General features: G+C 46.3%; 5 protein-coding genes across 8 annotated transcripts in view; all 5 read right to left on the reverse strand.

The window, feature by feature from the left end:
• Positions 1-191, reverse strand: part of Ankrd35 (ankyrin repeat domain 35) — a 19008-nt gene extending 18817 nt beyond the window's left edge. The window contains exon 1 of the mRNA XM_027393715.2: positions 64-191. Within this exon, the coding sequence (XP_027249516.1) occupies positions 64-102 (39 nt within the window). The 5' untranslated portion in view covers positions 103-191. The remainder of the gene's footprint in view (positions 1-63) is intronic.
• A 5964-nt stretch (positions 192-6155) lies between these two features.
• On the reverse strand, positions 6156-25916 carry Itga10 (integrin subunit alpha 10). 3 transcript variants are annotated; one of them, XM_027393712.2, is made up of 30 exons: positions 25083-25916; positions 23551-23662; positions 23247-23356; positions 22940-23031; positions 22627-22741; positions 21629-21756; positions 21124-21272; positions 20128-20278; positions 19408-19573; positions 19227-19300; positions 18831-18975; positions 18492-18640; positions 18119-18262; positions 17580-17783; positions 16826-16956; positions 16015-16181; positions 15777-15919; positions 15251-15364; positions 14957-15042; positions 14568-14709; positions 14303-14395; positions 14063-14139; positions 13809-13898; positions 13317-13401; positions 13041-13154; positions 12805-12885; positions 12569-12682; positions 7711-7806; positions 6947-7060; positions 6156-6639 (listed from the first exon to the last, which is right to left on the reverse strand). In XM_027393712.2, the coding sequence occupies exons 1-30, from the start codon at positions 25132-25134 to the stop codon at positions 6574-6576; spliced, it is 3504 nt and encodes a 1167-aa protein (XP_027249513.1). In that variant the 5' UTR covers positions 25135-25916; the 3' UTR covers positions 6156-6573. The 3 variants fall into 3 exon arrangements, with proteins under 3 accessions (XP_027249513.1, XP_027249512.1, XP_027249514.1); XM_027393711.2 differs by lacking the exons at positions 23551-23662; positions 25083-25916 and having other exon boundaries at positions 23247-23539; XM_027393713.2 differs by lacking the exons at positions 22627-22741; positions 22940-23031; positions 23247-23356 and having other exon boundaries at positions 23551-25916.
• A 112-nt stretch (positions 25917-26028) lies between these two features.
• Pex11b (peroxisomal biogenesis factor 11 beta) lies at positions 26029-36370 on the reverse strand. The gene is made up of 4 exons (XM_027393714.2): positions 36109-36370; positions 35086-35201; positions 34536-34737; positions 26029-27195 (listed from the first exon to the last, which is right to left on the reverse strand). Exons 1-4 carry the CDS (start codon positions 36345-36347, stop codon positions 26796-26798), a joined length of 957 nt encoding a protein of 318 aa, XP_027249515.1. The 5' UTR covers positions 36348-36370; the 3' UTR covers positions 26029-26795.
• A 4135-nt stretch (positions 36371-40505) lies between these two features.
• Rbm8a (RNA binding motif protein 8A) lies at positions 40506-43203 on the reverse strand. Of its 2 annotated transcripts, none has more exons than XM_027393710.2 (6): positions 43044-43203; positions 42704-42763; positions 42511-42585; positions 42049-42185; positions 41645-41781; positions 40506-41551 (listed from the first exon to the last, which is right to left on the reverse strand). In XM_027393710.2, exons 1-6 carry the CDS (start codon positions 43108-43110, stop codon positions 41506-41508), a joined length of 522 nt encoding a protein of 173 aa, XP_027249511.1. In that variant the 5' UTR covers positions 43111-43203; the 3' UTR covers positions 40506-41505. The 2 variants fall into 2 exon arrangements, with proteins under 2 accessions (XP_027249511.1, XP_027249510.1); XM_027393709.2 differs by having other exon boundaries at positions 42511-42588; positions 43044-43202.
• A 6306-nt stretch (positions 43204-49509) lies between these two features.
• Lix1l (limb and CNS expressed 1 like) overlaps positions 49510-54853 on the reverse strand; it is a 21482-nt gene continuing 16138 nt past the window's right edge. Inside the window, exons 4-6 of the mRNA XM_027393708.2 lie at positions 54426-54521; positions 53661-53738; positions 49510-52242 (exon numbers count right to left, since the gene is read on the reverse strand). Coding sequence (XP_027249509.1) covers positions 52000-52242; positions 53661-53738; positions 54426-54521 — 417 coding nt within the window. The 3' untranslated portion in view covers positions 49510-51999. The remainder of the gene's footprint in view (positions 52243-53660; positions 53739-54425; positions 54522-54853) is intronic.

Here is a 54853-nt window from a genome sequence, read left to right on the forward strand (position 1 = left end):
ACTTCTGTCAACACAGAACTTGGATCCCAGCCCCAGCCCTTCTCCCACACATTTGGCACCTACCGCCACTTGTGAACTGGAGCAGGAGAAGATGCGCTTCATGGCCGGGGCTAGGGCCACGGGGGGACGGGGACGCGCAGAGAGCCGGGCCACAGGTTCTCAAACCCTCTCGGCTGCGCTGCGGCTGTGGGAGAGACAGCTGTCAAAAGGCACGAGTCCTGCCCTAGGCCCCGCCCCAGATCCCACCCACCCGGCTCAATCAGAGACCTGGACCCAAAGGCTGGGCTTAAAACCCCGCCCCTGGCCCTGCCCCCACCCCGCCCCTGCAGAGGCAAAAAGCCCGCAGTCTTCAGCAGCCGCCCGGGCTGGGCCTCAAAACCCGCCCTCCATGCTGAACACACCTCCCACACCTACCTATTCAATCTGGGAAGGATGCTCGCAGGCTCCGCAGAGGCGCCTCCCAGGCCCTACCTTCCTCGCCTTTCTGTGTGGAGCTCCGCCCAAAATTCTGGCCCCTCCCCGCCCTCCGGACGCTCAGCCAGCCCAAGAACCTCCACAAGCTTCTACGTCGCCAACGGTCCCCTTCACCTGTGATGAGGTCTTTAGCCGGTTGCGGGGGTGGGGCGGTGAGGGGGCGGGGCGGCGGGGTTTACATCTTTGGTGTTCCTATCAGGTTCTCTGATGGCAGCAGTTGTGTTTTTTATTAGTCCTCTTGCTTTGTACATGTTAGGTCTTTAATGTCTGTTAAGTCAATGAATGAATGAATGACCAAAGAAGCAACAAGAAAGAAACAGTCTAGGGTAGGAGAAGATGCTTCTACAGTTGCTTCGACACTGGTTTTGCTTCAGAAGACTAATGGGCTTTCAAAGGAATAGGCTCCTGTTAGAGAAAGCCTTACTCTAGAGCTCAGGGTGGATAGGAAGCAGATATGCCCTTGCTAGGAGGGCACAAAGAATCCGTTTGATATTAGCCAAAAGGTTAATAACTTTGACACAAAGGAAAAATAAAAGTTTTCTTTCAAAAATTATTACATTTCCTTATTTCTGTGTACGTGTGCAAGTATATGGGGCCTGTTGCCATGGCACAGTTGTGGGGATCAGAGGACAACTCGCAGGGGTTTACTCCTTCTGTCATATGTAACCTGGGGGTAATTTGCATCCTGGGTATCAAACTCAAGTGGCCAGGCATTGTGGCAGGCACCTTTACCTGCTAAGCTATCTGCCAGCCCCGGAGTGTTTTTTTAATCATATGGATAAAGAAGAAAGGGCTGGAGAGAGGCTCGGCAATTAAGACTACTTGCCGCTCTCCCAGATGACTGTATTAGTCAGGGTTCTCTAGAGACAGAGAACTTATGGAATGAAGCTCTCTGTCTCCCTCTCTCTCTATATATATATATATATATATATAATCTCTGTTATAAAGGTTTATTCATTCATATATTCATGTATATGGGAATTTATTGGAATGACTTACAGGCTGCCCTCCAAACATGGCTAGCTGTGAATGGAAAGTTCAAGAATCCAGCAGTTGTTCACCCACAAGGCTGGGTGTCTCAGTTAGTCTTTTCTACATGCTGGAATCTCGAAGTAGGCGCCAATGCCAGTGAAGGAATGGATGTGTTGACAAGGCCTGGGCAAGCAGACAAAGAATGAATGAGCCTTTCCTTCTTCCATGGTCCTTATGTAGGCTTCCACCAGAAATTGTGGCCCAGATTAAATTGTGCCTTCCCAGAGCCTCCAGATCTGAATTAAAAGAGTGTGTCATCCAGGCTCAACATCTAGATCAAAAGCCTGTGTCTTCCTACCTCAAGATCCAGATCACAAGTGTGCCTCCATTTCTGTATTGTAGTTCATTTCAGGTATAGTCAAGCTGACCGCCGAGAATAGCCATCACAATGACCCCAGTTTGCTCCCCATGCTGGGATGCTTACAATCACTGGAATTCCTGCTCCGGGGTCTACAATGCCCTCTTCTGGCCTTTGAGGGTACCAACACACATGCAGCATGCACTCACATAGACAAGCACACACATAGATAAATAAAAAAAAATACAAAACCCATCTCCTAAAATAGAGACAAACCAGTCTTCAATAACACCCATTTCCCTTTAGAGGCTCATTGTGAGTAAAGAGGTGAGAGACATTTTTTCTCTCTCTCTCTTGTAAGTTTTTTTTTTAAGTTATTTATTTTATGTGTATGAGTGTTCTGTCTGCATGTGTGTATGTGTGATGTATGTGTACCAGGTGCATGCCTGGTGCCAGTAGAAATCAGAAGAAATTTTTGGATTCCCTGGAACTGGAGTTAGGATGGTTGTGAACCACTACATGGGTTCTGGGAAACAACAGCAGCAAGCACTTTTTTTTTTTTTTTTTTTTTTTTTTTTTTTGAGACAGAGTTTCTCTGTGTAATAGACTGGCTGTCCTGGAACTCACTTTTAGATCAGGCTGGCCTCAAACTCACAGAGATCCACCTGCCTTTGCCTCCCACAAACTGAGATTAAAGGCATGGGCCACCACCCAGTTTAAAGCAAGTGCTCTTAACACTGGGCCATCTCTCCATCCCTGAGGAATGTTTTCAATGTAAGTATGTCCTCAGTCCAAGCTCCAGATATAATATGCTCCACAAAGGCCAGTCAAGTTATAGCTCACATGAAGTACAAAGAGGGATTGCTGTGGGCCACTTTCTGTCGCTAAACCGATGGCCAGCTTGAAACAGTGATGTCCTTGCCTAACAGGTTTCCATTCTCAGGAATAGGGAACAGAGGCAAAAATCATCATCTCTAGAAAGCAACTGATTCAGTGTACATGTTCACTGGGGATACAAGAACACGTGTAGCTGGAAGTTTTTCTTTGTCTTGCCCAGTTCCACTGGACTGGTTTCTCTCCTGCCCGACAGTCCCCACAGCCGATTATTAAATAATCATTCTAAGGCTTAACATTAATTATAATTGTTCGGCCGAAGGCTCAGGCTTCTTACTGACAAGCTCTACATATAAATTAACCCATTTCTATTAATCTGCGAATCGACACGTGGCTGTGGTACCTCTGTTCTGGCATCTTTCCCCTTAGGCTGGTGCTGGCATTTCTCTTCTTGGTGGCTGGCTTAAATTCCTCTTGACCCCTCGGTAGTGATATATTATTTTTGATTTATTGAAGCTTGCCTGAGGATTCAGAAAAGCAAAGTCAGACACAAGTCATAGAAGCTAGGCACACACTTTTAATCCCAGCAGCCAGAAGCCAGGAGGTGGTGGTACACACCTTTAATCCCAGGACTCAGGATTAAGAGATAGATGGATCTCTGTGAGTCCAAGGCCACCCAGATCTACACAAGAGTGAATCACTCTAAAAGAGAATTGTAGCTCACACCTTTACTCCCAACATTAGGGAAGTATATAAGACAGAAGCAAGGTCTCAGAGAGGCATTCATTCTCCAGCCACACAGAGGAGAGGCAGCAGTTTGAGACTTGGTGAAGAGCTTGTGTGTGGATCAGCCCTTTCAGTATGAGCTTAAGGTGAGAGCTAGTGGCAGCTGCTGTGCTTTTCTGATATTCAGTTTGAAGTTTGAACCCCAACATTAGCCTCTGGATCTTTTATTTTTGGTGTTACACCCTCCCTTTTTCTGTATATCTGTTTGGATTTCCTGCCAAGCTGTATTCTGTCTCGCCATAGGCCAAAGCAGCTTTAATTATCAACCAGTGGGAACAACACATATTCATAGCGGCAGAACATCCCACCTCACCCTGGGTGTCCTATGAATTGCCTAGAAAAAGCTGGGTGTGGTGGTTCATACCTATAATCCCAGCATTTGGAAAGCAGAGGCAAGAGGATCAGGAATTCAAGGGTAGCCTTGACTATTCAAGGGTAGCCTTGACTACACAAGGCTAGCTTGGGCTACAGGAGACCCTATCTCAAAACAGCTACCACAGCAACAGAAAAATAAACAAGAGCCAAAAAACCCACCCAGGTATTTAAACAAACCAAGTACATTTGACTTTTACCATCAGAACCCTGAGCTAACCAACAGTCAATTAACACCACAGAAGCTCAAAGAGTCTGCTTCAAAAGGAGTGAGGCACAGGTTAAGAGTTAGTGGAGGGAGCAAACAACGTAAAGAGGAAACAAATGGGGGAGGGTACCACTAGTGACTTCAGCATACCTCCTGCTTAGTCCACACAGCACATTGACTAGTAGACTATTTTATCACAAAACATTTTGTAATTATGGCTACTATTTATTAAGCTTTTATTACATGTTTACTTTTCCTGGACTGTCCCCTGTAGTTCTTGGAACCTCTAGTTTAAACGTGAGAAAGCTAACACAGAAGTTAAATCTGTCCCAGGTCATATGCATTTGAAACAGGGTGGCTATACACCCAAATCTGCCTTTATTCCTAATCCTGTACCACAAAATCTCTAAGAAATTCTGACTTGCTCAAGAAGATACAGTACAAACCAAAGACCCAAGCCTGGTGGTGCTGGCCTTTAATCCCAGCACTTGGGAGGCAGAGGCAGGTGGATCTCTGAGTTCGAGGCCAGCCTGATCTACAGAGCGAGTTCCAGGACTGCCAGGGCTACACAGAGAAACCTTGTCTCAAGAGAGAGACAGAGAGAGAGACAGAGACAGAGAGACAGAAACAGAGAGAAAGACAGAGAGAGTCAGAGAGGGACAGAGACAGACACACACACACACACACACACACACACACACACACACAGAGAGAGAGAGAGAGAGAGAGAGAGAGAGAGAGAGAGAGAGAGAGAGAGACCGTTGTCTCAAGAGACCGAGAGAGACCCGGATCCGGGTTCAATTCAGCCTGTGCGTTTCCCAGAATACTTTATATGGTCCCATAAGTAGGTGAGAATTGCAGGACGGTAGAGCGGATCTCCTGTGAAAGAGTCGCAGAAAACATTCACAATACTTCCGTTTCTGAGTAGTCTAAATCCTAGGAAACTCATACAGAGCCAGAAGCCATTCGAAGAATATTCTTTTTTTTAAAGACTCATTTATTTACTATGAATAGTGTTCTGTCTGCATGTATCCCTGTAGGCCAGAAGAGGGCACCAGATCTTATTACAGATGGTTGTGAGCCATCGTGTGGTTGCTGGGATTTGAATTCTAAAACCAGCTAGTGTTCTTAACCACTGAGCCATCTCTCCAACCCCCAGAAGTCATTTGATACTGGATTTTATTTGTTCTGACCATCTGGCCACTGTGATAGAAACGACAGTACCCAGGAGGGAGGCTCTGCGGAAGACTAGAGACACCAAAATAAACACTGCAGACAGGCCGCTAGAACAGCCTGGGAAGACAGGTTCTGTGGCAGCTGGGCAGCTGCCCAATCAGATCTTCTCTCTTCTCAAAGTCTTAATTACAATAATAATAATAAAAAGTTCCCCAGCCAGTTACTGTGAGAATTCCAGTTGCCCATGAACCGAAACATAGGACAAGAGGGAGGGAATTCAGAGTTAACTTGAAATTTCCAGTAAACATCAAGTAAGGGCTGAAAAACTCATTCCAACAGAGAAACCCATAGCACACAACAGGAGTCCCAGAAACATCTTCCAGGAAGATTACTGCTTTGGAGCCAGCGGGTGCTGCACAAGTAGGGGCTTACTCCCCAGAGACCACATGCCAACCACTTAGGCCTCCTGATGCAAATCCCCCTTGTTCGGATCTCGTGTCGGGGGGGACACTGATGTTCCCCAAAGCTGCTGTGGTGAAAGAGCTTCCCACCATCAGGTCGCTTTCTTTAAGAAAGCCTCAAAGAGAAGTGGAGAAAACTGCCAATGCGCTTCCCTGCTATTCCAGCTTGAACCACCAGGAGGCTCCTGGCTCCAGAAAATTCAGCGCCAAAGAAGGACGAGGGTTGGGACGCCGGAGCCCAAAAAGCCCGGGGCCAGCTGGGTTTCCCCAGCACCTGAAGGCGGGCGTCCTGTGAAGTCTCAGGTTTCAGGAGGGCTGGCAGTTGCCTGTTTGAACGCTTCTCTGTGCCTTGGAATTGTACAGAATGTCTCTTGTGGCTTTTTCTCCTCCCTCTTTTCCTGTTGACTCTCCCCATCCGGCTCTATGAATCACTGGACTCCACAGGAAAGCAGCAGATGTTGACTTTACTTCTTTTAAGTCAACGTCAGCTCTCTCCTGCAGAGTGGGGAGCAGGCAGTAAGGTGAGCGTGTGTGCTTCTGTTGGGGAGGGAGTGAGAAGGCGAACCTTCTTTTTAGAATTGTGAGGGAAGACAAAGGAAGTCTGAAAGGAGTCAGGAAAAAAATCTTTTGGCCCCTGGTAATAGGGGAGATAGGGCTCCAAACAAAGACCCAATGTTGGCTGTGGAACCCGGCAGGGCGAGGAGGAAAGCACAGGGTGGGGAGATTATTTGTTTTGGTGCCAGCCCTTCGTGGCTGAGGCAAAGCCTCATCTCTTGCCAGCTGCATACCCGGGGCTCAAACGTCAAGTCAGGCTGCAGGTCTGGAGACATATTCCAGAAGCATCTTTTCCCCTTTAGCCTCCAAGCCTTGTTTTTGGATACGAGTCTCTTGAAAAGGCTGCCAAAGAGGACTTTCTGAGCCTCCTCCTACAGTCACTGCTCCAACTTCTCATCAGTCTGTTCTTCCTTGGGGATTTTCTTTCGGGCAAAGAAGCCAAGCTGTGCAGGGAAAGACTCAAGTCACTGCCAGATGCCCTGACGGGGGTGGGGGTGGGGTGGGGGGAAGGCTTGCTAACAGCCCTCCAGTTTATCTGAGGTTTCTCGTTTGTTCTGCTCCCAAAAATGGGATTCAAATTTATTTTCTTTGGCTTAGTTTAACTCAAGCAACATTTGTGGGATGAACAGAGTGAAGGAGATCCAAACAGGACCCTCCTCACCCCCAGCAGGTTTAATGGCCTAACACAGAGCCTGTCCTTGACAAAATGAGATGCTTCGGATTGTGGGCACCCACAAAAGCTGGGCTCACCTTCCACAGGCAGAAGACAAGTAGTGCAAGCAGGAGCAGCCCTCCCAAGACACTGCCTATGAGGATCCACAGGGAGATGAGGGTTGTGCGGCTCTGAATCACCTCCAACAGGCTCTGCATATCAAGGAGACTTTGTTTGGGTTTGTTTTGGTTTGATTTGCCATGCTTTGCTTTTGACACGGGTTTCTGTGGGTTTGTTTGTGTGTTTTTGAAGCAGAGTTTCATTGTATGTCCCAGACTGCCCTTCAACTCCTGGCCAGCCTCCTCTCTCAGTCTGCCAGTACTAGAAGTACAGGCATGCATCACCACACCTGACTTTCGTCTTATATGTGTCCTTTAACACAACTAGCCTCGTGCACAACATTATAACAAAGCCAGCCCCCAAACAGAGAACAAAACAACGATAACAGAAACCTCTTTCTACTTAAAAACACCGAAGCAAGGAGCAAAGCAGTAGGACTGCCACTTCTGATTGGTGGACTGCTCCCTGATGGATATAGTTTTGTTCTGAAAAATCCCATTGTGGGGCTGGAGAGATGGCTCAGTGTTTAAAAGCACTTGTTTTTGCACAGGATTCAGGTTTGGTACCCAGTACCCACATGCTGCTCAAAACCATCTCTGTTCTGGGGGAATCCAGTGCCGCCTTCTGACTGCCACTCACACGGGCAAAACACTGACACACATAAGAGTTTTTAAAACGAAATTGAAAAAAGAAAAAGGCCATTCTTTACCAATTGCCACTATTTCCACAGCTCCGGGCCTACCTCACTCCCGGAGGAGGCTTCCGTCAGCTGTAGGACACTGCCATTCTCGGTTTCTAACTTAAAGGTGCTGACCACTGTCAGTGACTTGAACTTGGCCTGTGGAACAAGCAGATGGGAAAACATTTCAACTGAGCCATCATCTGGTGGAAAGGAATTCCAAGAGCAAAGTGGGAGCTCCGTGGCAGTTACCAGGGCCCTGAAGCCCAGAAGATGATAGGAATCGATAGGAAAACAGAGGAAGGGAAACAGACAGCAAGCCTGCTCTGAAAATACACTGTCCACAGTGGCGTCCAACTTCCCTTTCCTTCCAGGGACTTCTGTGGGGCTGAAACTTTCTACTCTGAAACTAGAGATGTGTTTCCTACCAACTCCCACTAACTCTGATAGTAGGATCTCAGTGTGGGTTGAGTGTCCTTAAGCCTTCGTGTGTCCAATCTTGGTGTCTGCTGCAAGATATTAAGAGAGAGAAATTTATCCAACTGTTGTGTTTAGCAGTGGGCCTTTGGGAAGTGCTAAGGATGAGAGTCATTCGTGGAACCTTGTGAGTGACTCCTGGTGGCTCTGGAAGAAGAGCAAGTAAGGCTGGGTACACACAAGCACAAGTGCCCACCATACAACTCTACAGGGACCCCTTACCAAAGCTGAGCCTAATACACCTGGTGTTTACACCTTGGTCTTTGTCCACTGGCCTAAAAGATCCTTGAAGTCAAGGACCATGTCTGATCAGCCATTGTGCTGCCAGTGTCAATGACAAATGTGTAGTGGTGTGTGTGTGTGTGTGTGTGTGTGTGTGTGTGTGTGTGTGTGTTTTAACTTTGTCTAGTAAGTGAGGCTAGGGGGCCAGTTAGTGCCCAGGGGTGCATCTGAATCACTCTCCTGTGTTACCATCATTAGGATTACAGGCACATGTCACTGTATCCAGCTTTCCATGTGGGTCCAGGAGGGTATGCACCCCTAACCCCAGCACTCAGGAGGGTGTATGCCCCTAACCCCAGCACTCAGGAGGGTGTACACCTCTAAACCCAGCACTCAGGAGGGTGTACACCTCTAACTCCAGCACTCAGGGGGGTGTACAACCCTAACCCCAGCACTTAGGAGGGTGTACACCCCTAACCCCAGCACTCAGGAGGTGTACACCCTTAACCCCAGCACTCAGGGGGGTGTACACCCCTAAATGTTGGAACCTAGCTCTCATGAGGTCTCTAAGAGTTGTTTTCCAGCATAACTACAGGTACCTCCTGTTTTCCTGACCTCACCCTACTGGGATCAATATCCTGTTGTGAACCCTTTGACCTGGGGTTTTTGTAAGTTTGTATATAAGGCTGCTCCACAATAAAGTTGAGAGACATTCTCTCAGAAAAGGACCTTGTGGTTCATCCAAATCTCCAGGCCTTCACCCAATACTCAGACTTAGTAGCCAAGAGCAGCCACAAATGGAGGTTCCACCGAGATCGGGAAAGAAAGAGGACCCTGAGAGATCACCCTCGGAGGGCTGGAAAGCAAGTAAGGAGTTGTGAGGGTGGATTGCAAAAGGTACTAGAAAATAGGTACCTCTACTCCTAGGAGAATTGGATTGTAAAAGCACTGGAAAAGGGGTGCCTCAACTCCTGAGAGAGTTGGATTGGAAAGTTACTGGAAGGGGTGCCTCAACTCCTAAGAGAGCTGGACTGCAAAGGCACTGGAAAAGGGGTGCCTCAACTCCTGAGAGAGTTGGATTGGAATAGAGATCACAGTCAATCACAGAGATAAAGTTTAAAGAGACAAGGTCAGAACCCAATGTCTTCATCCCCTGAACCCAGTGGCACTAAGAAAAGACCCAGGCCCTACAAAAGATCTTACAGGAATGGATAAAGATGCGGCAGTCCTCAAGACCCTCCAAAGATGCCAAGCTATGGTAAGGATGGCCGTCCCTGACACCTCCTCTCCTTTGTGACTTTTGTCCAAAAGATGTATATATGTTCTGTATGTATGGTGTGGCCTCACATGTATGTATGAAATGTGATTGTAAATGTGTGACTGTTAACAAAAGAATGCTATTATGTTGTCTTTAAATCATTAATTGCTGGGCAAGGAGCAACAGATGTTAAAGTACAGGTTACTTGAGAGGGAAATTTCTACTTTTATTTCCATAGAGGGTGAAGGGATGGTATGGTACCAGGCTTCCAGAGTGGTATGGTTTCATGGGGGCAGGACCCCCTGAAGCAGTGGCCCAGGTGATCTAAATATTTGTTTTCATTTAAATTTGGTCAGTTAGAAATGTTAGTGGTCACAGTCAATCACTTTTAAAAGGAAAAGGAGGAAAATGATATAGAAATGATACTTTTTATTGAATGGATCCTCATTTGTTGATACTTTGTATTGAAATGGATCTTCATTTGTTGATACTAGTTAGGTTTTCTAGATATATAGATATCCTTCATACCATTCAAAGACCTATGGAATATATGGCATTTAAATGGTCTAGGGTTTTTCTTGACAGTGAGACACAACTGCCCCTGGCACACCAATTATATCTGAGAGGAAGATGGGCATTCAAGAAACTCATTATAGAGTTTGCCTTTGACATGGCAAGACCAGCCATTTGGGCAAGAAGCTACTCTTGCATGAACTATTTAACTGTTGCTTTATAAACTGGACATGCAGTACCCACAGGAAAATGCCTAAAGGGTTCCTGCTTCATGGAGGAGTACAAACTTCCAATGCAGGACAGTTTAGAATCCCCTGCTTCATGAAAGAGTCTGCCAGACATTCTACAGGACACAGAAAAAAAGATGACAAACTGCCAATGCAGGTGGACAGTTTAGAATTTCCTGCTTTGCTGAGAAGTCGGCCAGACACAGCGTGGCCTGTAGACTAAAGATGGATGCCCCAAGGTTACCTAGAAACTTTGGGTGACTGTCTAGGAAGCAAGGTGTCTCTGTCAGTTCTAGAGTTTATATATTATCCTTCTATGGTCTTTGATGGAGTTGAAGATAGATAGTTATAGTAACACACTTAGATAGAATGGTTAAAATCTTATAGTACTTACTTGATAACTGTTTTGTTATATATAAAGAAGGGGGAGATGTTGGAACCCAGCCCCCATGGGGTCTCTAAGAGTTGTTTTCCAGCATAACCACAGGTACCTCCTGTTTTCCTGACCTCACCCCACTGGGATCAATATCCTGTTGTGAACCCTTTGACCTGGGGTTTTTGTAAGTTTGTATATAAGGCTGCTCCACAATAAAGGTGAGAGACATTCTCTCAGAAAAGGACCAGGAGTCTTGTGGTTCATCCAAATCTCCAGGCCTTCACCCAATACTCAGACTTAGTGGCCAAGAGCAGCCACACCTAACCCCAGCACTCAGGATGGTGTACACACTCAGGAGATGGAATCAGATCAAGGCTAACTGGAGCAACACGATGAAATCGGAGGGGGGGGGTGTGGAGGGGGGGAAGCGAGCCAGTGTTTGCTGCTCTTGAAGAGGACCAGAGTTCAGTCCCCAGAACCCAGGTAACTGCTTGTAACTCCAGCTCCAGGGCACCCAATGCCTTCTTCTGTTCTCTGTGAGCACTCACGCACAAGTGCACACACTTACGTATAGACACACATGCACACATAAAAATAAATCTTGAAAAAAATTAAAAATAATAAAAAAAAATGTCTGGGGGTGGTCAGTGGTAGAATGCTTACATCACATCCCAGAGGCCACTGATACAATCCTCAGTCACACACACACACACACACACACACACACACACCTGAATCAGACAGATGGCCAAGACAGCTAGAGAGAGTATCAGCCATGGAGAGGAATGATTCATCAGACTTAACTCACCTATGTTTAAAGCCCAGAGATGTTGTAATATTGAAGGTCGCTGTTACATGTATTATATTAAACAATATAAACACTTAGTGCTAAATAGCCATTTACAATTAAGATGCCAGTTCCCTGCTCACACTGACTTTTGCTTGCTGACTGTCATAGTAAATTCAATTTCATCTCCCCAACTTCAGATACTTTCATAATCTAGATCTCTCTCAACTGTGCAGTTTTACTTCCCACTGTCCCATAAAACCCTGTAAATAGCAATTATTGTATTCATTTGTTTAACAAAAAAGTATTGAACATGATACAAGATAGATCTTAGCCTCCCCACTGTTGACTTAATACAGAATCATTTCTATATCAGGCATTTGATGGAGTGTGAGTGTGTGTGTGCTCGTGTCTGGCAGGCATGGGGCTTGCTAATAGACCAGGCTAGCCGTGAACTTTGAACTCATAGAGTTCCATCTGCCTCTGTCTCTGCCTCTTAAATGCTGAGATTAGGATGTACATCCCCACACCTAGTCTGATGAATTAATGACTAAGTGTGGGCATTTTATTACCTGATCCCTATGATGGAACTAAGGGATGCTAAGTAGAGGAAAATACAAGGTGGTTGCTATGTTATATCAAGGGCTTGCCATGTGTCCATCTCATTACCTCCTTATATCAATTCCACAAGCTGGGCATCACTGTTCTCATTTTAAAGATCAGGAAAAAGCTAGGCATGGTGGTGCACACCTTTAATCTCAGAGTTTGTGAGGCAGAGGCAGGTGGATTTCTGTGAGTTCAAGGTCACTCTAGTCTACAGAGTGAGCTCCAGGACAGCCAGGGCTATGTAGAAAAACCCTGTCTCAAACAAACAAACAAACAAACAAAACAAAAAACAAACCCAAACAAACAAGACAGATCAGGAAGAAAGATTAGAGAGATGAAATCACTTAGCTTATGGTCAAATAGAGAGAGGCTGAACTTGAACAGCCTATTTATCTCACCATCTCACATGTTAATGTTTCTGATGAAAGCAGAAAGGAAGAAAAGGAAAGATTTACCCTCCGGAAGAATTCGTTGTGAACCAGCCTCAGCAGTCCAACAGAGATCTCAGTCCCCTTTGCCAGCTGTCCGAGATGGCACCTCACAACCTGACACTGAGTGTTACTCCCGTTCTATCCAAAGAGAGACAAATCGGGACCCTGGAGTGGCGTGCTCCCCACTCCCATCTCCACTTCCCACCCAGACACAATCCCTATTTGCACCCCTGCCCCAGAAACCTTCCGAGGACTCCTACCAGTCTGCTTGTGTGCTGTAGCTCCTCCGGGTGCACAGCAGGTCCTGGGGGCTCAGTCAGGTTCTGCACTGTGCAGCTTGCCTAAAGGAAGACCAGCCACTCCTATGCATAAGCCCTTTCCTTCCTCCCAAGCCACAGGTGAAAGGATGGCCGCAGGAAGAGGAGCTCTGAGAGAAGTGGGCCAGCAGATAGGAGTTCAAGACTGCAGGGTGTCACGCCCTCTAGCCCAGACTCACATTGCTAGTGATGACTTGAGATAGTGACAGGAAGTAATTGCCCCCGTGGGCTACAGCTGGAAGGAGGGCTGAGATGATGAGACCACTGACCATGTGGCAGCCAAGGTTCTGAACCTGGGAGAAGAATTTAAATTGGGAAGAGGCGAGAAACAGAGGGACTGCTTCATCTCTTCCCCTTCAGCTGCTCGGGGACGAATCCTTTCTGCACACAGCTATTGCTTTCCTCCCAACCCCGCCCCTAGCATGCCAAGAACCCCACCACCACCAGCTTCTCACCCGAAGAGTGGTTTTGAATTCAGGGCCAGGACCCACTGGGAGAGTCCTGTAAGGGTGAACCTCGTATCGATGCAGAGTGGACTCACTGTGTAGACGCCAAGCCAAGAGGTGTAAAGTCATGGCCGTGACAATGACACAGAGCACATGATCGTCACACAAACATGGATTCGGGGAAGGTAGGGTCAGCACATGGAAAATGAGGTAGGGATGCATGACAAAGAAGGGAATTGAATGTAACACATACTTGAGTTTTAAAAAAAATGTATGGCTGTATCCCCCATATCTCTTTATCCTAGTTCCAATGCTCAGGACCTGACAACATCCAGGAAAGTAAGGTGCTTAAGAGCAAAGGTTAACTACAAGTGCGGGTGAGGACCAAAAGACTGAGCAACCCAAGGAGTTGTGCTCCTGGGAACACTGAAGCATAGGAAGAACAGGGAAGAAACACAAAGGATGTAAGAACGGGTCTCAGCCGGGGGAGCCCAGCCATACCTAGAGAACATGAGGTGAGGCTCGTATCGGATGAACGCAGAGGTCTGAACTGTATTGTCTTGAAGGGTCTCATTTCTCTCCAGGCTACTGCTGTAGGATCAAGGGGGAGAGTTGCATATTCCAGGCCCTCCTCAGGGACCCTCTCTGCTACTAGAGGAATCAGTGTTGTTTCTTCCAGCCACCCATTTCTCTGACTTTCAGTCAAGTTCCCTGAAAGGGATGGAGAGGACTGGAGGAAGCTTCTTTGTTCTCACCTACTGGCAGTCAGCCTCACCAAGACCTGGCCCAGGAGGAAGGTGCAGCTAAATTCAAACTCTAACAGAAAGGTCACCTGGGGGTAAGGGACAAGGAAGGAATAATGATAAATTTTTCCTTGTGAAAAAACCCAGAGAGGAACGAGAGCCATGTCCACCCCCACCCCGCAGAGCTTCATGCCCCGTGGATCCCAGAGCCTGCTTTCCGGCACCTTTTCCTCACTGTGGGCCCACACTCACCTTGGCTCCAGCCTGGAAGACTGGATGGCCCACGATGCATTCCCGGGCATGTGGGGAAGGCACTGAACATTCCACCCTCACTGATTTGGCCCTCTGAAAGCAGAGGGATGGAGATGGAAGTTAGATGTGGGGCTGGGGGCTGCTCTTCCACCCACTAAGATGCTAACACTGAGCCTTTCTCCAGACCACCCCCATAGCCAATGCTGAGGCTCTCATCTTCCTCCTCCTTCCTCTCCTTTGCCTCAGTCCCTTCCCACAAGGGTACCTGAGGAGTAAGACTGGCCAGGTGGAGGTTTCTAGAGAACCTGAGACTCAGGCTAGTGTTGTAGGCATTTTCCTTCTTGTTCTCCAGGGTTGCCGACACCAGCAGTTTCTGTCTGCCACCGTGAACCACAAATGGGGACTTCCTAAGAATGGGAGATAAATGAGAGACTAAGAGGTAAAGGAGAATCAAAAGTCTCACTTCCAATATAGTGGCACATGCTCTTAATCCCAGCAGTTGTGAGGCAGAAGCAGGTTAATCTCTGAGGTAGAGGCCAGCCTGGTCTGTAGAGAAAGCTCCAGGCCAGCCAGGGCTACATAGGGAGAACCTGTCTCAAAAAGAAAACAACTCTCTAACTCCCTTCTGGTTTGCCGGGCTTATCTCCATCTAACCTGGAGCCCCTGATGTCCATATGAGCTTGAAGCACCAGGTCTGTGATACATTCATCGTCAGTTCCACAGTCTTTTGAGAAGGGGACCTACAAGAGAGTTAATGGTCTGAGGGCTGGGAGGAAGGCAAGGACAAAGGACTGGAATTGGGGGAAATTGAGGAGGAGAGAGGCTATTTTTGATCACCAGAGCCTGGATCAGATTTCACCATTTGTATGTGACCCCGTCCCCCTTGTTTTAAGTATACTGGGAGGGCACCAAGGGACCCTAGACAGAGCAGGATATGGCACTACTCACCAGCTTTCTGATAGAGGTGGGTGATCCCTCATCCAGCACAGGCCCGGGCTTTGTGGTGTTGTCCAAGGCAAAGGTCACAGTCAAGGCCACTGGCCGGAGGTAATCTGATGTCTCCTGAGGGAAAGCAGAGAGAAGGACAGATCCCAGGGAGCCAGGATTAGAGCAGACGCTAGGCCTCTGTAGAATACATTAAGTGTGATCACCCATGAAGCACTTTCTGTGTCCCAAGGTTGTCACAGTATGATGGAATGTGACTCAGTCACAACTCCTTTGATACAGTTATCAGTATATACCATCCCTTCCAGTCAAGGATACTGAGATGTGGCAGCTAAGTGACTTGGCAGACAGAGTTCATGGTGACAAACTATAGAACTAGGGTTCCAATAGTATCATCCTGACCCCAGAATCTGAATGGTCTCAATCTCTCTACTTCAGTTTTGTTGCTGATCTGACTGAAACTCCCCTGGGACCCAGGTTTCCCCTCACTCCCAGGCCTGATGCAAAGCAGTGCCTACCCCATCCTCACCAGTACATGGAAGTGCAGCCGTTCACAAGTGACATTCCCTACACTGAGCTGGAGCTGCTGAGGGGACAGCCGCTGGCCAGAGCCATCAAACGCTGCACGTGCCCCAGCTGCCCACTCATCCAGTGATGCTGAGAACCGTATATCTGAAGGGAGAGGCGAGTGTGAGAGTGATGACAGATGCAGATATGGGGGTGGGCCAGCACTTGAGAGCTGTCTTGGATACACTGTAGTCACTCACAGAATCTGCGATCCCAGCGCCCACGAGTGTGAGAGGTCACTCGGAAGCACAGGGTTGCAGTCAGGCAGGCCGCTTCCTGGCCTCTTCGCCTACAGTCCTTCTGAACCACGCTGATGTGGGGTGGCACCACATCCAGGGTTGGAAGCAGGTGTATGATGGGCTGGGAGCTGGGAATAAGGTGGGAAAGAAATGCTAAAGGGAGTAGGTAAGTACCCCATCCCCACCCCACCCCCAAAAGTACAACCCTAGGCTGGGGATGGAGTCAGTGGTAGAGCTCTTGAGGACTCGAGCTTGCACTTCAGAACCAGAAGCAAAGAAAAAGATAAGAACTGCAACCTTAGTACTTGTTTTCCCATGTAAAAAAAAATTAAGATCTGAATGTCACCCTTCCCAGAAGCCTGTGACAGAAGTCACACAATAATACATCCAATCTGATAAGCACTAATGTCACGCTGGAGAGATGGCTCAGTGGTTAAAAGCACTGGCTGCTCTTCCAGAGGACCCAGGTTTGATCCCCAGCACCCACAAGGCAGGTCAAGGCCAGCTGTAAAACTCCAGTTCCAGGAGATCAGACGCCCTCCTTTGGTCTCCACAGGCACTGCACATATACACAGTGCAAAACACCCATACACATAAAATAAATAAAAATAAATAAGCACTGTTAGAAATCTTTATGTAGATTATCTTACTGATATCTACAATAAACCAGTAAGATAGTGAAAACTACTTCCACTTTAGGCATCAGATTAGTTGACGAAGAAATCCAAATCTAAATCTGTGACCTTGAGCTGTGCTGAACTGAATCCCTCACCTGAGCAGGATGGCTGCTCCATGGGCGCCCACAGCAACATCTACAAGATCATCTCCGTCCAGATCTAGCCGGCCATCCACACTTCGGCCAAAGTAGCGGAGGGTCTGTGGCATGGATACAGCAGCAATCCGCTGAGAGGAAAAGAAAGCCTGAGGAAGACTGGCACCTGCTTCTCTGTCCTCCTGCCAGGTCCGTCCTTCCTTCTTTTCTTTTCTTTTCCTTTCCTTTCCTTTCTCTCTCTCTTTCTTTCTTTTTTTCTTTCTTTTTTTTTTTTTGAGACAAGGTTTCTCTGTCCTGGCTCTCACTCTGTAGACCAGGCTGGTCTGGAACTCACAGAGATCCACCTGCCTCTGCCTCCCGAGTGCTGGGATTAAAGGCGTGCACCCGCCCCCTCCAACCCAGGTTATTTCTAACATTTCCGTCCATCAAGAGAATAAGAAAAATTTGCTTATCTTGGGAATCCCTCATACACAGTTTCACTTTTCAACTTATAAATAAGGCACTGACTTGGTTTGACTCTTAAACCAAGTGGATGATAAATAAGCAAAGAAAATAACTCCCTTCCGTATCTACTACTATGTCCCATTTTCAATGGTCTGTTTCTATCTTGTCTTTGAGACAGCATCTCACCATGTAGTCCTGGCTAGCCTGGAATTCACAAGGTGGACCAGGTTGGCCTTGAACTCACAGAGATGCCCCTTCTGAAATGAAAGGCATGTGGCACCACACTGTCCTTTATCCCAGCATTGCTCACCTGGGTAGGATGGGGCCTGATTCCAGTCTGGGTTCCATGATACAGGTACAGTGCTCCCTGGTGCCCATCCTCGAGGGGTGCCCCCACAGCCACATCAGCGAAACCATCTTGGTTCAGATCAGGAAGAGCAGCCATGGCAAAGCCGAATCGAGAGTCCTGGGAGTGTTCTGGCTGAAGAGTTCCTTGGAGCATCAGCAAAATTTGCTTTGTAGTGGCGAGGAGACAGAAGGAGTTGCTTATCTGGTGACACTCATCCCTTAGCAAGCTCTCAAACATAGGTGCCTCTCCTCTCTTCCCTTCCCCCTGCTTTTTTGTTTCGTTTCTGTTTTTTGTTTTTCAAGACAGGGTTTCTCTGTGGCTTTGGAGCCTATCCTGGCACTCGCTCTTGTAGACCAGGCTGGCCTTGAACTCACAGCGATCCACCTGCCTCTGCCTCCCGAGTGCTGGGATTAAAGGTGTGCGCCACCGCCGTGCGGCATTCTTCCCTTCCTTCTACCATCACCCCCACACACATCTTAGGGGGTTCCATCAATTCTTACCTGACCTACTACATACACATAAACACGTCCAGTCTCTTTGTTCTGGGGACCCAGGAACATCGGGGCCGCCACAAGTAAGACATCAGTTATCCCATCTCTGTCTGTATCCAATGGGCAGAGCTCACTGCCGAAGTATGAGCCAATCTGGATGTAGAGGGTGGTGATGATCCCAGAGAAAAGGGAAGGTCACTGTGGACCGCTGGACTCAGCAGGAAGCACTCACCACTCTGCCAGTCTGGTCCTTGCATCCCTGACAGTCTGCCTATCAGAATTCAGCATGGGCTTTCCAGCTTTTCCCTTTCCCTTCTCACTCTTCTCCTTCAGCCTGGAATTCATGGGGACTGAAGGGTCCCACCCTCCCTCGATGTCTCACCTGATCCCCCTGGAGGCTCTGGGCGACCCTCAGAGCCCCATCTTTCTTTAGCTGGAAGGCAATGACTTTTCCTCGATGTCTAAACCTCGGTGCCCCGGAGAGAAAGAGGCGACGTCCACCGGGCAGAAGCATGGAGGAAACAGAGTAACCTAGAAGCGAGTAGCGATCAGATGAAAGGAAAAGAAGATGGGATGAGAGCCGAGGGTGTGCTGAAGGCATAAGGTAAGTTCTCAAGAGAGACCAGCGGCGGAAAACTGCCTGTTAAGAGGGACTGCCTCGCTTCCCCCCCGCTACTGGATCTCCCTCACCTTCCCAGATCCCTGCAACTCTGTTACTTACCCAGATAGGCTGCATGGTTCTGCAATGCAGGGGGAAACTCATCTTCTAGGGCCGTTCGTGGGGGGAAAAGGCGGCGACCTTCTTCAAGCCACAGTACCGAGCCCCCCCAGTCATAGGCCCCCACCATCCCAAAGAGAATCCCATCCTGAGGGGCAGAAACAAAAGAGGACACTGAGAAGACAGTGGGGAATAGGAGAAAAAACGCACTCTCCAGGAGTAAGGTGCTCTCTTAAGGGTCCACTGTGGTCAGAAAAGCATGGAAGGCGGGGAAGCAGGCTGGTAAGAGGAGAAATCTGGAAGGGCCTTAGGACTGAAGTTATCTGAGTCAGAGGCTGGAGAGGATTTTGAAAAAAACAAGGGCTCGGGGATGTTGTGGAGGGTCAGGGTCTGTCCAACCTGCAGCCGGTGGATGGAGAAGCCAATCTCAGACATTTCTAGTCCAAAGGAGCTTTCATTTTCTCCACGGGACCCTTAGGCATGAGAAAATTGCAAAGCACTATCAGGGGCCCTCGTTCTACCGAACTCACACTAGGATGCCCCCAACCCCGGTCTTCCATTTCGCCAGGATAATCATTACCTTCAAGACCAAAAATTCGGTCTCCCAATGCATCCACAATGTCTGTCAGTGCGGCCTCATCTGTGACGTTGAAGAAGAAGCGCTCATCTGGATCACTAGCAATGTCTCTGATTTCCCGAAGAAAAGTGCTGGGGTCTCTCTGTCGCCGGAGATAGTGACCAAGGACCTGAGTTCAAGATGGGGTTCTATCTTGAAGTAAGTTGTTAGAACTGATACGGAACAGAGCCAACTAAAGAAAAGGGAAGGGAATAAAGACTGAAGTCTAGGCAGTAGCTAATACTATTTTCTGTTTCACGTCCTGAAAACCTTTCTCCATCTGTCTTTCTAAATTGAGTCGATCCTTGGTCTGGGAAGATGACTCAGTGAGTACAGTGCTTGTCACACAAGCCTGACAACCTGAGTTCCGATCCCCAGACCCACATAAAATGCTGGACACAGTAGCTCAAGCTTGTCTGCAATCCCAGCGTGCCCCTACCAGGAGACAGGAAGCTGAGTCAGAAGACTTGCCCAAATCCTGTGGGCCAGCTAGCCTGGTTTATTGTACACAGTCTCAAGCAAGGTGGAAGGTGAGGACTAACATCTGAGGTTGTTCTCTGACATATATATATATATATATATATATATATATATCATGCTATGAGCATACATTCACACACACACATCATACAAACACACACACAACACAAAACACAACCAAAAAGCACCAGAGTCAAGTCTCACCGCAATCCCATAACGTGTTACTCTCCCAGCCTCACAGGCCTTTAGTGCTGCTGGAAGCTCCTCTCCATCATGGGATTCTCCATCAGTGACAACCACAAGCAGCCTTGCAGCCTCAGGTCGGCCCCCCCGGGACTGACTGAACCCTTCTGTGCTAAGAGAAAAGAATGAGACATGGTCATGCGTATAAGCATGCATGTGAGTGAGTGCGCGTGCGAGCACACACACACACACACACACACACACACACACACACACACACACATACGCATGCATGCATACATTGTATTTAACATGGTCAGCAGTTCACCGAGGTCAGATGTATCTTCCAGGCCATTCCCCAACAGTGTCTAACATGCAAACTGTCACAAAGTCACTGCTTTGTCATCAGTGTAAATAAGAACAAGCTTTATTCATTCATAGATTTATTTTTTATTTTTTATTTTTTGGGGGTGGTTTCGAGACAGGGTTTCTCTGTGTAGCTTTGGAGGCTGTCCTGGCACTCGCTCTGGAGACCAGGCTGGCTTCGAACTCACAGAGATCCGCCTGCCTCTGCCTCCCGAGTGCTGGGATTAAAGGCGTGCGCCACCAACGCCCAGCTCATTCATAGATTTATTTAGCAAACATTGCATTTGGGTTGACAAGATCAAGAGAATGGAGTATAGACACAGGTTGTTGGGTCAGGCAGTCTCCCCAGAGGTTAGTTTAGGGTCATGTTTGGAAAGAAAGCCAGGACATTAATAGTTGAAAAGCCAAGGATCAGAATTGACAGAGGAGTAGAGGAAAAGAAATGGGGTTCTGGCCACAGAAACAAACAGACAAGGAGAGGTACACCCACAGACACTGTAGACTGCACTAATGGAGAGCGCAGTGACAGCAGCTGACAAGCCTCCTCCATGAGCTTCTGGTGCAAAGATAAAGATAAGCTCACACCTCACCTCAGCCCCTCACAGCCCTGATGACCCTTTCTGCTCCCACATGCTCTTCCCCAGGCCTCACCATGCCACCATTATTGCTTGGGCAGTTCTCGTTTCTCGCCCCTCCCGCCGACTCAGGTTTCTTGCTGCTCTCACAACTTCTTCCTTGGTTCGGAAATCTCCCAGGGACCACTCGTGCACAGGGCTCTCCCCATACTGTACCAGTCCTACCTGAAAATAATAAACCATGTACCCAAATGGGATGTTTGCCGAGGCTGGAGAACAAAGGATGGAGGGGAAATGAACACCTCTCAGGCATGTCCAGCCTGCAGCCTGTGGGCCCCAAGCAACCGCACGGAGCAAAGAACGGCTATGAGTATGGCCCGCACAAAATCATAAACTAACTTCAAACATTATGAGGTTTTTGTGACATTTTGGCAACTTAACTGCACAGTTGTTGAGCGTGAGTTCTCTAGATGGCAACGTCACGGTATGATGTCAAGGGGTTGGATATGCCTGATTACACAGAAGGGACCACGAGTATTTATCTCTTTCACTCCAGGCCCATGCATGCATTCTTCTCTTACCTGTATCTGCTCCGGATCAATAAACAGCCTCCCTACCAGCCTCCGAAGGAATGTCTGGACCTCAGACCAGGGATAGATACTATTGGAGCCATCCAAAACAATGACGACATCCATGTATGTAGGACAGCCTAGAAAAGGGAATACAGTGACGGGAAACGAAGACATGGCAGGGTGCTGGGGCGGAGTCCACAGGGGAAAGTGTCATAGGAGTGTGCTTCAAGGTAAGTGTTTATTAGGGACTTCTTTCTTACATACAAGGAAAGGACTATGCCAGGTCCTAAGTGTAGAAATGAATGAAAGAAGAGATGGCCAAGTGTGAAGAATGAAATATGCTCTACTCTAAGCTATGGGAGACTGAGAGAGCATCGCTTTTGTATGTCTGTGTGTGTGTGGGCGGGGGGCAGTAATTGAACTAAGGGCTACTCATGTACTACGCAGGTCCAGCCCAGAGGGTTATTTCTGATAGTGGTAAACCAAAGAGGCAGCAGAGGCCACACATGATAGTACGTGTCTATTATCCTGGTACTTGAGAAGCTGAGGCAGGCAAATCCCAAGTTCAAGGGCCTCCTGGGCTATATAATGAAACTATCTCCTAAAAGGTGGCAAATAAGGAGGTCTATGAAAGGCTGGAAGAGAACTCAATGGCCGCGTGCTCGCTAGGCATGCACGAGATCCACAAAAATAAGATAATGAAAGCTCTGAGAAAACGTACTGGGGGAGAGCACATTGTAAGCAAAGGGAAATAGAGGTCCAAAAAGAAACGGAACACAGAGGAATAAAAATGTAAACTTGATGGCTGAGGATGTGAGGAGGACAAGCTGGGGTTTTAAAGTTGATTGAGCCAGCTCCTGGTGTCTCGAGGCTCTGGGAAGGAGTCTGGATTCTAATCTGTTAGCAAACAGCAGACCCTGCTGCAAGCACAGCTGGGAATGAGGACAGCCAGGCAGACCCTCTGCCAAGCTTGGTCCTATTTCCCCACCCAGCATCCCCATCCTCACGTTGGGCAGTAGGTGCCAGGCTTCCCCGGGGCTGAAATGAAGCATCCACATGGGCACATATTCCAGAACTGAAGACAGAGCTGCCACAAGCACGCGACCAGAGAGGGGCACAGGCCTGGAGAGGGTAGGGGAGATAGTTATTCCCAGGCCTGGGAGGGGCCCCTCAGAACATGTATCAAGTTAAAAAAGACACTGCGATCTCTCCTTAGGTACCCTATCTTGTTCTCCTGGTGTTTTTTGTTTTTTGTTTTTTTAATTCCTTGACTCTTCTGTATAGACTAGTTTAATGCTCTTTTCCCTGCCATGAGCTCACCATAAATCCCCCATCACCATGTGTCTCTAGCAGAGACATGCCGAGGTGCATATTCACGGCAGGCTGAGATGAATTTCCCAGTTGATAGTCACCTGGTTGGAGGAGGGGTAGAAGAGAATGAAGTCATGGGGGTCAAAGGTCAGGTGCTTTCGTTCAGGGTGGTTTGGGAAGAGAATGAAAAGGAGTCAGTATTAAGTTGAGGCAAGGTCTGTACAGGTTATGGGGGCAAAGAAGCTGATGTACAAAGACTTGGTTTCTGGGTGTCAAAGTCAGGGGTTAGCAGGGGAAGAGTCAGACATCTTCTTACCCAGGTGGCCCTTGGCACATGGGGCACTGTGGGATCCCCCTATAGAGCAGCGATAAACATCCCCCCGCCGGTCACCTGAAGGCCCATCCCAAGGGGCGCCCACCAGCATCCTGGGAGAGGAATATGGATATAGGCATCAGGTGAACACGGCTCTTAATATAGGCAAGAGGAAAAGCGGACAGAGGTGACAAGTTTAGAGTCCTAGGGACTTTCAAAAACCAACTTAGAGACCCATCTACCTTGCCTCCCTTTTTACCAGTTCTAACACAGTCCCAATCCCATGGTCCTCTGGTTTCCTTCTCACCATCGCTGTCCACCCCCAACATGCTGTAAGACGCTGTATCCAAATTCAGCCTCTGGTGGCCCTGTGAATAGGCGTGGGTGATGCTCATCCAGATTAAATGGGGAGCAGAGACCTGGGAGGCCAGGACCATAATTAGCATCAACTGGTCAGCTGAAGAAGGACTGGAGAGCACGAGCTGCACAGGACAGGAGGGTGCACTTCCATGCCAGTGTGTCTGCCTGATTGCTTGTAAGTGCTCCTGGCCTCTGTCAATGTCGTGTACTCAGAGCCCCAGGCGGGATGATTCTCTTCCTGCGTGGAGTTCCCAAGGTCCTCTGCCATGCTGAAGCACAGCTGCATTTCCATTCTCACCCCTGAAATCTCATTCGCAGACGCATCTGGAAAGGTCAGCTTACTCTTTCCACGTCAGTCCTCCTACACACCCGCCTAAGCCGTGAGAGTCAGGAAAGGGAGAGGACCTTTCTGCAGACACAGAATAACCACCCTTTCAAACTCTACCCAAACCCAGGGCCACAGGGAGAAGAGGAGGGTGAGGAGCTCCGAGTCTGGGTGTCTCCTCTTTCCATTCTTTCTTGACATTGTCACACTTGCTCTCTTTCTCCAAGGTCTAGGATGCTGGTTGCTTCCAGCCCGACAAACCTCAGTGCTAATTAACTGGGTGGAACAACCAGCCTGCCCACACACATAGTTTGCCATCTATCCTTGTTAAGGGTCCTACCAACCCCTCAAAAAACTTCCCCAAAACTTGCTGCTTATCTCCTCAACCTCCCAACTACCCCTCGCCCACTCCCAAAGTTCCCTCAAACTTTAGCCCACTCTAAGGGTCTCCAGTTGTGTCCTGCTGATCCCTTTCTTCTGACCCCAATTCCCATAAAATCAGAGCTGGTATTTTAGGAAACAAAGATTATAGGGTACCAGCAGGGAAAAATTCCAGGCCTCTTGTCCCTCCCATGCTTCTCTTCTCCACTGTCTTGCCCTTACTTACATTCAAGCAACCCACTCTCAGCCCCACTCCCACACCCCAGCTTCTGTAACTCTAACTCAAACTCTGCTCACTTTCAGAAAGGTATTTTGTGTGTGAGCCTTTTTGCAACCAGGAAATTGGCTGGGTTATAAGAGCAGGAATTGTAGCTCACTCCTTAGATGAACCCAGAGTTCTGACCACATAGTAAGGCAATTATGCCTCAGGCACCGGGGAGCACCAATGGTAGGGAGAAGCCGGGAGGGTAATAGTAGGGACCAGACAGGCTGCGTGGATGAGGAGAAACGTGTTTCTATTCTGTATCCTCATTTCTGTGGAGTTCAGAGCAAAGGTGTTAGATAACTAGGTACAAATGTTACTCAAACCCTAGGCATCTTCAACCTCTGTCATTTGGGTGGGAGTCCAAAAATATGAGCGCACACATGAAATATAGTATCAGTACTAAGCTCTGACCCAAACTCCCGAATAATTTTAACTGTAACGGTCCCAATTCTGAACAATGCACATATCTTCCATCCCCAACAGAAACCAAGAAGTTTGACTCCCTCACCTGCCAGCAACACCAGGGACAAGAACAGGTGAGGGACGGAGAGGCGCGCCATGCCTGCTTGTCCTGTGTTGTCCAAGAAGTCCTCTGTGCCTCTCTGTCTCTCGCCTTTGCTGTTTTCTTTACTTTCCCTCCTATCCTGCCCCCTCCCACTGGCAGCTAAAAATAAAGTTGGAGGGAATGGGAGGGGTGGTGGTGGGAAACTGTGGGGAGCCCCAGACCAAGAGGACAGAGGGATCTCAGTCCAGGTCTCTGCCTTGGTGCTGCCCCCTGGAGGTCTCAGCTAACATTCAATGAGAACACAGATTTGACCCTTTCTGAGGCTACTTTCCCCACTGTTTATCTGTTCAATAGTGATTTCCTCCTATTTGGAAGGAAAGTAGGAGTTAGAGACAAATTCTTTTTGCCTTATTAATCTCAACCTGAGATATGTAAAAATAAAAGCTGATAGCCGTTGACAGCAGTGTCCTCCTGCTGACTGTGTGGAAGGTAGTCCCACTGGGTGACCTTGCCAGTCCACTGAGCTCTGGTCACATTTATGTGTTTAATAGCTTTTGGAGAGTCTTTGCTGTGTAGTGTCAGTATAATAGCTTTGGTGTAGGATATCCCACCCCCAATTTAAGGAGCCTATAAATGTCTCAAAATTGGTAGAAACATCTTAGTACTTTTGATTGTCCACTACCTACTAATTTCCCCTAACACTTAAGTTTTCAATGAAAACCTGTAGTTATGATGTTAGTTGCCAATGCCACAGAAACCCATCCATAGTCACAGGAACTAAGGCTTAAAATGACTAGAACATGAGAGGCCAGACCAGAGGTCAATGACCAGCTGGATAGAGTGGCATACACCTGGTCTCCTAGCCTCTCTAAAATCTGAGGCAAGAGAACTCAGTTTCAGACTAGTCTGGGTAGCAGTTGAGACCCCTTCTTGAAATTGAATAAATAAGTCAGTGAGCAAACTCATCTTTAATTTGCTGACCTGGAAGGCTTGCTTGCATTGTGGGCATGGACCACAGTTATTTACACAGATTCATTATACAGTATTTACAGCAAGAGGCCAGACACAGTATCAATCTAGATAGTTAAAGAAAGGGCAAGAGGCAGCTGAGGAGGGAAACGCTAATGTCAAAGTGTAAGCAGACCCTGGAGAGTGTGGAGGAGAGAAGGGTCAGTGCCAAGTCAGGAGGGAGGCTGGTGAGGTAGACACAAGGGGACAGGTGTCAAATGGCCTTGGGTGCGGACATGTGAAGAGTCTGCTGGGATACGACATAAAGCCTCAAAAATCATGGAGGGTGAAGGAGAAACAATATGCTACACGCTGCTTCAGATGAAGAATACAATTAGCACTTTACCATCCAAACTTACACTTTCCCTACCAAAAAGTAATTCTGTTTAAGTATCTGGACAGGGGACTAAGAAAGACAATTCTGTCGCATGGTGACAAATTCTTAACCAGACTCAGGACAGATAAGGGAAGAGGGCAAAGAGATTCTGGCACGGACAGAGAAGCTCAAACGCCTCTCAAGGCGTACTCGAGTCTTTCCACTGTCATTGCCTTCCTGACCTCATCTTTGGCAAGGTTCTTCCCTTCATCCTAAGTGTCTGGATTGTGACTTCAATCAGGGAGTCGAATTAGAATGAGGCTGGCACATGGGGGACAATCTAAGATTCTGTCTCACAATTCAAGACTCCCTCCTTATCTTGTATTGGAATATCAGGGCTTGAGTCGTAGCCAGGGACAGATTAGGGTGAGAATAGACAGAATGGAGGAGATGAGGCCACAGAGGCCCACAATGCCAGGGCCACAACGCCAGAGGCCTAGTTTGTCCAGTGGGATGAAGAGGTCACAGGCATTTCTGAGCACATCCAGTAGAAGAGGGGGGTGACCTCGAAGGACACGAGCCAGGAGCAGGACTCGGAGTCGAAACTTCAGAGCCAGTTGTGGCAGGCTTGCCCCTGGAGTCCCTGGTCCTCCAGGTCCCCCAGTCTCCACCCCTCCTGGGACTCCAGAAACCTTCATTCTCCTGCCATAAGCTGAGGTCTCTTGTTCCATCAGTAGGCGGATCTCGTAAGCATCACGGCTCAGATTCATGATGAGGGAAAACAGATAGTACCTGAGATGCACAGGACAGATGCACAGGTTAGAAACGACACACCACCTGTTCTGCATACCCTACACAAACTGAACACTTTTCTCATGAACTGCAAAGGGATTCCACATTAGAACATCAGAAACAAATGCTATAACCCACCACTGGAAATGTCCACTCTGGGGACTGGTGAGCCGCCAAGACAGAAGATCTAAGTTCAATCCCGAGAACCCACATGGAAGATAGAACTTTTGTTCTTAAGTTATCCTCTGACTTCCACAGATGCCATGGCACATGCATGCACCCATTTACACAACATAAATAAACAAATAATAAATAAATGTTTTTTAGGTTAAAAACTTTATCCTGCCTTAGAAGTGGGGATATAGCTCACTGGTAAGAGTATTTGCCTTGCATGCATGAGTCCCTGAGTTCAATCTCAGCAACACCAAGAACAGAACTGTCCTTCCTTCTGGACAATACCCTAGGTTCAATAAATCTGACACAGAAAGACACATGATCTCACTTACATGTTAAATCTAAATAGCCTAACTCACTGAAGCATGGAATAAGATGGTGGTTGCCAGGATCAGAGGGGATGAGAAACAGGAAGACATTAGTCAACAGGACAAACTTTCAGTTCTACAAGATAATTAAGTTCTGTACATCTAACATACAGCATGCAGCATGGTGACTACAATTAATACAACTGCATCACATAACTGCAATTGGCTAAATGGGTAGATCTCAGATCAGGTGTTCTTAATTAAAAAGATGTCACTATAAGGTTATGATCATTTTTTACATTATTCATTTTACATACATACACGAGTGTTTCACTGCATGTATGTCTGTGTACCATGTGCATGCCTGGCATCCAAGAAGGCCAGAAGAGGGTGTCAGATCCCCTGGAACAGGAGTTACAGGTGGTTGTGAGCTGCCATGAGGGCACTGGGAGTTGAACCGTGTCCTCTGAAGGAACAGTGTGGTGATTTGAAAAGGAATGGCCCCATAGCCTCATGTGTTTCAATGCTTGGCCCATAAGGAGTGACACTATTTGGAGATGTGGCTTTGTTGGGAGTAGGTGTGGCCTCGTTGGAGGAAGTGTGTCACTATGGGAGTGGGCTTTGAGGTCTCACGTATGCTCAAGCTACCCCCAACACACTATGGGTCAGGATGTAGAACTCTCGGCTCCTTTTCCAGCACTGTGTCTGCCTGCATGCTGCCATGTCCTGCCCCCATGATAATAGACTACACCTCAGGAACTGTAAACCACCCCAAGTAAATGTTTTCCTTTATAATAGTTGCCCTGGTCTTCACAGTGTCAGTAAAACCCAAACTAAGACAGACAAGCAGAGAGTTCTAACTGCTGTGTCATCTCTCCAGTCCCATAAGTATACAACAGTCTTGATTATGTGATCATTTCACACTGCATGCTTAGATACATATAGTTATACACCAAAAATAATAAAGAAAAAAGAACTCTCCTACTACTCTATTATTATTATGTGTTTATATATACCTCAAGATCCTGGCTTAAAACTCTTAAGTGTTATGAAACCTGCCAAGATTGACTTCAAATTTCATTTTTGAGACAATCCCTATAACACAGCACGCTGAACTGGAGAGATGGCAGTGGTAATGTGCTAACCATGCAAATGTGAGGACCCAAGTTCAGATGCCCAGAAGAACCTATGTACATGCTGGTAGGCATGACGATAGGGATCTCTCAGAACAAGATGGCTGGTCAGACTAGCCTCGTATAGTGAGCTCTAGATTCAATTGAAAGACCTGCCTCAGTGAATAAGGTGGAGAAACACAGAGACAGACTTCCAAAGCCAAGCTTGGGCCTCAGGTGTATATATGTGCCCAGGCATCATTCACACACACTTGTGAATACACACACACACACACACATACACACACACACACACACACACACACACACACACACACACACGCACGCACGCACGCACACACACGCACACACACACACACACACCATACTTAACCTGACCCCAATAATGCAAACTATTTTGAAGAAACAAATTTAGTTGCTCAAGAGATACATACAGCCTAAAGTGGTGATTCATTCCTATAATCCCAACACTTAGGATCAGGAGTTCAAGGACAACCTGGGTTACATCAGACCCTGTCTCAAGAAAGAGAGAAGAAAAAAGATTTATACATACTTTAGAGCATTTAAATTCAATCTTCAAGAAAAAAAAAAAACAAAGACCTTCTTCCCCAAGATAAGGTCCAGAAATATTGACTGCTAGAGATGTTAGATTATAAATTCCTTAAGCACAAAAATACTCTTTTGACCCTGTAGCATTGGCTGTCAGAACTTACTATGTAGACTAGGCATACCTCAGACTTACAGAGATCCCCCTGCCTTTGTCTCCAAGTGCTGGAATTAAAGGCATACACCACCATACCCAGGCCAGAACAAAATTTTTTACCTTTTTCTTTTTTCAAGACAGGGTTTTTCTGTGTAGCTCTGGCTATCCTGGAACTTACTCGTAGACCAGGCTGGCCTTGAACTCACAGAAATCTGCTTGCCTCTCTGCTTCCTGGGTGCTGGGATTAAAGGCCTGTGCCACCATACCTGGCTCATTTTTGTTATGTTTTGAGACAATATTTGTTAAACTATGTAGTTCAGGCTGGCTATGAATTCCCCATCCTGCCTAAACCTTCCTAGTGTTTGATTTACAGGCATTCATCAGCTAAGTCTTAAATACAAAAGCCTATGAGGTTTTTGTTGTTGTTCTTGTTATGTTGCCCCCCCCCCCCGTGTGGTGTGTGTGTGTGTGTGTGTGTGTGTGTGTGTGTGTGTGTGTGTGTGTGTGTGTTGTGTGTGTGTGTGTGTGTGTGTGTGTGTGTGTGTGTGTGTGTGTGTTGTGTGTGTGTGTGTGTGTGTGTGTGTGTGTGTGTGTGTGTGTGTGTGTGTGTCTGTGTGTGTGTGTGTGTGTCTGTGTGTGTGTGGTGTGTGTGTGTGTGTGTCTGTGTGGTGTGTGTGTGTGTGTGTGTGTCTCTGTGTGTGTCTCTGTGTGTGTGTGTGTGTGTGTGTGTGTGTGTGTGTGTTGCAAGGTATGAACATGCAGAGATCAGAGGTAGACTCTATTACTGCTCTACTGCTCTCCACCTTATGTCTTGAGACAGGGTCTTTTGCTGAACCTGGAGCTTTCCACTTGGCTAGACTGGCTAGCTGGACAAAGACCCTGGGATCCTCCTGTCTCCACCTCCCAGAATGGGGTCACAGGCATGAACCACTCCACCTGGCTTTATGTGGGTGCTAGGGACCCACACTCAGGTCCTCATCTTTACATGCAACCATTAGACTTGACATCTCTGCAGCCTGTGTTTTGTTTTTAATCCACTCTAGCAACAGTTATCTACACTCAATAAATTGTCCTAGTTTTAAAACCTATTCTGAGAGGCTGGAGAGAGAGCTCATCCGTTAAGAGTTTGTACTGCTCTTCCAGGGGACTTAAGTTTGGTTTCTAACACCTATGGTGGCTCACTATTGCCTGTAACCCCAGCTCCAGTGGGATCCAACACCTCTAGCATCTGTAGGCCTCTGTACTCATATGCATACTTGCTAACACGGATACATACATAACTAAAATGAATACAAATAAATCTTTTCAAAGACTGGAATTTTTTTGTTATCCTCTTGATAAATAAAATATAATATTTTTCTACCACCAAGTGTTAGCCACAATCATCTCTTATCTAGACTATTATTTTGGTCTTTTAACTAGCCTCTCTGTGGCCATTCTTGCCCCTTCCCCAACCACTGAGTTTGATAAAATAGCTAGTAGTAGCATGAATGTCAATCATTACATCTGCTCTTAAGTTATCCATTCATTTTCTTCTTATTGAATTACAATGAAACCTAGTTACCTTAGACAACATTCTACCAGTGAGCTACATCCTCAGCCCCTCTTAACTTTACCTAGTATTATTCTTTCCATAATCACTATAACTGTGTGTGTGTGTGTGTGTGTGTGTGTGTGTGTGTGTGTGTATGCAAGTGTGGGCAGGTGTACATGCATGTGTCTGAGAGACCAAAGGACAGCCTTGTTTCTGCAGACTTGCTGTTTATTGTGAATGGTTATTTACTGTTGAGGGCTTTTTTTTTTTTCTTTAAGATTTATTTTTATTTTATGTATATAGTTGTTTGGCCTGTATATATGTCTGTGTACCATGTGCATGCATTGCCAGTGGAAGCCAGAAGAGGGCATCAGATTCTCCTGGACCTGGAGTTAATTAAGAGATAGTTCTAAACTGCCATGTGGGGGCTGGGAATCGAACCCAGGTCCTCTGGTAGAGTAGCCAGTGCTCTTAAGCACTGAACTATTTCTCCACCCCCTGCTTTCGTTTTTTTAAAATTGTGTGTGTGTGTGTGTGTGTGTGCACGTGTGTGTGTGTGTGTGTGTGTGTGTGTGTGTGTGTGTGTGTGTGTGTGTGTGTGCAGGTACAGGTATGCTATGGCTCGTGTGTGGAGGTTGGAAAGCCCACTTGTAGGACTCAAGGGCCCTATCACAGGCCCTAGGGACTGAATTCAGGCCATCAGGCTCACCCAGAAAGCACCTTTAACCTACTCAACCATCTCACTGGCATAATTATTTAACAACTGGCTTCCTACCTACACTGTAATGAGCCTTGGTTTCTTTTCTTTTTAAATGTATGTGTTTTATTTATTACTGTTATGTGTAGGGGTATGTATATGGGGCACACAAGTGCAATGGTCTACATATTGAAGTCAAAGAACAACTTTGTGGAGTGGGTCTTTTCTTCTACCATTACCTGGGCCCCAGGGATCCACTCAGATCGTCAAGTCTGCTTGCTTTTACTCATTGAGTCATCTCATTGCAGACCTTAAGTTTCATGGGTCAGGAACCACATTTGTTTGGCTTCTGCTTAATCTCCTGGTCCATAGTAAGAAACTAAGAAATAGTTTTGGAAAAGCCAAGCCCAGTAGTAATGGCACATGCTCATGGAGTCCCGGCTACTAGAATGGCTAAGGTAGGATTGTTTGAACCCAGGAATTCTGTACCAGCCTGAGTAATGAGACACCCCCATCTCTTTCATGTGTGTGGGTGCACACATTCGTGGGTATGTATGCACATGCGTGCACATGCATGTGAAGCCCAGAGTTCAACCTTGGGGTCACTCCTCAGGTGCTATCCATCTTGTTTTTTGAGACAGGATTTATCACTTGGCTTGAAACTTGCTCACTTTCTGGGCTGGCTGGCCAGAGAGCCTTAGGAATCCTCCTGATTATCTTCCATATTGCTGGGATTACAAGAGTGTATCACCATCCCTGGCTTATGTGTGTGTTGGGGGGCGTGTGTGTGCATGGGTGGGGTTCTGGGGATCAAACTCGGTCTTCATGCTTGTAGAACTGTGTTATCTCAGTCCTATGAGACCCCTATATCACCAAAGGAAAGGAAACTAGACATGCTAACTCATCTCTAATCCTGTCCTAAACTGGGGAGGGGGAGTCTAAAGCAGGAGAATCCTGAGTTCAAGGCTAAATTAGGCTATGTAGTGAGACCTATAATAACAATAACAATAACCTCAAAAACAACAACAAGATAAAACAAAAACTGAACAAACAAACAAACAAAAAAACTGGCAAGATGACCCAGCAGGGTAAAGGCTCCATTACCAAATGTGATGAACTGAGTTCAACCTTGAGATCCACATGGTGGAAGGAGAGAATCAGTCCTTGCAATCTGTCCCACACACACACACTGTGGCAATGCAACCTGCCCCATCACACACACTAATAATAAATAAAAATATTATTTTGTTTTTTTTTCAAGACAGAGTTTCTCGGTGTAGCTTTGGAGCCTATCCTGGCTCATACTCTATAGACCAGGCAGGCCTTGAACTCACAGAGATCTACCTTGCCTCTGCCTCCCAAGTGCTGGGTGTGTGCCACCACCACCCAGCTAATAAATAAAAATATTAAGAGAAAATGAATAAATGAGTAGGAAGGCAATGAGAGTAGACTATGGTTTAGACATAGTTAAAGTAATACAATATTTATCATCTCCAATCTCAGCCACTTATTATGGTATAGCAAATCTAACTTCCATCTGATAGTGTTACTCTTTTACGGTTTAAGATACAAGTGAAGATTGGAAACCAAATGGTCAATTAAGATAGCTATTTGTCACAGCACAGTGGCATGCAACTTTAGTTCCAGCACTTTGGAAGCAGAGTCAGGTAAATCTCTGTGAGTTCAAAGCCAAGATAGTCTATATAGTGAGTCAACCAGGGATATATAGTAAGACCCTGTCTCAAAAACAGACAAAAAATGAGTAATATATAGATAGTCCTTGCATCCATGGAAGATTAATTCTGGGATCCTACACTCAGCCCACTCACCCAAATTCTACCCAAATCCATAGCTGCTCAAATCCCTCAGATAAAATGGTATTGCATTTATATATAACCTACACAATCCTTTGTATCTACCTCCAGATATTTTAAAATATCTAATACAATAAATATGTAATGTAAAGAAATGTTATACTATACTGTTTAAGGAATAATGACACAAAACACTTTCACATGTTCAATTCAGATGCACTTTTCCCCTTGACATTTTCAATCTGTGGTTGCTTGAATCAAAAGATGTGTAAACAGCCGGTGTTGGTGAAACACCTTTAATCACAGCACTTGGGAGGCAGAGGCAGGCGGATCTCTGTGAGTTTCAGGCCAGCCTGGTCTCCAGAGTGAGTGCCAGGATACGCTCCAAAGATACACAGAGAAACCCTGTCTTGAAAAACAAAACAAAACAAAACAAAAACAACAACAACAACAAAAAAAAAGATGGGCGCCAGAAGAAGGGCGCCAGATCTCATTACAGATGGTTGTGACCCACCATGTTGTTGGAAATTGAACTCAGGACCTCTGGAAGGGCATGCAGGATTCTTAACCTCTGAGCCATCTCTTCAGCCCATTCTTTTTAAACACACACACACACACACACACACACACACACACACACACACACACACACATATATATGGGCTAGAGTGATGGTTTAGTGGGTAAAAGCACCCCTCTCTTCCCAAGGACCTGGGTTTTGATTCCCAGAACCCACATGACAGCTCACAACCATCTATAACTCCAATTCTGCTGCCCTCTTTTGGCCTCTGCCAGCACCAGGCACACAAATGGTGCACAGACATACATGCAGGCAAAACATCCATACACATAAAGTAAAATATTTAAATGTTGGGGTGTGTGTGTCTGTGTCTCTGTGTGTGTGTGTGTCTATGTGTGTGCAAGCTATAAGGAACGGAGGCCATAAATAGTTTTGTAGGAGAAAACAAAAATCAAACCTGAATGAACGCTGTGCCCACTTTTCCTGGTCCACACGGGGAGCTAGTCCGGACTTTCCAGCCCACAGAACATTGTCACAGGCAAAGTATAAGGCTCGATTGAGATGACTAACAGTGATGCAGAATCTCAGGACAACATCCGATAGGTGCACAGCTCTTTTGGCTGACTCAAGAGCATCTGCCGAGTTACCCAGGCGTAGCACTTGTGGAGAACAGGGGAAAGCAAGGGATTTGAAGTAAAGAAGCAAAGGTGGGGGTGGAGAAAAAAGTAAAGAAAGAAAAAAGTAAAAGTCGAGAAACAAGAATAACATACAATAAGGGTAAAAATAATTTGTTCTTTTTTAAAAATTCAAATTGTAATTAATTTTTGTCCCCAGTTTAGGTTTTTTTCACTTGCCCCATTCTCTCCAAGCCATGTGTGTACTTTCTTATACCTGTTGTCTTAACTCAGTTGGAGGCATGCAGAAGAGCCAAATGATGGCAAACTAGCAGAAAGGGAAAATACAGGAAGGAGAGGCAATGGGCTGATAGAAAGGTTTGTTTTACTTACGCTTTCTTCCAAGGCTCAGATGACCCTCCAGTTGTCGAATCTGTTTCTGCAATTCGGGACTGGCCCCATGTCTCTGCAAAGCATGTCCAAGAAGGGAACAGGCATACTGGGCAGCCCTGGAGGGGAGAACAGGAAAAGTAAGGGACAGGCCTCCCTAACCTCTCTGCCAAAAAATGCCCTCCAGCCGGATGGTGAGGCAGTTAAGAGCACTTGTTCTTGGAGAGGGCAACGGACCCGGTTGCATTCCCAGCACCCACATTGTGGCTCACAACCGTCTGTAACTCCAGTTTCCAGGGCATCTATCACCCTCTTCTGACCTCTGCAGGCACCAGATACACATGTGGTGCACATACAAACTTGCAGATAACATGCTCAGACAAATAGTAACCAATCTGAAAACAACAACTCCTCCGGGGACATTTCCTCCTTTTCACACCAATCTTTCCGTTTTTCCTCAAAGCCAGGGGGAAGGGAACGACATAAGGGGAAAATAAAGCCTATTGAGAAGGTGGAGATCACTATTTGGGGTTAGGAGAGTAAAACGGTGAGGCCTAAGCAGCCGGGATCCATCACAAGCGTCCACGCGCGAGTTTATATATGAAACACGGCAGAGAGCGATCTAGCTGAAGGGCGGATTATTCCTCCGGATAGGTGAACTAAGAGATTAAGGTCCTTGAACTGTATGGGACCCGAAGGAGAGCCGAGACAGCGCTGCTCCTAGGTGACAGCCGGTGAGAGGACGCAGAACCGGGAAGATCGCCCCTCATGCCACCAGGGCAGTGAGGAAACTGTTGCGCTTTGTGGACACGGTAACCCTGGACGGCCTCCCCGCTGGCCCACTCATGCCTCAGTTTCCCCATCTTTCCCGTGAGCAGGAATCATCTCACAACCGGCTACAGAGTGCGCCTCCCGGGCCGCGCAGGCCCCCGTAGCCACAGCTGACCCTTAGGGACCCCGTAGCGCGCCCGTCGCCTCGCGGGCACCTGCTCTGCCCTCCCGCCCGAGCTCCTCCGTCGGCCGCACCTACACAGCCGCTCCCGGGCTTGGCTCTGCGCGCTGAAGCGGACCCAGGCGTCCATGACAGCGGCAGCCCGGGCCCACGGCGCCGCAGCCCGCCCGCTTCCACCCCTAGTCACGCCTCCCGGGCGAGCAACGGGGCTTCGCGAGGGACAAACGGCGGCAGGAAAGCCAACCAGCGGGAGCCGGCCCTGTGGCGGAGTTTCAGGACGCGAAGCGAGATCGTGGCTGCATTTCCGGCACATCACCCCCTCCGGGAGGGTCTGCAGCCTCTAAGCACGCCCTCGGGAGCACATTCTGCTTTAACGTCTCAGCAGCAAGGGGCGGGGCCTGCGGGAGCTCGGAGGCGCTGTAGGGTGTCGGCCAAGGCAATCTATCTTATCCCTATCCCACTGTGGGCAATGAAGAGCCCAGGGCAGCAGAATCCTGTAGCCCAGACTAACGGTCCAAGGGAACGAGGGTGTGATGAGATCCCGTTTGGCAATTCCTCTCCCATAGATGATGAATAGTCCAGGGGCAGAATTAAGTGGACGGAATTCACAGGCTACCACATCTGCAGGCCCTGGCACACTTTCGGGGTCAGCAGTGGTGAAGGACGGTCTGGGCAAAATTACAGGAGTGGAAATAGGTCAGAGATGCCCACCTTCTCAGAGGTAGCAAGGTCCGAATGGGAGTGACCATTGTTGTGCTCTGCGTTACTCTGCTGGAAGAAACCTGGCTGTGCTGTGGTCAGCCGCACACCAGTGATGCAGCCAGCTCCATCCCTTCCCAGCTCCACTACTCTTGACTCATGAACCGTTGCCAACTTAACGGTCACTTCTGCGGTTATGCCCCTACATGTTTGTTACCTGAAATATTCTTGTCCATTGTATTTGGAGATGTCGCATGTTAGACCCCATGCCTCTAAAAACTAATTGCCATGTGGGTGGCCTTCCTGCCTTGAAGCTTTAACCCAGCGCTCAGGTGGAAGGTGTAGACAGTGTGTAAAAGAAATGTACCGGGGCAGGCACACACCGAGGGACAGACACCACACCACCTGGCTTCTTGCTTGCCTTAGGTGAGGTGTCAGGGCTGCAGGCTGGGCCATGGATCCTCAGAGAGGGAGCCTCTGCTCCCTCCTGGGAAGTTCATTTACATGCTAGACCTACATTTTGCTGGATGTGATGGCAAATACCTGTAACTCCAACACTTAGGAGGCAGAGACAGGAGACCATTGAAAGTTTAAAGAAAATTAATTTATCTATAGAGCTCCATTCAGTCCAGCCAGAGCTACACATTGAGACCCTGACTTTTTAAGAGAAGGGGCAGGTGCTGGCTTGGTAGTTAAAGAGTGCTTACTGCTCTTTCGATGCCCTGGGGTTCAATTCCCAACGTGCACATGGGTGCCCACAACTGTCTCTAACTTCAGTTGTAGATCTGATGCTCTCTTCTGGCCTCCATGGGCACCAGGAATGCATGTGATTCACACATGTACACATCAAGCTGACATTCATACATGGAAAATACAATTCTTTAAAAGCACTACCCTATTACATGCATCTGTCTCTTCCCTCAGGCTGGCTTTGCGGTGCTTGATTTCCACTCCGCATCCCTGTACCACCTCCTCTAGGATACTGGTGCAAAAAATTCCAGGGCAGAGAAAGGCAGGTCTATTAAGAATGACATTAGTGGGCATAGTCGCACACAACTTTAATCCCAGCCCTGGGGAGGCAGAGGCAGGTGGATCTCTGAGTTCAAGGCCAGCCTGGTCTACAGAGCTGGTTCCAGGATAGCCAGGGCTACACAGAGAAACCCTGTCTGAAAAGGAGAGAAGAAGGAAGGAAGGAAGGAAGGAAGTCTGGCTAGAGATGACTCAAAGAGTACTTATTCTTGGAGATGGCCCAGGTTCAATTAATTCTCAGCACACACATGATGGCTCACAACCATCTGTAACTCTAATTCCAGGGGACCTAACACCTCCTCTAACCTCAGTAGGTACCAGTTATGCACATGATACAAACATGTAAAGAAAAACACCATACACGTAATTTTTTTTTTAAGTCTGAAGCTTTGGGTTAAACTGTTTTTTATTCCATTCAAGAAATAATGTCCATGGGGCTGGAGAGATTGCTCAGAGATTATGAGCACTGACTGATCTTCCAGAGGTCCTGAGTTCAATTCCCAACAACTACATGGTGGCTCACAGTCATCTATAACAAGATCTGGCATGTAGGCATGAACAGTGTACATGTAATAAATACATTTAAAAAAAAAGAAAGAACGTCCATCAACTCTTGAGTATACTCCACTTTGACAGGTACTTAAGAGAACTGCCTGCTTGGTATGCCCAGCCACGTTAGGAGTTAAAGAGTGGAATGTCTATCTAATCTACTCTTGAAATCCAGGAAAACTCTGTAAAGACTAAGATGTAAAACAAGTGCATGTGGGTCTCACATGTTACTTCTAAAGTTGAGGATTAGAAAATGCGTGCAAGACGAAAGGTGGGCCAGGTTAGAGTCTGTGTTCGTCCTGAGGCAAGAACAGACACACTACAAGGTGGAGGGTGACATATTCAGCTTGTAAATTTTCATTAACTTGATACCTATTAAAATTAGACACTGTAGTGTATGCCTGCAATTCCAACACTCTGGAGACAGAGGTAGGAGGACCACTTCAAGGCCAGCCTAATCTGTGTCGTAAACTTCAGGTCCACAAAGAGTGATATAGCAAGACCCTGTCGCTAAAAGACTTAATCTCAAATCATAAAATATCAGAAATGTAACACAAGCCTGACTAACTGGTTTGCACCTATCTCAACAACCCAGCACTGGAGGGAAATGTAGTCAGTTAGCTGAGTTCCAGGCTAGCCTGATCTAATTAGTTTTAAGACCTTGCCTAAAAAGTAGCAGCAGCCACAGCAAAAGCTTGACATATATATATATATATATTTTTTTTTTTGGTTTTTTGAGACAGGGTTTCTCTGTGTAGCTTTGGAGCCTATCCTGGCACTCGCTCTGTAGACCAGGCTGGCCTCAAACTCACAGAGATCCACCTTTGACTTATAGTTCTAAGGCAGAAAAAAAAAATTACTGTTACAAACAAGGTCTCCACCACCTATTATTATAAAGGCACCTAGGGCTGAAGAGTTGGCTCAGTGGTTAAGAACACTGGCTGTGGCACACGACTTTAATCGGGAGGCAGAGGCAGGTGATCTCTGTGAATTGAGTCAGCCTGGTCTACAAAGCTACACAGAGAAACCCTGTCTGGGGGGGGGGGGGGATTGGCTACTCTTCAGAGGACATAGATTCAATCTGGGCACCCACATGGCAGCTTACAACCATCTGGGATCTGGAACCCTGATCTGACTCTGCAACAGGCACATATGTAATGTACAAACACACACGCAGGCAAAACACTCATAAAATACACAGCTAAATATTAAAAAGAAAACTACTGGGACATGTGGCATACATTCAGACACATATAAATTAAAAGTTTTTATGGTATAAAGAATGGTATTAGGAATGGCAGGAAATTACTTATTCCTGTAAGTTCAAGTTTCAAAGTTAAAAGGAGGGTTTTTTTTGTTTTTTTTTTTAAAGGAGGGTTTCTACTGTACATGGTTAAGTTCTGTAGGAGAAAGGAAAGTTAGAAGACCACACAATCAACCAGTGAGTTTCCCCTTTTTACCTCCTCTCCCCAGAGACAGATCTCTTATAGCCCAGGCTGACTGCCAACTGCCCATGTAGCTGAGGATGAATCAACTTTCCATTCTTCAGTCTTCACCTCCCAAGTTAGTACTAGGATTATGGGAAGGAGCCACCATGTCCATTTTATGTAGTTTTGGTCAACACAACTCAGGGCTTGTGCATATCAGACAGACATTCTACCGGCTGAACCACATCCCTACCCCTCTGAGCTGTTTTTGTTTTTGTTTTTGTTTTTCGAGACAGGGTTTCTCTGTGTAGCTTTGGAGCCTATCCTGGCACTCGCTCTGGAGACCAGGCTGGCCTTGAACTCACAGAGATCCGCCTGCCTCTGCCTCCCGAGTGCTGGGATTAAAGGCATGTGCCAGCAATGCCCGACCTGAGCTATTTTTATATTTCTCAAACAAAGCAAAAAGAACATCAGTTATAGAAGAGGATCTTCCAACTGATTCAGAATAGCCAAGTCATATCCAAGTAGTTCATCTAATGTCTCTGGCTGATACTATTTTCCTAAAGTTCCTCATGCTTGCTCAACTTACTCTCTCAAATACTTCAAAATCTAGAAATCTTTTATCAAACTATGTTATTCAATCTACATTACCAAAAAGAACCAAAGCACCCTAACCACCCTGCAGATATAAACTAAAATATATTCTTAACCAATTCAATCCAAAAATCTCAGCAATTTAACAAAAGGAAGGGAAGGGCAACCAATAATATCTGAAAAAAATGTTGTTTAATATTTGCCATATTCACCAGGGAAACAGAGTATCTTAAGTCTGAGACCAATGTGAGCAACACTGTGAACCACACAGACTTCAAAGCAACAACAACAAAAAATCCCACAAAGTTACTACAGACAGACCAAAAAAATATTTCAACTAAAAACTATCAGAAAGGGCTAGCAATGTCATTTTTGTTTTTGTTTTTCTAGACAGGGTTTCTTTGTATAGCCCTAGCTGTCGTAGAACTCACTCTGTAGACCAGGCTGGCCATAAACTCAGAGATCCACCTGCCCCTGCCTCCCAAGTGCAGGGTTAAAGGTGTGTGCCACCACTACCAGGCTGCAATGTCCTTTTCTGAAGTGCATTGTTATGTAGTATTCAAGCTGGGTTTCTTTTGTGTTGTAGGACCTAACAAACTATATGTTCAGCACCATAATCAAGGCAGAGCTGGCTGAGCATATGCAAAGCCCCCATGTTTTAGTCATAGGGACCACATAAACTGGGTATGGTGGCCCATGCCTGGAATCTGAGCGCCCGGGACACAGGCAAAGTAACAGTTCTAGGCCACCCTGGGCTACATAAAGCTGTGTGTGAGAGGAGAAGCACTAATATAGTATTTGCTCACAAGAGTATGTAAGAATCACTCCTTAATGCCTTAAGAACCTCACTACCCCTGCTCTCTGGTCTTCTAAGAAAAAGAAATGATGAACAATCTCTGCCCGAGCCTCTAGAAACTCAGAATTACACTCCAGACAGACATGTCTTCCCAGTGACTCAGAAGGCCTTACTATAAACAGTCTCCAGAACAGTAAAATAATCTTAAATGTAGAAAACAAAATGGAACATTTATTATTAGGTTTTAACTCAAAGCAATACTAAGTAGATAGGGTAAGAAATTAAATATAAACACAAGTTCTACCCTAGCCCTATTTATGCAAGGCAGCATAACCAAATGGACTCGTGTAGAGACCACCTGGGCAACAGAGGATCTATCAACGACGTCTCCGGTCTGGACTCCTGCTTCGTCTTCGGCCACCTCTAAGGAAAATGAAAAGGAGGAGGATCCATCAGAGGGACAATACAAAATCCTTCTTTATCTTGTTCATGTTTGCCCCTCCCCTCTATTTTTACCTCCTCTTGCCCTTTGGTGGACCCCGAACAAAACACCAGTCGACGCTGATTGGCTGACCCATCAAATCTTGACCATTGAGTCCCTCCATGGCAGCCTGAGCCTCTTTGTATGTTTCATACTCAACTAGAGTATACCCCTGTGGGAAATTCAGAAAGTCTGGTCACCAGCCATCAAGTACCCTCACCCTCTTCCTTAAACCTGAACTGCATATGTAACCAGAAAAATTTACCAGCTATATACAGGGAAAAGTACATCATACATCCCCATTATACACACGGCATATCCATTCTGTTTCCATTCCAGTGTCATTTCACTTAACCCCTCTTCCTGGCCAACCACTGCAAATAAAAAATAACCACCAACGCATCTAAGAGTTATGAGTGAAGGAAGCAAGAAAACCTGCCTTCAAGTATCCTGTACGCCTGTCCAAGTTAAGGTGGATGTTTTTTATTTCCCCATATTCAGCAAATTTGTCATGGATATCTTCTTCAGTGGCTTCTTCGTGGACTCCAGTGACAAAGAGAATCCAGCCTTCAACAGCTGTTGGGTAAGGGAGGTTGTTGTATGAGCACAAATATAATAAGCCCAGTACTCAGGAGGCAAAGGCAGGCAGATTTGTGAGTTCCAGGTCAGCTAGGGCTACACAGTGAGACTCTGTATCAAAAACCTAAAAAAGGCAGGAGCATGGTGTGGCACAAGCTTTTAATCCCAGCACTCCTGGAGGCAGAGGCAGTTCGAGTCTAAAAAGATAGTTCTGTGGCAGCCAGGGAAGGAGGAAGGGAGGGAGCTTGGTTAAACTATCTCTTACTTTATTCCCATCTAAGTGCCAATACATACAGATTCCCCAGAGGTCTTATTTACTTACAGCGTTGTGGTCCAGGTTCATCGCCATCCTGCTCCACGCTGTCATAATCCTCTCGCATGCGCGCTCGGGACCCCTCTTCTAAAAGAACACATACTAGATCACCGAAAACTGTCCTTCATCTGTGTTCCCACGGGAACACAAAATTCGCATTCTTCTCCTTATTAGACCACTCCATCCTGTTCCCCACACTCACCGGAGCCAAAGCCGCGGCCCTTTCTTTTCTTCGCCTTTTCTTTTAGTTTATGGATGCTCTCTGGCGATCCATATGAGGAAATAAGAAGCAACAAAAATAACAGTCATTTAAAAAAGCAAAAACCCAAAAGCCGTCTCGTCCCCCAAGACTATCTATCTGGAAGCATAAAACAGGGACTCCAGCTTCAGTCCCTTCCCGGTTCCGCCCCTAATTCCTACCCAAGGGGGCGGAGTCTCTAGTGGAGACCCACTTCGTGGGCCCGCATCCCAGGAGATTTTCTCCTACTGCCTTCTCCTCTCGCTCCTTCCCCTCTTCCCGCAGCCGCCTCCGCTCTCCTCACCGTCCCCATCCTCATCCATGGCGAAATCCTCGCCCCCGGCCTCGTGAAGATCCAGCACGTCCGCCATCTTGCTTCTCTCGGAGCTCTCGTCCGCGTCGCTACGAGCTCGGCACCTCGGGAAACTGTCGCAGAGGAAAACCGTCACCAGTCAGGCCAACCAATCAAAGATTGGCTCCAAGCCCCGCCCCCGGCGTGGGGCAAGTTCTCAAACGCAGGCGGGACTTGTTTAAAGCGGAGCCGGCGGTTCGGCGCGGCTGCGCTCGGGAGCGCCGGCCGCTCGCTTTGAGCTCAAGGCCATCCTGGTCTACACAGTGAGCTCCGGACCAGCCAGGTCTACATAATTTGGCGTGTTTTGTTTTGAGACAGTCTTTCTGTGTAGTCCTGGCTGGTCTGGAAGTCATGGAGATGTACCTGCCTCCGACTTGCACGTGCTAGGATTAAAGGCGTATGCCACCAGGCCGAGCTCTAAGGCTGCAGGATGAGATCCTATCTCAAAAAAAAAAAAAAAAAAAGTAAAATAAAACGGTGCCGGAAGTGCTCCTCCAGCCATCTTGAGCAGGTCGCGAGCGCTTCCGCGCTTGGACAAATTCAAAGGGTGAGTGAAGTCTTTGGCTTTCTCCTAAAACCTTCAACTAAGAAGAAATCATTATAAAGCCGAGCTGGTTTCCTTATTAGAGGCTTGTTTGCCTTCTCCCCACTCCATACTAGGAAGTGGCACTTGGATTAAATTTTTGTTTTTAATCTCAAACAACGAGGGTTGGTACCCATGAGATGGCTCAGCAGGAGAAGGCTGTTGCTGCCAAGTATGACACCCTGAGTGCTAACCCTGGCACCCACAAGGTGGAAGGAAAGAAACGACTTTTGCAAGGTGTCCTCAGACATCTACATACCTGCCTTCAAACAAGTCGTAAACACATGCATATATACAAATAAATTAATGTTAAGAGAAATTAAGACTAAGCCGGGCGTTGGTGGCGCACGCCTTTAGTCCCAGCGCTCGGGAGACAGAGGCAGGAGGATCTCTGCCTGTTCGAAGCCAGCCTGGTCTACAGAGCCAGTTCCAGGACAGGCTCCAAAGCTACACAGAGAAACCCTGTCTCGGGAAAAAAAAAAGAAAAAGAAAAACTAAGACTAAAAAGTAATTTAAGCATATATACCCTGTTTGAAGAAGCTATCTAATCTTTATAGGAAGCATTAAGAAAATAAGTTAAATCAATATTACCAGCTCAAAAGCTTCCCCTGGCACAGAATCTTAGGAAAACTAGTAGCCATGCCACAGAGAAACCCTGTCTCGGAAAAACCAAAAACCAGCATTTGGGAGGCAGAAACGGGTAGCTTGGGACACATAGAGAAACCCTGTTTTTGAAAAACAAAAAAATAAAAAGTTTGGATGTTGGTGGCCCATGCCTTTAATCCCAGCACTTTGGAGGCAGAGGCAGGAGGATCTCTGTGAGTTCGAGGCCAGCCTGGTCTACAGAGCCAGTGCCAGGATAGCCTCCAAAGCAATACAGAGAAACCCTGTCTTGAAAAACAAAACACACAAACAAACAAAAACGAAAGAAAGACATTGAAATTGGATTGGCCAGGGGGATAGCAAATTTTTGGTTTTGAATCTTACTGTAGACGAGGGTCGCCTCAAATGCAGAGAGAGCTGTCAGCGTCAGCCTCTGGAGGGTGGGATTAAAAGATGTGCTCATCACACACAGCTTCAATTTTTTTATTTTTTTAGGTAAGTCTCCTGGAGCTGAGATTGAGCTTAATCGATAAATATATTTACATTAGTGTTCATGAAGCCCCAGGTTTCCTCCCCAGCATGGCACAAATTAGAGCTAGACAGGAAGGCAAGGAGGCATCAGAGCCTTAAAAATAGCAGCTTTAACATCCTTGAAGATAGTATGGTGTATTAATCAGGGTTCTCTAGAATCAAGAACTTATGGAATGAACCTCTTTCTGGCACACACGATTTATGGGAATGACTTACAGGCTGCAGTCCAGCTAATGCAAACAATGGTTAGCTGTGGTTGGAAAGTCCAAAATTCTAGTAGCTGCTGAGTCCGGCAAGGCTGGGGCTTATGTGTATGCTGGAACCTGGAAGAAGTAGGCTCTACTGCCAGTGAAGGAATGGATATGCTAGCAGACAAAGAGCAAAAGCTTCCTTTTTTTTTTTTTGCATTTATGTAGACTTCCAGCAGAAGGTATGGACCAGATTAAAGGTGTGTCTTCCCAGCTCACAATCTGTATAAAGGCGTGTGTCCTTAAATGGTCTGGACTAGAAATGGATTCACCCACTTCAAACCAAGCAGAAACTTTCTCACAAGTGTGCCCTCCATTTATGGATTGTAGTTTATTCTAAACTGTATTAGTTAGGGTTCTCTAGAGTCACAGAAATTATGGAATGACTCTGCAGTTATGAATGGAAAGTTCAAGAATAGAGGAGCTGCTCAGTCCCACAATGAAGCTGGGTGTCTCATCTGGTCTGCTGGGATCTTGAAGAAGGAATGGATGGGCTGATGGAGGGGCTGGCAAGCAGGTAGATGAACAACACCCTCCTCTCATTGTCCATACAGTAGGCTTCCAAGAGAAGGTGTGGCCCAGATTAAAAGTATGGCTTCCTACCTCAAGATCTGGATCACGAGTGTGCCCTCCATTTCTGAATTACAGTTCATTATAAATATAGTCAAGTTGGTGGCGAACGCCTTTAATCTGCACTCGGGAGGCAGAGGCAGACCTGGTCTCCAGAGCGAGTGCCAGGATAGGCTCCAAAGCTACACAGAGAAACCCTTGTCTCCAAAAACAAACAAATATATATATATATAGTTTAGTTGGCAAGGAATAGCCATCACATGGTTTTTTTGTTTTTGTTTTGTTTGAAACAGGGTCTTCCTATGTAGACCAGGCTGGCTTATTGATCATTCCCTACACTTGCTCTTACCTAAGGTGTATTCTTTCTCATCTCAGGGATTTTGCAGCTTTGGCTCCCAGGACTAGGAATGTAATTAGGCAGTAGATCACTTGCTTGGCCTGCTTTCATTCCGATGCTATTTCTCCAAGTCTTTGGCATGGATGGCTCAGCCTCATCCTTTAGGGTTCAATACTGTCACTGAAGGCATTTTTGTTTTGTTTTGGTTTTTGTTTTTTGTTTTTCGAGACAGGGTTTCTCTGTGGCTTAGGAGGCTGTCCTGGAACTAGATCTTGTAGACCAGGCTGGTCTCGAACTCACAGAGATCCACCTGCCTCTGCCTCCCGAGTGCTGGGATTAAAGGCGTGCACCACCAACGCCAGGCCACTGAAGGCATTTTTATTATCCTCCTTTTCTGTGTTTCTTTCCTTCTTAGAATTTAAAAAAGGATGTCTAATTGCCTTGTTTTGTTTTTAACTTGTTTTCCACCCATTATGATGTAAAGATGCTTCTTTGTAATTATCTCCAAAACTTGTACCTGGTGCCTGTCCCATGGTAGAGAAGAAATGGATGAATTTCAGAATACAAAGGAATTTTGTATGCTTTAAAGTTATGTGACTGGGAAATAAATCTGTAAATGGCAGTTTAGGATCATATTGTCATGCTAAGGATTTTCTGCAGTTTAATCCTAAAATAAGAAATTTTTCCTAAAATATTTTGAGTGTTTGTGATTTTTTTTTTAAGATTTATTTATTTAAGACAAGCTCTGTAGTCCTGACTGGAACTCAATTTGGACTAGGCTGGCCTTGAACCTACAAAAATCTGCCTGCCTCAGCATGAAATACCTCAGCCTTATTTGTCTCTTTGTGATGGTGGAACCTGAGTAAGGTTTCCTGAAGAGGTCAAAAGAGGCTATCAGATCCCAAGAGTTCTTAACCTCTGAGCTATCTTCCCTCCAGCCCTGTACTTAAGACTTTTTTTTTTTTTTTTTTTTTTTTTGGGTTTTTTGAGACGGAGTTTTTCTGTATTGTTTTGGAGGCTGTCCTGGAACTCGATCTGGAGACCAGGCTGGCCTCGAACTCTCAGAGATCCTCCTGCCTCTGCCAACCGAATGATGGGTAAAGGCTTGTGCCACAAACGTCAGGCTGACTTAAGACTTTTAACATTTGGAAATACCCCCCCACACAAACCCCAATAGCTTCTAAGTTATTTTTTGCTTGGTATTTTTTTTCTTAAACAGATTTTTAAATACAAATTTACTTTAAAAGGACATTTAAACACACTACTATAAATGGAAAAGCAAGATTTTCTACAGTAAATTTGCACAAAAATATGTGAAAAGTGTTTTGCCTATCATGCACAAAGCCTTATGTTGGTCCCCAGGGCCATATAAACCTAGTATGGTGATGCACGCCTGTAATCCCAGGTCTCAGAGGCAGGAGGCCATCCTCCAATATACCACTGGGTATATTGGTTTACGTGGGTTTGTTGTTGTTGTTTTTAATGTGTTGGTCTACTACTAAAATCAACTCAGCTGACACCACGAGCTTGTTGAAGAATACAATGTTGAATATTTATGGAATAAGCATTTCAACACCAGTAAGAGTAGGAGAGAGATGTCAGCAGTAGATTTTGGCCAGCATAGCTCCTGGAAGGACTGTCCCAGGTCCCGTTTGTACTCTTACTTTATACTCTAAAACCACACATGCGCAGGCAAGCAAGCAAGACTGCAGGACTTTACAGGAATGTACAGGCAATGTTTTAAGTAAGTCACTAGTAAATCAGTATCTAATAGTTGTTTTTTTCCTACCTTATTCTACCCCAGGCTCACATATAAAACTTTAGAAAATGTTGTTACAGGTAAAGATAGCTTAATGATGGTTTAAACAAGGAGTAGAACAGTCATGAGGGAAGAATAACAGGATTGAATGCAAAGGTCAGTTAGGAAGTGATTGCAGTAGTCTAGTTCAGGTGGGGGGATGGACTGAATAAAGCAGAAAATACGGGCAGTGGTTGTGAACACCTTTAGTTTTTTTTTTTTTTTTTTTTTTTTTTTTTTCCGGACAGGGTTTCTCTGTGGCTTTGGAGGCTGTCCTAGAACTAGCTCTTGTAGACCAGGCTGGTCTTGAACTCACAGAGATCCACCTGCCTCTGCCTCCCAAGTGCTAGGATTAAAGGCATGCGCCACCAACGCCCGGCTTGTGAACACCTTTAATCCCAGGCCTCTCGAGGCAGAGGCAGGCTGGGATCTCTGAGTTTGAGACCAGCCTGGTCTACAAGAGGGAGTTCCAGGACAGCCTCCAAAGCCACATAGAAACCGTCTGGAAAAACCAAAAAAATAAAAAAATAAAGCAAAAAATATAGATAAAACAGGTTGGACTTCACATACAATGCAAACCCAACAGGCAGAGACTAATTGGATGATGATGTTGAGGAAGGACCTTAAATAGCTAGGTGAAATAATAATTCATAATTATCTAGGACGTCAAGGATGAGCAAATGGAGAAACAGTTTTCATCATGGATATGTAAGTTGACGGTGTTCCTGTCACGTCCAGTTTGTGATGGCTAGTATGTAGAAACACAGATATAAAAGCTCAAAACAAGTCTGGCGGTGGTGGTGCATGCCTTTAGTCCCAGCACTCAGGAAGCAGAGGCAGGAGGATCTCTATGAGTTCGAGGCCAGACTGGTCTGCAGAGCGAGTGCCAGGAAAGGCTCTAAAGATACACAAAGAAACCCTGTCTTGAAAAACAAAACAAAATAAAAAAGCTCAAAACAAGTTGAGGTGGAAAATATATTTGAAAATGATTAGTATATAGTTTAAATTGCCATAGTGGGGGTTGGAGAGATGGCTCAGCGGTTAAGAACAGTGACTGCTCTTCCAGAGATCCTGAGTTCAATTCCCCGGCAACCACATGGTGGCTCACAACCACCTTGAGTGAGATCTGGTGCCCTCTGCTGGCATGTAGGTAGAAGACTGTATACATAATAAATAAATAAATAAATAAATAAATAAATAAATAAATAAATAAAATCTTTTAAAAAAAAAAATTGCCATAGTGTGAATGAGCTTGAGGAAGGGCCCTGGACAAAATCCAAGCTGCCTCACTCTTTGGAGAAGGGGAGCAGCTGCCTTCCCTCAGCAATATGATCTTGTTCCCACCAGCCTCAAAACCTCTGTCAGTGTGTGGGTGTGTGAGGCCATGTTAGAGCTCCTCTGATAGTGGATGGCCTCAGTCATTCTGGCAGGATGTGACACATACTTGTGATTCCAGCAGAGGCAGAAAGGGTGTTGTAAGTTTGAGACCATCCTGATATACATAGCAAGTCCCAGGCCATCTGTGGCTTTATATTAAAACCCTATCTCGAAAAACCAAACAGAAAAAGCAATAATCAGCTGAGTGGCGTGTGGCCCTGGTCCCATTACCTAGGAAGTGGTGCATGGCCCTGGTCCCATTACTTGGGAAGCAGAGGTAGGAGGAGGAAGTACTCAAGGCTAGCTTCAGATACATAGCAAGTTGGAAGTGACACAAGATCCTATCACAGGAAAAACAAAGTCATTCTGGCTTACTAGACAAAAACCCATTTTTAATTGTGTAAAATTTTACATATAAAATACATAGAAAGTACCAAAAAGATAACTAAAATCTTTAACATCAAAAGTGGACAGAACAATTCTTCTTGTGTTTTTTGGAGTTGTATGGTTTTGAGAAAAACAGTGAATCCAGGAGGTGCAAGGGCAATGCTTCCCCAAGCTCATACTCCTTAACAGGTCTTACACAAAGAAAGAAGTAGAGGATAAATGGGAGGGTCCGTGGCTTCTGGGTTATACACACCAATTGAAAACAGATAACACCTGTCACGCAATGTGGGAGCCTCTGTTCCAACCCAGTGTGCTTTATGAAATAAAGAGGCAGGCTAAAAGGATAAAGGAACCCTTTTCTAAGCACAGACACTTGTAACTGGGCTCACTACCTGATCCCATGTGTCCTTGTCACAAAGATGATTTTAAAAAGCAAGAAAGCTGCTTTTCACCTTGTTCCTTCCTTTCCTCTTCCCTGCAAATCTCCCACCCCACCCCCTTTCTGCAGTAGAGATTAAACTCAGGCCTCACATGCCAGTCAAACTCTAACACTAAGCTATATCCCCAGCCCTGTTTTCACTTTATATTTTTGAGACAGTCTGGGTAAGTTACCCAGGTTGCCTCTGACCTCACTCAAGTTAGGATGGACCTTAAATTTCTGATCTCCTTGCCTTAGCCTCCAGAGTAACTGGGATTACAGACCTACACCAGGGCCTGGTTCCTAATCCAAAAGCAAACTGCAAATGTTCAATGGGAAGTCAAATTATAGTAGCAGTATATTGAGAGAAAGTGCACTGCACAACAATACAGTATAGCAGAGATCACAGAAACAAGGAAGAAATAGAACTCTGCCTATCTGCCAGGTCATTTCTCTCTTTACACACAAGTAACTAGTTCTCTTTTTTCTGCAAGCTACCCAGGTGCCACTTAGGAAGAACCGCATTCTCATCCATGGTTCATCAACTTGTTCTCAGTCCATGTGGAGGAAGAGAAGGAAGACACAGGAAATGAGAATCTAAGGAGTGTACATTTAAGAGTAAACAGCACAACTCGGTGGGCCTGAGATTCCTCTGAGGTTCTCACTAAACAGAACAGATGCAGTTTCTAAAGAGCAGGATGTTTCCAGTCACTGAAGGAAGGGTTAAGGCAGATGCGGTGATACTCCATCGTAATCCTAGCAGGTGGGAGGTGGATGCAGGAGGCTCAGCGGTTCAAGGTCATTCTCACCTACCAGGAGAATTTGAGGCCAGCCTGGGCTACATAAACAAAATGAAATGGCGGGGGTGGGGGGGTGTGGGGGGTGAGAGGCTTTACTCAGTATGGTGAGCAGGAGAGAAATGACAGCAGGGAATGCTGAAAGGTGAGAGCAGAAACTCTCACCCTCTTCTTATGTCCAGAAATGTAGACTGCTGGAAGGGCATCGATAGCCCAGAGGCAGTGTAAGTAGTGCCATCCCCACCCTCCATGTGAATTTTTTGGGCAGGAGTGACTTCAGAATAAAAACCAGGCCAGGCCAGGCAACCCATGCCTATGGTCTTAGCAAGAATACTGCCACAAGTATGAAGCCCTCCTAGTCTACAGAATGAGTTTCAGGCCAGCCAGATTTACTTAGTAAGATGTCCCACAAAACAAAAAGAAGCCAGATCTCCTGTTCCTTCTGAATAAGGTAAGGAAGTCCCCAAACAAAGGAGCCTGTGGAGGTAAGGAAGGAGGAAAGCGAGCAGGAGAGTATAAGAAGGTACACCTCAAGGCAGAGGTCACACCCTGTTTTAGTCTAGAGAAAACAAGAATATGGGTGAGGGTGGAACACATACTCCTTATTACTGACTGTTGTTTTATATGTAGGGAAAGAAGGATTTGAGATGGTCTTATACCCTGTAGCCCATGCTGATCTGTAAGTCACTGTGTGGTCCGGGCTGGCCTCATATTCACAGCAATACTGTCTCAGACTTCTGAATGCAGAGATTATAGCTATGAGTCATCACACGTGACTGCTTTGTTTGTTTAATTTTTGTTTTTGGCTTTTTGAGACTGGGTTTCTCTGTATAGCCTTGGCTGTCCTGGAACTAGCTCTATAGAGCAGGCTGGCTTCAAACTCACAGAGATCCACCTGCCTCTACCTCCCCAGTGCTGTCATTAAAGGTGTTCACCACCACTGCCTGGCAGGTGACTGCTATTTTTTAAAAAAAGAGACATGAACACTTAGTAAATTGTACTGTACTACTGAAATGACTTATATACTTAATCTGAAGGTTTAAGAGCCAACAAACCTCTAAAATGGAACAGTGATATTTCAAAGGTAACTACATCTCCAAACTGGAAGTTAGAAAAGGGATCTCAGCAAATAGGAATCCAGGTGTAGAATTTATACATATATGTCTATATTTTAAAGTATAAAATTGAGAAAGTATATACAGAAATCATCCTATGTCTTAAAAAAGAGACATACAAAAAAGGCTGAAGAGGGCAGGTGCTCAGCAGCTGGAAGGATGCATGTTGCCCAACTGCCCAGCAGCCAGCATGAGAATATCTTTCTTCTCCTTGTGGAAGCGCAGCTCCTTGCCCGCCAGCCGGGCTTCATCCAGCTCTCGTTCAGTGGAGGCCAGCTCTCTAGACAGTGCCCCTGGCACGCTCTGCTCCCGGCTCACCCAGTCTAAAGCCATTTGGTGGCGAATATCGTCATCCAGGGCCCGGTGCGAATAATGAGCCAACACCTCCTGGTTAGGGTGAGGAATGCAAAGGTCACTGAGGAGGTAAAAACATGCCGTACCGCACAGGGACCCCAATAGATAGGGACATGTCCTACACATTCCATAGCACAGTTACCCCAATGGAGCTTAGCCTTGATGTCGGAACTGAAGTTAGCACATGACCTACAAAGATTCACTTTCCCCTGTTTTATGAGAGTTTAAGTAGATTAGAAATTGAGGGAGGGGTTGAATATATACACAGATCAGGGAGGCACAGGGGCTGTGCCATGGGGAGCACAGTGAAGCCTCTGAGCTCTGGGATAGACTACACCTTCAGTACCCCAGCAGCATGTAGAAGGTGTCTGGCTTAAGTGGGAAATGGGGTCATTTTTTAAAGACTGGGTTTTTTTGTTTTGGGTTTTTTTTTAAAGATTTTTATTTATTTATTATGTATACAGTCTTCTGCCTGCATGCCAGCAGAGCGCACCAGATCTCATTCAAGGTGGTTGTGAGCCACCATGTGGTTGCTGGGAACTGAACTCAGGACCTCTGGAAGAGCAGTCAGTGCTCTTAACCACTGAGCCATCTCTCCAGCCCTGTGGTCATTTTTTAAAGACAACAAAATCTCCTAAATGTGTGAAAACCTCAGCATACCCAAGTCACCATGAACACATGCTCAAGGATCTGTAGGAATGCCCATAATTTGGCAAAATTATGTTACAAATGCAATGATTATTTCATCTCTTCTGTTCTAGGCAACTCCTTGTTCTAGAAGGAACTGAAGCCTCCATGGAACACTGAAGGTTGATTTGTGATTTAATGTGATAGACTTGGTCCTTTCTGGTTCTTAGTGAGAAGGACACCCAGAGTGTGACAGTTTCAGAGTTGTCAGTCCATCTTGGAGGAGAGCCATGGCAAGGCAAACTAGTTCATGTCGTGGTAGCTAGGAAGTAGAGGCTAAGGAGGCAGGTTTGTTTTGTTTTGTTTTGTTTTGTTTTGAGATAGGGTCTCACTATGTAGCACTTGCTGGCATAGAACTTGCTAGAACTCAGATCCACCTGCCTCTCCCTCCTAAGTGTCGGGATTAAAGGTGTAAGCTACCAAGCCCAATTCAGCCCAGGAGTTTCTTAATGAAAACTTTATAGTGGGGAAACAAGGTGAAAGGACCACAATGACATCCAGACAGCAAAAATACAAGAGCAGACTGGGTGCCTTTAGGAGTCTGAGGCAGGCAGAGCTCTGCGTTCGAGGCCAGCCTGATCTACAGAGTGAGTTCCAGGATAGCCAGGGCTACACAGAGAAACCCTAAAAACTAAAAAAACAAAACAAAACAAAAGAATACAAGAGCAAAGAGGCTGCTGAGATACGGCCTTTCAGTAGTTACAGCCTGGTAACCATTTAACACAGCCCAAAGCAGCTCTTCTACCCTTTTTCTCAGCTCTTACCTGTCGTGAGCACTGTCTTTCCCTCATGGCCTTAAGGCTGCCATTCCAGTGCAACAGCTGAAAAACTGTCATTAGCTCCTGGGGGAAGAAGATGACATAGCAGCATGATGGCTAATTCTGGTTGTTGACTTGATAATACAAACCTGGAGTTAACTAACCCACGAGCTGCTGGGTACACCATGAGGGGCTTTTCTTGACCAGATCATTGGAAGTGGGAAGATACACACAAGAGCACACATCCCTCCCTTAAATCTGGGCCACACATGTGGCAGCCAATATAAAAGACAGGAAGAAGAAAGCTTGCTTTCACCAGCAGTCCATCCCTTCACTGGCATTAGAGCCGACTTCCTTGGGGATCTGGTGTATTCTGAAGACCAGCTGAGACATCCAGCCTGATGGCTGAACAACTACTGGATTCTTGGAGACAGCCGTTGCTGGAAAAGTCAGACCACAGCCTATAAGTCACTCTAATAAGTTGTGTGTGTATGAGAGAGAGAGTGTTCTATCTGTTCTGGTTCTCTAGAGAACCCTGGCTAATACAACTAGGATAGTGCTTTTAAGTTAGACTGCAGCAGAATCAAATGTGAAACTTTTTACAAAATGTATTTGTGGAAGCATCTAATATCCAACCACCAATTCTGGTGTGCCCTTGAAAACCTAACCACCTCCCTCCATCTGTTTTTCAGAATAATGAGGTAGCAATGAGTAGGTGGTGTGTCAGGCTGACCTGTGTTATTAAAGCCAGGAAAGTAGGTGGGCCAGTACCTGAAACTCCAGCATTGATTTGCCCTTATTAGATTCCAGCATGAATCGGAAAGCACCAATTCCTGTATTTGGGTTGTCAGCTTCCTCTCTGTTACCCTGATGACAGGAATGAAAAAGACAAGTAGGTTTTCAATCAGAATTATCACTCTGACCAGCATCATCCAAAAGAAATTATTAACATTTTTTTGTGTATGTGTACTGTCTGAAGGCCAGAGGATAGCTTCAAGTGTTACTCCTCAGAAACACTGACCACCTCCTTTGAGACAGTGTTGCTGGCCTGAGGCTCACCAATTATGCTAGACTGGCTGGCCAAAGAGCCCTAGGGATACCCAGCTCTGGGACTACACATGTGAGCCACCACACTAGAATTTAAATGGCCTTTGGGGACCAAACTAAGGCCCTCCTGCTTGCAAGGCAAATGCTTTACT

The sequence above is a fragment of the Cricetulus griseus genome (genome assembly GCF_003668045.3).
Source record: "Cricetulus griseus strain 17A/GY chromosome 1 unlocalized genomic scaffold, alternate assembly CriGri-PICRH-1.0 chr1_0, whole genome shotgun sequence".
NCBI classification, from domain to species: Eukaryota; Metazoa; Chordata; class Mammalia; order Rodentia; family Cricetidae; genus Cricetulus; species Cricetulus griseus.

Coding starts and splice junctions, on each gene's coding strand:
- Itga10 (XM_027393712.2), bottom strand. CDS start 25,134: ATGGCGCGCCTCTCCGTCCCTCACCTGTTCTTGTCCCTGGTGTTGCTG. Junction 15,043..15,250: donor CCACCTCTATCAGAAAGCTG/GTGAGTAGTGCC, acceptor ACTCTCTTGTAG/GTCCCCTTCTCAAAAGACTG. Junction 12,683..12,804: donor TACAGCACACAAGCAGACTG/GTAGGAGTCCTC, acceptor CTCTTTGGATAG/AACGGGAGTAACACTCAGTG.
- Pex11b (XM_027393714.2), bottom strand. CDS start 36,347: ATGTGCCGGAAATGCAGCCACGATCTCGCTTCGCGTCCTGAAACTCCG. Junction 35,202..36,108: donor GCCCGGGAGCGGCTGTGTAG/GTGCGGCCGACG, acceptor TCTCCCCTCCAG/GGCTGCCCAGTATGCCTGTT. Junction 34,738..35,085: donor TCTGAGCCTTGGAAGAAAGC/GTAAGTAAAACA, acceptor GTTCTCCACAAG/TGCTACGCCTGGGTAACTCG.
- Rbm8a (XM_027393709.2), bottom strand. CDS start 43,110: ATGGCGGACGTGCTGGATCTTCACGAGGCCGGGGGCGAGGATTTCGCC. Junction 42,589..42,703: donor GGGCCGCGGCTTTGGCTCCG/GTGAGTGTGGGG, acceptor GTGTTCTTTTAG/AAGAGGGGTCCCGAGCGCGC. Junction 42,186..42,510: donor TGAACCTGGACCACAACGCT/GTAAGTAAATAA, acceptor CTTACCCAACAG/CTGTTGAAGGCTGGATTCTC.